We start from the raw sequence: 72,089 nt of genomic DNA, 5'->3' as shown, positions 1-72,089 counted from the left end.
ATTCTCCCAACGCTTAGTGCAGTGCTCTGCTCTTAGTAAGCGCTCAATAAATACCACGGATGAATGGATTGATTGATGCACATGTTCATCACCTCAGTGGATTCACAGAAAAGGGGTAGGCGAAAGGCCTCTTGGAGATGTACCTTCTGGTGTATTGTACTGCATTGTACAATTCTGTGGTATTCTCCCAACGCTTAATGCAGTGCTCTGCGCATAGTAAGCGCTCAATAAATACCACAGATGAATGGATTGATTGATGGACATGTTCATCACCTCAGTGGAGTCACCGAAAAGCGCCGAAAAACAGGAGCAATGGTCTCTTTCTAGAAAGCTCTGATTGATAAGTGGCAGGCAGAAATTCCATCCGGCACTAATGCACGATGAGCAGTCACTCAATCCATCGATCGATCAGTGGTATTTATCGAGCACTACCTGTGCAGAGCACTGGGCTAAGCGTTGGGGATGGTGGGAAGGGGATGTCGAGGATGGGGAGAGGAGCGATCTGGAGAGTAGGTCATACCCACTGAAGTGACCATCTGCAGGGGTGACTGAGAGGCCCGCAAGCACAGAAACCTGGGCCAGGCTGCAGGAAACGAGGTTCTGGGGTGTGCTGACCCACAGATGGTGGGATGGTTCTGCTTTGGAGGGGTATTTTTTATTCTTTCTATCATCATCATCATCAATCGTATTTATTGAGCGCTTACTATGTGCAGAGCACTGTACTAAGCGCTTGGGAAGTACAAACTGGCATTGTTATGGTATTGGTACGTTATGTTACGTTATGTTATTTGTACGCATTGTTATGGTATGGTATGGTATTGTTAAGCACTTGCTCTGCACCAGGCACTGTACTAAGCCCTGGAGTAGCTACGAACTCATCGGGTTGGCCACAGTCCCTGTCCCACATAGAGCTCATAGTCCTAATCCCCATTTTACAGATGGGGTGACTGAGGCCCAGAGAGGGGAACTGACTTGCCCAGGGTCACACACCAGTCCAGTGGTGGTGCGGGGATTAGACCCCAGGTCCTCTGACTCCCAAGCTCATGCTCTTTCCACTAGGTCATGCTGCTTCTTGGGTTCTGATCCATCCACCAAAAGGCAGAATAATAATAATAATAATAATAATAATAGCATTTATTAAGCGCTTACTATGTGCAAAGCACTGTTCTAAGCGCTGGGGAGGTCACAAGGTGATCAGGTTGTCCCACGGGAGGCTCACTTTCGTTCATTCATTCAATCGTATTTACTAAGCGCTTACGGTGTGCGGAGCACCGTACTAAGTGCTTGGGAAGTACAAGTTGGCAACACATAGAGACGGTCCCCACCCAACAACGGGCCCACAGCCCAGAACGGGGAGACAGACAACAAAACAAGTAGACAGGTGTCAAGTCATCAGAATAAATAGAAATAAAGCTGGATGTACATAATAATAAAAATAATAATGGCATTTGTTAAGCACTCACCATGTGCAAAACACTGTTCTAAGTGCCGGGGTAGACACAAGGTAATCAAGTTGTCCCACGTGGGGCTCACAGACTTAATCCCCTTTTTCCAGATGAGGCAACTGAGGCCCAGAGAAGTGAAGTGACTTGCCCAAAGTCACCCAGCTGACAAGTGGCGGAGCCGGGATTTGAACCCATGACCTCTGACTCCAAAGCCCGGGCTCTTTCCACTGAGCCACGCTCCGAATGGCAGGGCCCGCCACGCCTCTGTCACTGGGGGCCAAGGTGGTCCCGATCGGACAGAGAAAGCAGTACCGAGATGGGAACGAACCCAGAACCAGAGTTTACTGAGGGAGGAGGGCAGAGTTGGAACCTGATCACCTTGTAACCTCCCCAGCGCTTAGAACAGTGCTTGGCACATAGCAAGCGCCCAACAAATGCCATCATTATTTTTATTAAGCCACTTCACTGGGCCTCAGTTCCGTCATCTGTCTTCTAGACTGTGAGCCCATCCTTGGGTAGGGACCGTCTCTAGATGTGGCCAACTCGGACTTCCCGAGCGCTTAGTCCAGTGCTCTGCACACAGTAAGCGCTCAATAAATATGACTGAATGAATGAATGAATCCCCCCGCCTCCCGACTTCCTCCCACGGCGGCACTTCCCGAACCCACTAAGGGTCCTAATTTTGGCCAGCCGACAGGAGAATGATCCTTCGGTCGGGACAACGATGGTGGAGGTGCTAGCAGTCGTGGCTGGCAGTGGGGATGGCGCCTCTTTCTCCTCGGGTTCTGGCCAGGCCGGGTTTGGAGGGAGGCAGAGGTGAAAGTGAGTGGAGAAAATTGATATGGTATCAGTGGGTGGGTGTCGGCATGGGTGATTGTGTAGGTGTGAATGTCTATGTGCATCTAAGGTGGATGTCTGTGGATTTATGTGGATGTCATTGTGATCATTTCTGTGTGGTTTGTATGTTGTGGGTGTCTTTGAGGCTTCCTTTTTCTGTCCCCCGATCTGTCGGTCTCTGTGTTTTTCTCACCTTCTCGCCGTCTTGCCTTCTCACCTCACCCCTTGGAGGTGGTCCCACTTCTGGTCCCTCCTCCATCCCTCATCGCGTTCCCCAAGATCTGGTCACCTTGGATAATACAACCGAGATGGCATTGGTGAGATAACAGAGGTGAAAGTGAGTGAGAGAATTGGTATGGGATCAGTGGGTGGGTGTCAGCATGGGTGATTGTGTAGGTGTGAATGTCTATATGCAATCAATCAATCAATCAATCGTATTTATTGAGCGCTTACTGTGTGCAGAGCACTGTACTAAGCGCTTGGGAAGTACGAGTCGGCAACACATAGAGACAGTCCCTACCCAACAGCGGGCTCACAGTCTAGAAGGGGGAGACAGAGAACAAAACCAAACATACTAACAAAATAAAATAAATAGAATAGATATGTACAAGTAAAATAAATAGAGTAATAAATATGTACAAACATATATACATATATACAGGTGCTGTGGGGAAGGGAAGGAGGTAAGATGGGGGGGATGGAGAGGGGGACGAGGGGGAGAGGAAGGAAGGGACTCAGTCTGGAAAGGCCTCCTGGAGGAGGTGAGCTCTCATTAGGGCCCTGAAGGGAGGAAGAGAGCGAGCTAGAAACTAGTATAACTATGCAACTAAGGTGGATGTTTGTGGGTTTATGTGGATGTCATTGTGATAATAATAATGATAATAATAATAATGGCATTTGTTAAGTGCTTACTTATGTTCAAGGCACTGTTCTAAGCACTGGGGATCAATCAATCAATCAATCAATCGTATTTATTGAGCCCTTACTCTGTGCAGAGCACTGTACTAAGCGCTTGGGAAGTACAAATTGGCAACACATAGAGACAGTCCCTACCCAACAGTGGGCTCACAGTCTAAAAGGGGGAGACAGAGAACAGAACCAAACATACCAACAAAATAAAATAAATAGGATAGAAATGTACAAGTAAAATAAATAAATAAATAAATAAATAGAGTAATAAATATGTACAACCATATATACATATATACAGGTGCTGTGGGGAAGGGAAGGAGGTAAGATGGGGGGATGGAGAGGGGGACGAGTGGGAGAGGAGGGAAGGGGCTCAGTCTGGGAAGGCCTCCTGGAGGAGGTGAGCTCTCAGCAGGGCCTTGAAGGAAGGAAGAGAGCTAGCTTGGCGGAGGGGCAGAGGGAGGCCATTCCAGGCCCGGGGGATGACGTGGGCCGGGGGTCGATGGCGGGACAGGCGAGAGCGAGGTACAGTGAGGAGATTAGTGGTGGAGGAGCGGAGGGTGCGGGCTGGGCTGGAGAAGGAGAGAAGGGAGGTGAGGTAGGAGGGAGCGAGGGGATGGACAGCCTTGAAGCCCAGGGTGAGGAGTTTCTGTCTGATGCGCAGATTGATTGGTAGCCACTGGAGATTTTTGAGGAGGGGAGTAATATGCCCAGAGCGTTTCTGGACAAAGATAATCCAGGCAGCAGCATGAAGTATGGATTGAAGTGGAGAGAGACACGAGGATGGGAGATCAGAGAGAAGGCTGGTGCAGTAGTCCAGACGGGATAAGATGAGAGCTTGAACGAAAAGGGTAGCGGTTTGGATGGAGAGGAAAGGGCGGATCTTGGCAATGGTGCGGAGCTGAGACCGGCAGGTTTTGGTGACGGCTTGGATGTGAGGGGTGAACGAGAGAGCGGAGTCGAGGATGACACCAAGGTTGCGGGCTTGTGAGACGGGAAGGATGGTAGTGCCGTCAACAGAGATGGGAAAGTCAGGGAGAAGACAAGGTTTGGGAGGGAAGACAAGGAGCTCAGTCTTCGACATGTTGAGCTTTAGGTGGCGGGCGGACATCCAGATGGAGATGTCCTGAAGGCAGGAGGAGATGCGAGCCTGGAGGGAGGGGGAGAGAGCAGGGGCAGAGATGGAGATCTGGGTGTCATCAGCGTAGAGATGATAGTTGATACAAGGTGATTAGGTTGTCCCACGTGGGGCTCACAGTTTTAATCCCCATTTTACAGATGATGTAACTGAGGCACAGAGAAGTTAAGTAACTTGCCCAAAGTCACACAGCTGACAAGCGGCGGAGGCAGGATTAGAACCCATAACCTCTGACTCCCAAGCCCAGGCTCTTTCCACTGAGTCACGTGTGATGCTGGACAGGGTGCTGGGTAGGACACGAGATGCAGCATGGCCTGGTGGAAAGGGCCTGGGCTTGAGAGTCAGAGGACCTGTGTTCTGCCACTTCTGTGTGACCTTGGGCAAGTCACTTCACTTCTCCATGCCTCGGTTTTCTCCTTTGTAAAATGGGGATTAAATACCTGTGTTTCCTCCCAGCTTAGATGTTGAGCTCCAGGTGAGACAAGGACTGTGTCTGATCTGATTGTATTGGCACAGAGCTTGTCAAATAGTAAGTGCTTATCTCCCCCTCTATGCTCTTTAATAATAATAATAATAATAATAATAATAATGGCATTTGTTAAGCGCTTACTATGTGCAAAGCACTGTTCTAAGCGCTGGGGAGGTTACAAAGTGATCAGGTTGTCCCACGGGGGGCCCACAGTCCTAATCCCCATTCTACAGATGTGGTAACTGAGACACAGAGAAGTGAAGTGACTTGCCCAAAGTCACACAGCTGACAGTCGGAGGAGCCGGGATTTGAACCCATGACCTCCGACTCCAAAGCCTGTACTCTTTCCACTGAACCACGCTGCTCACCTGTAATATTATATTCTTCCCAGCACTTAGTACAGTAAGCGCTCAATAAATATGATGGACTGACTGATTTAACAAATATTTTTACGGGAACTGGAGGGTGGGGAGTTATGAGGAGGAGCAGAGATCTGGTTCCAAAATGGCAACGTTGCTCATATGTGAGTTGTGTCTTTAAGGACGCAGGATTCAACAGGGGGACTCGGCCAGTTGTTCAGAGCAGGAGCTTAAAACCATCCGGGCCGCGAAGGTGAGGGGATCACCGGGACCACCCTAATTTGGGAAGCGAAGTCTTGGCCCCAAAGAACGCCAAACGGCGGTATTTGTTAAGCATCTACTATATGCCAAGCACCGTGAGAAGAGCTGGAGGGAGATAGAATCAGATTAGATACAGCCCCCGTCCCATACGGGGGCTCACAGGCTAACTATTCCAGATGGAGGGAAGACTAACGCTCTCTCCTGAAGGATCTCAAGGCTGTGGATTTTGTGGTGGTCTCTCCTGCCCGGCCTCTGGTTTAGCAAAAACCGTACCCGCTTCAGGATTCTTAGAGTTTTCTCGGTTCTCGGAGCACGGGGTGAGTGGGTGAACGGCAGTGAGGTTTGTCTTCTAAGTCCTTTCTCTGGGGACTGCAGGAGATTTGGAGGCGGATACCTTCTAGAACGAGGGGAGTAAAGCCCTGACCCACGTGCTGGGGAGGAGAACGCCAAGTTGGCTGGGAACGGAACTGTTTTTGTTTCTCAACCATTTTTGAAGACAGAAAAATTGTATTTGTTTTTGCTCCAGGAAGAGGTCTCAGCTGTGAAGGGCCTGAAAAAATTTCTTTTAAAAAGCACCGCTGCGAAATAACGAGAAATTCATTAGCACTTCTTGTTCCGTGCCTTTGAAGGTCACCATTCTAGATATTTCGATAAGACATCCTTTTTACGTGGATGTGGTCGCTTTGCATGATGTGGTAGATAGAGTGAGTACTGTTTGTAGTCACAGGAGCCGGTTACCTGGGGTGGGAGAATGGAGAAAGAGGGGGGAGGGAAGAGGGGAGGGAAGGGCAGTTTGTTTTCCCTGAAGTTTTCACCTTCGCTCACCAGGTTGGAAGTTTACTACCTCCTTACTGTGCCCGTCAGTGCAATTCTGGACTTGTGGTCCCAGGTCGAGCAAGAACCCCAAAGGGTTCGGGGGGCAAAGAAGGGTCTGAACACACTCTAATTTCAAGGCAGCTGGATGCCCAGCTTGCCCAACCCCTGTCTGAGAGGCCAGACTGCATGTCAATCATCCTGGGCAGACGAGACCCTCACCTCCGTTTACCCGTTAAGGGAAATGGGGATAAGCTACTCAACCTCTCACTACCCATTAGATTGGGAACCCCGAGGGCAACCACCACTGTGTTCGATCTGTTTTTTGTGTCGGTCCCCGCACTCTGCACGGTGCTTCTGCACAGAGTAAATGCTTAAAAATATTATCAGTGTTATTATTACTATTCCCTGGGTGAGCTCCTGGGAAGCAGCGTGGCTCATTGGAAAGAGCACGGGCTTTGGAGTCAGAGGGCATGGGTTCAAATCCCGGCTCTGCCAATTGTCAGCTGTGTGACTTTGGGCAAGGCACTTAACTTCTCTGGGCCTCAGTTACCTCATCTGTAAAATGGGGATTAAGACTGTGAGCCCCAAGTGGGACAACCTGATCACCTTGTATCCTCCCCAGCGCTTAGAACAGTGCTTTGCACATAGTAAGCGCTTAACAAATGCCATTATTATTATTATTATTATTATTATTAAAGTAGCTTCTATATAATCTCCCTCAGATACCTATTCCGGTGACCAGCCGTCCTTGCTTTCCAGATATCTGACCTGCATTTCCACTGTAGATTCTTAGCGCGTTTCCCCTTCTTCCATCCTCCCCATTGCTGGAGGATAAACTTTGGTGGAAGTCAGTCATTCTCCAGCCCAAACCCATCCACCTGCACAACTCCATAGCTCTTCACAGATCTTATTTCTTGACCATTTAATAAGCTCTCCGACTCTCCCCTCAGCCTCCTTTTTTATAAAAAAAAACCCCACAGGTCTGGCCTTTGCTGAGCACATGAGCCAATGGATCAATTCATCAATGGAATTTATTGAGCACTTACTGCGAGCAGAGCACTCAACTAAGCTCTTGAAAGAATACAATACAATGGAGTTGGTAGACAAGATCCCTGACCTCAAGGAGCTGTCAATCCAGTCAGAGAGACAGACGATAAAATCAGTTTCAGACAGGGGAAGCAGCGGAGTGTTAGGATATGGCCATAATCAATCAATCGATAGTATTTATTGAGCCCTTACTGTGTGCAGAACACTGCACTAAGCACTTGGGAGAGTACAACAGAGTTGGGAGCTGCTTTCTCTGCCTACAACGGGCTTACAGTATAGAGGGGGAGATGACATTAATGTAAAGAAATAATTTACGGATCGGTACGTAAGTGCTGCGGGGTTGAGGGTGGAGTGAATACCAACTGCCCAAAGGGTACAGACCCAAGTGCACAGGTGATGCAGAAGGAAGAGGGAGCCGGGGAAAAGAGGGCTTAATTGGGGAAGGCCTCTTGGAGGAGATGTGACCTTGATAAAGCTTTGAAGCTGGAGAGTACGGTGGTCCGGCATATATGGAGGGGATAGGGAGTTCCAGAACAGAGATGGGAACATGGGGAAGGGGGCCGTGTTGAGACAGACAAGATCGAGGCAGTCCTTGGCACATAGTAAGCACTTAACAAGTACTATTATTATTATTTCTATTATTCTCCTACATTCGAGCAGGTCACCCCAGGGGTTGGGGAATAATGAAGAATTTGCTTATAGGATTTACTTAGATAGAAGTGGGGCTCTGTCATACTCGGTTCCCCGACTACTTTCTGCTGGCCCTTCCAGCACTTCCTGTTGCTCTCATTTTCTCGCTTGAAGGTAAACTACCCTAACCACTCCTGGCTAGGAGGTGGTGGGCGGCGGTGGTGGTGGGTACCGGCAGCCTGATGACGGGGGAGGCCGCCTGGCTATTTCATTTCTGGGCAGCATTAGACCAGGCCCGCTCTAACAAGTTGGCTACCCTGTCCTCAGGGGGATTACAGCCATGAACGACGCCCTCCTCCTACACGCCCGGCGGGTCTCGGGGCCAGGATGAAAATGGCTGTCTAGGTGGCAAAGGGGCAAAGACCCACCGAAAGCTTTAGGTGTGTACGATCTGGGGAAAGCGGGGATCATCATCATCATCATCAATCGTATTTATTGAGCGCTTACTATGTGCAGAGCACTGTACTAAGCACTTGGGAATTACAGGGGATCTGGATAGGACTCAGCCTGGGGAAAGGGACGGTGCCCAGGCCCCCCGGGGAGAGTCGGGGTCCTCGGAGGGCCCTCGTTCTGGGGAGTGGGTGGTGGGGGAAGCTTAAAACACCACGGGGATGTTTAATCTAGTTCAAATCCCTGATGAAGCAAAACTCCCGTTTCTGATGGCACCATGAAAGTCCCTGTCTGACTTTTGACGACTTGACCACATATCAGAGACCACATCAATGAAACCACCCGAAGCCGCGCTTTAAAGCAAATTCCCTGTAACCCAGTTCACCTTCCATCCGCTGGTTTTCTGGGGCTTGACGGTACGGTATGTGATGGTAGAGATAATGTTCCACCCCTGGACTGATCTTTCTGCCGGAGTGCCTACTCAGGAGATAAGCGTTTCTTCCTGGGGCCTGGGTGCCCTGCGCTTGTGGGACGGGAAACTTTTCAAACTTTCCCCCATTTTGGAAGAGAGATAAGGTTTTGTTGACGGACTAGGGAGAGGGGGACTTTGGGCGTCCGGAGGTTTGTAGAAAACATCCTGGCTGTTTCTCTGAAATGATGACAACTGGTTGGTGCTTTTTAGCGTCGTCACCGGAGGTCCTTAGCCTGAGGACCGTTACCTTTAAGAGAGAGGAATATTCCCAGCAAGATGGGAAGGCTGACGGAACCAGTTCCCTTTAAGAGAAGATATTCTGGAGTAAGATGGGAAGTCTGCCAGGGCCAGTTGCTGGAATTAAACAAAACCATTGAAATTTGACAGGCAGTTAAAGATGGTTATGAATATAAATAGTGGGAATCAACCATAAGCCAGGTTATACGGCAGCAGGATTTGGCTGAGAAAGATCAAATAAGAAATCAACGATCTCGTGAAAATGGAAAAAATAAGTTGCAAAAATGCAGGAGGAGGCCTCAGTTAGGAAGTTGACCTACATTTGAAACCGTTGTTATCATGGCAATGGATATAATCAACTAAGTTATTTATTTATATTAATCTCCATCTCCCCCTCTGGACTGTAAGTTCACTGTGGGCAGAAAATGTGTCTACTAAATCTGTTGTCGTGTACCCTCCCAAGCACTTAAGTACAGTGCTCAGCACACAGTAAGCACTCAATAACTAGTTTGAATGAATGAATGAATAAAAAATACCTTTGATGATGATGATCGATGATTTGGCATTGATTTGTAATGGCAAAGAGAAGAAGAAAGAAAAAGCGGCAAGTGGTCCTAATTAATTATGTCATAAAATGTCAGCTGGGAATTTGTTGTTAGATACAATATAAGAAAGGTAAGAATGATTGGAGACAGATCAGAATGGAATAGAAAGCTAATCCTAAATCAATACTATCACTTATGAAGTGCTTTCAGTGTGCAAAACATTATTTTGAGTGTCTGGAAAAGAACATGGTCGTTAATTTAGACAGTAACCCCGGTCCATGAAGGATTCAGAATGCGAAGGGAAAGAGAGGGTAGAGAGTGGATAAACACAGTACCGAAACAAAGAGGCAGAGACGGATTTAAAAAAAAAAAACCTGGTTAAAACAAATAAATCTAAGCCAACTGTATATTCATAGTTCACAGTTAGATGGCTTAGTTTATATGAAAGACCATTCTGCTAGTATAGTACTTTAGATGTTTACAAATCTGAAATAAAGATTTTATTTTTATTTTATTTTATTTTATTTTCAAGCGCTTAGTACAGTGCTCTGCGCACAGTAAGCGCTCAATAAATACGATTGATGATGATTTTTACTTTCATAACTGAAGTGGCCCGCGCAAAGGTCCCAAGTCTATGAACTGCCACTTCCAGGGGATAAATTCAGTACTGGCTGTATTTTCCACGTTTTTGTTTGATATTGAGAAGTTCAACTCGCGGCTCTGAAAGAGAGCCACTTTAACCCACAGCACCCTCTATCTCATTCTAATCATCATCATCAATCGTATTTATTGAGCGCTTACTATGTGCAGAGCACTGTACTAAGCGCTTGGGAAGTACAAATTGGCAACATCTAGAGACAGTCCCTACCCAACAGTGGGCTCACAGTCTAAAAGGGGGAGACAGAGAACAAAACCGAACATACTAATCCGATCCCCCTCCCCGAGCCATTAGACTGTAAAACTCTCATGAGATTGAAAACACCTTTTGGGCGGGTATTGTACTGTTGTACTCTCCCAGCCCTGTAATACATGGCTCTTTAAACAGTAGCAGCTCAGTAAACATATCTTTGGCACACGTCTGCTGTGTGACCTTGGATAAGTCACAACTTCTCTAATAATAATGATTCTCGTTAAACCCCTGCTGTGTGCCAAGCATCTTACTAAGCACTGGAGCAGATGCAAGATAAACGAATAGGCCACATGGGGCTCACCAGCCAAATGGGAGCGGGATTTAATTTCCATTTTACAGATGAGGAAACTGAGGCACAGAAAAGCTAAGCGACTTGCCCAAGGTCACCTAGCGGAAAAGTGGCAGGGCCAGAATGGGAATGCTGGTCCTCTGACTCCCAAACCCACTAGGCCACGGTGCTACCGTATCTGAAATTCCTCCTCTGTAAAATGGGGATTCAATATCATCATCATCATCAATCGTATTTATTGAGCGCTTACTATGTGCAGAGCACTGTACTAAGCGCTTGGGAAGTACAAATTGGCAACATAGAGAGACAGTCCCTACCCAACAGTATCTGTTTTTCCCTTTCTCCCTCTTAGATTGTGACACTCTTGTGGGACCAGGGCCGTGTCCAGTCAGCGTATCTTGTATTTCTCTCCATCGCTGAGCATAGTGCTTGGCACACAGTGAGCGCTCAGTCAACATTATTAGTATTATTGTTGTTATTTTAATAAATAATCATAATCATAAAATGGGGATTAAATGTCTGTTTTTCCCTTTCTCCCTCTTAGATTGTGACACTCTTGTGGGACCAGGGCCGTGTCCAGTCAGCGTATCTTGTATTTCTCTCCATCACTGAGCATAGTGCTTGGCACATAGTGAGCGCTCAGTCAACATTATTGGTATTATTGTTGTTATTTTAATAAATAATCATAATCATAAAATGGGGATTAAATGTCTGTTTTTCCCTTTCTCCCTCTTAGATTGTGACACTCTTGTGGGACCAGGGCCGTGTCCAGTCAGCATATCTTGTATTTCTCTCCATCACTGAGCATAGTGCTTGGCACACAGTGAGCGCTCAGTCAACATTGTTAGTATTATTGTTGTTATTTTAATAAATAATCATAATCATAAGATGGGGATTAAATGTCTGTTTTTCCCTTTCTCCCTCTTAGGTTGTGACACTCTTGTGGGCCCAGGGCCGTGTCCAGTCAGCATATCTTGTATTTCTCTCCATCACTGAGCATAGTGCTTGGCACACAATGAGCGCTCAGTCAACATTATTAGTATTATTGTTGTTATTTTAATAAATAATCATAATCATAAAATGGGGATTAAATGTCTGTTTTTCCCTTTCTCCCTCTTAGATTGTGACACTCTTGTGGGCCCAGGGCCGTGTCCAGTCAGCATATCTTGTATTTCTCTCCATCACTGAGCATAGTGCTTGGCACACAGTGAGCGCTCAGTCAACATTATTACTATTATTGTTGTTATTTTAATAATCATAATCATAAAATGGGGATTAAATGTCTGTTTTTCCCTTTCTCCCTCTTAGATTGTGACACTCTTGTGGGCCCAGGGCCGTGTCCAGTCGGCATATCTTGTATTTCTCTCCATCACTGAGCATAGTGCTTGGCACATAGTGAGCGCTCAGTCAACATTATTAGTATTGTTGTTGTTATTTTAATAAATAATCATAATCATGATGGTCTCTGTCAAGCGCTTACTGTGTTCCAAGCACTGTTCTAAGCACCGGGGTGGATACGGGGTTAGAGAAGGAGCGTGGCTCAGTGGAAAGAGCCCGGGCTTTGGAGTCAGAGGTCACAGGTTCAAATCCCGCCCCTGCCACTTGTCAGCTGTCTGACTTTGGACAAGTCACTTAACCTCTCTGTGCCCCAGTGACCTCATCTGTAAAATGGGGATTAAGACTGTGAGCCCCCCGTGGGACAACCTGATCACCTTGTAACCTCCCCAGCGCTTAGAGCCGTGCTTTGCACATAGTAAGCGCTTAACAAATACCATCATTATTATTATTATTATTATTATGAATGAAAAATGACTTGCCCCAGGTCACCCAGTGAGTGCTCGATGAAGACTGTGAGCCCGTTGTTGGGTAGGGACCGTCTCTATCTGTTGCCGACTTGTACTTTCCAAGCGCTTAGCCCAGTGCTCCACACACCGTAAGCGCTCAATAAATACGATTGAATGAATGAATGATTGAATGACGGATTGAATGAAATAATACAATTGAATGACTGATTGAATGAAATAATACGATTGAATGACTGAATGATGAAGACGGATGGAGCGGGCGGGGATTGAATGAAATACGATTGAACGAATGAATGATGAAGAGGGATCTTAGAGGAGCAGCGTGGCTCAGTGGAGAAGAGCCCGGGCTTTGGAGTCAGAGGGCATGGGTTCGAATCCCGGCTCCGCCACCTGTCTGCTGTGCGACCTTGAGCAAGTCGCTTCACTTCTCTGAGCCTCAGTTCCCTCATCTGTAAAATGGAGATGAAGACTGTCAGCCCCACGTGGGACAACCTGATCTCCTTGTAACCTCCCCAGCGCTTAGAACAGTGCTTTGCACATAGTAAGCGCTTAATAAATGCCATTATTATATGGCAATTATATTATTATTATAATATATACATATTATTATGTATATATGTTTGTACATATTTGTTACTCTATTTATTTATTTATTTATTTTACTTGTACATATCTATTCTATTTATTTTATTTTGTTAGTATGTTTGGTTTCGTTCTCTGTCTCCCCCTTTCAGACTGTGAGCCCACTGTTGGGTAGGGACTGTCTCTATGTGTTGCCAACTTGTACTTCCCAAGCGCTTAGTCCAGTGCTCTGCGCACAGCAAGCGCTCAATAAATACGATTGATGATGAGTGATGATGATGATGTTTGGGGAAACAGCGTGGCTCAGTGGAAAGAGCGGGGGCTTGGGAGTCAGAGGTCATGGGTTCGAATCCCGGCTCCGCCTCTTGTCAGCTGTGTGACCTTGGGCAAGCCACTTAACTTCTCTGTGCCTCAATTCCCTCATCTGTAAAATGGGGATTAAGACTGTGAGCCCCAGGTGGGGCAGCCTGATCACCTTGTAGCCCCCCCCAGCGCTTAGAACAGTGCTTGGCACATAGTAAGCGCTTAACAAATACCGCCATTATGATGATGATGATGTACATATTTTTTACTCTATTTATTTATTTATTTATTTTATCTGTCCATATCTATTCTATTTATTTTGTTTTGTTAGTATGTTTGGTTTTGTTCTCTGTCTCCCCCTTTAAGACTGTGAGCCCACTGTTGGGTAGGGACTGTCTCTATATGTTGCCAATTTGTACTTCCCAAGCGCTTAGTACAGTGCTCTGCACATAGGAAGCGCTCAATAAATACGATCGATGATGATGATGATGATGATGATGATGATGATGATGATGATGATGATGATGATGATGATGGGGGGCGGGGCGGGCGAGGATTGTTCCCTCGGGGGGAACCTGCGCCGCAGCGGCCCCTGCTGGCTCAGCAGGGGGGAAGCGTCGCCGAGGGGAGCGCGCTGTTCTGACCTCCGGCCGCCGGGGGGCAGGGGAGAGCGGGGAGAGCGGGGAGCGCGGGGCCGGGGCCCACCCTCTTTCTCTGCGGGCGGCCGGAGGAGGGCCGTCTTCCCTCCCCCGCCTCTGGGAGACTCGGTGGTTCGGGGCTTTGGCCTAGGCCGCCGCGCGCGGGGCCCGTCGGGTGCCCTGTCAGGCCCTGTCCGATCCGGTTCGGTCCGGTTCGGTCCGGCTCGGTCCGGTTCGGCCCGGTCCCGCCCGGCCCATGGGGACGGCTGCCCGCACGGTGAGTGCCCGACCGCCTCCTGCGGCCACACCACTGTGCCCGCCTGCCCTCCCCAACCGCTTAGTACAGTGCTGTCGATATGGGTATATGGTTGTACATATTTATTACTCTATTTATTTATTATTTTACTTGTGCATATCTATATATGGATATATGTTTGTACATATTTATTACTCTATTCATTTATTTATTATTTTACTTGTGCACATCTATATATGTTTGTACATATTTATTACTCTATTCATTTATTTATTATTTTACTTGTGCACATCTATATATGTTTGTACATATTTATTACTCTATTTATTTATTATTTTACTTGTGCATATCTATATATGGATATATGTTTGTACATATTTATTACTCTATTCATTTATTTATTATTTTACTTGTGCACATCTATATATGTTTGTACATATTTATTACTCTATTTATTTATTATTTTACTTGTACATATCTGTATATGGATATATGTTTGTACATATTTATTACTCTATTCATTTATTTATTATTTTACTTGTGCATATCTATATATGTTTGTACATATTTATTACTCTATTTATTATTTTACTTGTACATATCTATATATGGATATATGTTTGTACATATTTATTACTCTATTCATTTATTTATTATTTTACTTGTGCATATCTATATATGTTTGTACATATTTATTACTCTATTTATTTATTATTTTACTTGTACATATCTATATATGGATATATGTTTGTACATATTTATTACTCTATTCATTTATTTATTATTTTACTTGTGCACATCTATATATGTTTGTACATATTTATTACTCTATTTATTTATTATTTTACTTGTTCATATCTATATATGGATATATGTTTGTACATATTTATTACTCTATTCATTTATTTATTATTTTACTTGTGCACATCTATATATGTTTGTACATATTTATTACTCTATTTATTATTTTACTTGTACATATCTATATATGGATATATGTTTGTACATATTTATTACTCTATTCATTTATTTATTATTTTACTTGTGCATATCTATATATGTTTGTACATATTTATTACTCTATTTATTTATTATTTTACTTGTACATATCTATATATGGATATATGTTTGTACATATTTATTACTCTATTCACTTATTTATTATTTTACTTGTGCACATCTATATATGTTTGTATATATTACTCTATTTATTTATTATTTTACTTGTGCATATCAATATATGGATATATGTTTGTGCATATTTATTACTCTATTCATTTATTTATTATTTTACTTGTGCATATCTATATATGTTTGTATATATTTATTACTCTATTTATTTATTATTTTACTTGTACATATCTATATATGGATATATGTTTGTACATATTTATTACTCTATTCATTTGTTTATTATTTTACTTGTGCATATCTATATATGTTTGTATATATTTATTACTCTATTTATTTATTATTTTACTTGTACATATCTATATATGGATATATGTTTGTACATATTTATTACTCTATTTATTTATTTATTATTTTACTTGTGCATATCTATATATGTTTGTATATATTTATTACTCTATTTATTTTACTTGTACCTATCTATTCTATTTATTTTATTTTGTCAGTGTGTTTGGTTCTGTTCTCTGTCTCCCCCTTTTAGACTGGGAGCCCACCGTTGGGTAGGGACCGTCTCTAGATGTTGCCAATTTGTACTTCCCAAGCGCTTAGTACAGTGCTGTATATATGGATATATGTTTGTACGTATTTATTACTCCATTTATTTATTATTTTACTTGTGCATATCTATATATGTTTGTATATGTTTATTACTCTATTTATTTTACTTGTACCTATCTATTCTATTTATTTTATTTTGTCAGTGTGTTTGGTTTTGTTCTCTGTCTCCCCCTTTTAGACTGGGAGCCCACCGTTGGGTAGGGACTGTCTCTAGATGTTGCCCATTTGTACTTCCCAAGCGCTTAGTACAGTGCTGTATATATGGATATATGTTTGTACATATTTATTACTCTATTTATTTATTTATTATTTTACTTGTACATATCTATATATGTTTGTATATGTTTATTACTCTATTTATTTTACTTGTACCTATCTATTCTATTTATTTTATTTTGTCAGTGTGTTTGGTTTGGTTCTCTGTCTCCCCCTTTTAGACTGGGAGCCCACCGTTGGGTAGGGACTGTCTCTATATGTTGCCAATTTGTACTTCCCAAGCGTTTGGTACAGTGCTCTGCACACAGTAAGCACTCAATAAATGCGATTGATTGATTGATTGATCGATCGATCCAGGAGGCCTTCCCAGACTGAGCCCCTTCCTTCCTCTCCCCCTCGTCCCCCTCTCCATCCCCCCATCTTACCTCCTTCCCTTCCCCACAGCACCTGTATATATGTATATATGTCTGTACATATTTATTACTCTATTTATTTATTTTACTTGTACCTATCTATTCTATTTATTTTATTTTGTTAGCATGTTTGGTTTTGTTCTCTGTCTCCCCCTTTTAGACTGGGAGCCTACTGTTGGGTAGGGACTGTCTCTATATGTTGCCAACTTGTACTTCCCAAGCGCTTAGTCCAGTGCTCTGCACACAGTAAGCGCTCAATAAATACAATTGATTGATTGGTCCAGGAGGCCTTCCCAGACTGAGCCCCTTCCTTCCTCTCCCCCTCGTCCCCCTCTCCATCCCCCCGTCTTACCTCCTTCCCTTCTCCACAGCACCTGTATATATGTATATATGTTTGTACATATTTATTACTCTATTTATTTATTTATTTTACTTGTACATATTTACTCTATTTTATTTTGTTAGTATGTTTGGTTTTGTTCTCTGTCTCCCCCTTTTAGACTGGGAGCCCACTGTTGGGTAGGGACTGTCTCTAGATGTTGGCAATTTGTACTTCCCAAGCGCTTAGTCCAGTGCTCCGCACACATTAAGCGCTCAATAAATACGATTGATTGATTGATCCAGGAGGCCTTCCCAGACTGAGCCCCTTCCTTCCTCTCCCCCTCGTCCCCCTCTTCATCCCCCCATCCTACCTCCTTCCCTTCCCCACAGCACCTGTATATATGGATATATGTTTGTACATATTTATTACTCTTTATTTTACTTGTACTTATCTATTCTATTCATTTTATTTCGTTAATATGTTTGGTTTTGTTCTCTGACTCCCCCTTTTAGACTGTGAGCCCGCTGTTGGGTAGGGACTGTCTCTATATGTTGCCAACTTGGACTTCCCAAGCGCTTAGCACAGTGCTCCGCACACAGTAAGTGCTCAATAAATACGATTGATTGATTGATCCAGGAGGCCTTCCCAGTCTGAGCCCCTTCCTTCCTCTCCCCCTCGCCCCCTCTCCATCCCCCCCATCTTACCTCCTTCCCTTCCCCACAGCACCTGTATATATGGATATATGTTTGTACATATTTATTACTCTATTTATTTTACTTGTACATATCTATTCTATTTATTTTATTTTGTTAGTATGTTTGGTTTTGTTCCCTGCCCCCCTGCCCCCTTTTAGACTGTGAGCCCACTGTTGGGTAGGGACTGTCTCTATATGTTGCCAACTTGTACTTCCCAGGCGCTTAGTACAGTGCTCTGCCCGCAGTAAGCGCTCAATGAATACGATTGATATTGATTGATAATGACGGCATTTGTTAAGCGCTTACTATGTGCAAAGCACTGTTCTAAGCGCTGGTGGGGGGATACAAGGTGATCAGGTTGTCCCACGTGGGGCGCACAGTCATCATCCCCATTTTACAGATGAGGTAACTGAGGCTCCGAGAAGCTAAGTGACATGACCAAGGTCACACAGCAGACGTGTGGCGGAGCCGGGACTCGAACCCATGACCTCTGACTCCAAAGCCCGTGCTCTTTCCACTGAGCCACGCTGCTTTTCTACATTGATTAAGCGCTTACTATGTGCAAAGCCCTGTTCTAAGTACTGGGGAGGTTACAAGGTGATCAGGTTGTCCCATGGGGGGGCGTGGCGCTCACAGCCTTCATCCCCATTTTACAGACGAGGGAACTGAGGCCCAGAGAAGTGAAGTGACTGGCCCAAAGTCACCCAGCTGACAAGTGGCGGAGCCAGAATTTGAACCCATGACCTCTGACTCCAAAGCCCAGGCTCTTTCCACTGAGCCATGCTGCTTCTCTAGCCGCATATATACATATATGTGTATATGTTAGTACATATTTATTACTCTATTTATTTATTTTACTTGTACCTATTCTACTTATTTTATTTTGTTAATACGTTTGGTTTTGTTCTCTGTCTCCCTCTTCTAGACTGTGAGCCCCCTGTTGTGTAGGGACTGTCTCTATATGTTGCCAACTTGTACTTCCCAAGCGCTTAGTACAGTGCTTTGCACACAGTAAGCGCTCAATAAATATGATTGATTGATTGATTGCCAGCGCTTAGTGCAGTGCTCCGCACACAGGAAGCGCTCAGTCAGTACAGTTGATTGAATGAGAGGACGCTGCAACTGAGTAGGTAGACACGCTCCCGGCCCACAGCGAGCTTACAGTGTTGTATTCTCTCCCTTCCCACCCCCACTTTTTCATTCATTCATATTTATTGAGTGCTTACTGTGTGCAGGGCACTGGACTAAGCGCTTGGGAAGTAAAGGTTGGCAACAGAGAGAGACGGTCAATCAATCAGTCGTATTTATTGAGCGCTTACTGTGTTCAGAGCACTGGGCTAAGTGCTTGGGAAGTACAGGTTGGCAACATAGAGAGACGGTCAATCAATCAATCAGTCGTATTTATTGAGCGCTTACTGTGTGCAGAGCACTGAACTAAGTGCTTGGGAAGTACAGGTTGGCAATATAGATGGTCAATCAATCGTATTTATTGAGCGCTTACTGTGTGCAGAGCACTGGACTAAGCGCTTGGGAAGTACAGGTTGGCAACATAGAGAGATGGTCAATCAATTGTATTTATTGAGCGCTTACTGTGTGCAGAGCACTGGACTAAGCGCTTGGGAAGTACAGGTTGGCAACATCTAGAGACGGTCCCTACCCAACAATGGGCTCACAGTCTAGAAGGGGGAGACAGAGAACAAAACAAAACATATTAACAAAGTAAAATAAATAGAATAAATATGTACAAATAAAATAAATAAATAAATAGAATAATAAAAATGTACAAACATATATACGTATATACAGGTGCTGTGGGGAGGGGAAGGAGGTAAGGCGATGAGGAGGGGGAGAAGAAGGAGGGGGCTCAGTCTGGGAAGGCCTCCTGGAGGAGGTGAGCTCTCAGTAGGGCTTTGAAGGGAAGGGCTTTTTCCACATCAAGATCCCCCTTCGGCCCCAAGTTTCACTCCGGCCCCCCGAGTCCTTTTCTGCCCCCCCTGCTCCCCCTCCACCCCCCCCACCCCCCCCCTCCGCCCCCCCCGCCCCCCCCATCCCCCAAAGTCTCTTTCCGGTCCGCCAACTTCTCCTCTGGCCTCCCAAGTCGTTTTGCTCCCCCTCCTGCTCCCCAAGTTCCTCTCTGGCCCCCCCGAGTCCTCTCCTGCCCCCCCCCACTCCCCCTCCACCACCACCCCAAGCTTCTCCGGCCCCCCACCTCCTTCTCCAGCCCCCCTGCCTCCCCTCCATCACCCTTCTGTCCCCTCTCCATTCCCCCAAGTTTCTCTCGGACCCCCCGGTTCCTCCGGCCCCCCAGTTCCTCCATCCTCCTAAGCCTCTCTCCATCCCTCCAAGTCCTCTTCTGTCCCCCATGCTCCCCCTCCATTCCACCAAGTCTGTCCCTGGTCCCCCAAGTCTCCAGCCCCCCAAGTCCTTCTGCCCCCCCCACTCCTTCCCATCCCCCCAAGTCTCTCCGGCCCCCCAAGTGTCTCTCTGGCTCTCCAAGTCCCTCCGGCCCCCCAAGTCCTCTTCTGCAGCCCCACTCCTTCCCATCCTCCCAAGTGTCTCTGGCCCCCCAAGTCTCTCTCTGGTTCTCCAAGTCCCTCCAGCCCCGCAAGTCCCCTTCCATCCCCCCTGCTCCCCCTCGACCCCAAGTCTCCCTCCCCCAGCCCCCGCCCTTTGGACCCCCCACTTTCCTACCTCACCCAGTTGCTCTCCTATCCCAGCCCGCACACTTCACTCCTCTGATGCCAACCTGCTCGTTGGACCTCGCCCACATCCTGCCGCTGGCCTGGAATGCCCTCCCTTTTCGGATCCCATAGACAATTCCTTTCCCCCCAGCTTCAAGGCCTTATTGAAGGCCCTTCTCTTCCAAGAGGCCTTTCGTGACTAAGCCATCAATTCTCTCTTAGATCGAGTTCCACGTGGGAGAAGGACTATCTGATCTGATTATCTTGTGTCTGGCCCAGCGTTGGGCACACTGGCTCTATAAATACCAGGTTAAATAATTACTAGGTTAAAGCCAAGAGTCGGGAAACATAAAGAGAAGGGCTGGTGATCTGGCCAAGGACTGGACATAGAGTCCTAGTATATGGGCCGTTGCTTCTGGAAGGCGTTGGTTTGGGGAGGAGACTATTTGTGGAGCTTTTATTTGAAGGATGTGTTCCTCGAATAAAGCCGCAGTCTGGAGGGGGAAATTCCTGGGTCTCTAATTTCACTTTTAGCCTCACACCAGGCCTACGTGACTCTCGGGTGAAGGGAGGTCAGAAGGGCTTGCGATCCGAGGCTGTCGGCTCAGCTGTCTGCTCTGCGAATCAGGGCTGCCACTTGGGTCTCAGGAATGGGGCTGCAACTCCCTCTGGTCCCCTGGGGTGCACCCCAGCTGCTACCAGCCTCAAGTTGCAGCTTCCAGGTCCCCTACCCAGGCCTCCCTTTGGGGTTCATGTTAGTCAGTGGCAGGGAATTGGGGGCCCGTGACCAGAAGTGGAGGAGGAAGACTATGTGTCTTCACTTATCTGCCCTCCCTCACCATCTCCCATGCACTCCTGATGCTCACCCCAGCCCCAAGGCCCTTCCATATATATCCTTATACCCTACAATTCTCCCATCCCTACTTTATTTTGGTATCCCAACTCTGCCAATTGTCAGCTGTGTGACTTTGGGTGAGTCAGCTAACTTCTCTGTGCCTGTTACCTCATCTGTAAAATGAGGATTAAGAGCGTGAGCCCCACGGGGGTCAACCTGATCACCTCGTATCGTCCCCAGCTCTCCCTCCTACTTAGACTGAGATAGCTTCTTGGGGGCACTCACCTTGTGCCTCCTTTCCTGACTCTCCTCCATTCCCTCTCCACTTATGGAGTTCAGTCTGGGGTTATGAACGTAAAGCCAAACTCTTGGCAATTTTGTTTTGTGTCAGTCGATTCCCAGAATGATCGCTCTGGTAGTGCCTGCGGAAAAGAGTGAAAGAATTTAATGGCCTTTAAATGTGACCGTATAATTACAGCCTAAAGCCTAACGGCCAACGATTATCAAAATGATCTAAAAATTAGAAAACGGCTTCTAGGCTTAAAAAATAATCCCTTAGCAGCAACAGGGTTTTCTAGGAACATGACCTGAACCGTCTTTAGGTAATTTGCCCCCCAGCCCCCTGATTTATTGCATCACTTTTGCCAAATGCCATAATGCTTCTGTGCCTCAGTTTTCTCATTTGAAATTGGGAGGTGGGGCGGAGATAATACTTGCCAGATTCCTCACTTGGTTGCTGAGAAGCTGCCCCACAAATACAGGATGTAAGTGGCCTCTGGTTTTCCTTCTGGTAGAGGAGAGATTAGCCGGGATCATGTTTCCTTAAACGTCCACCTGAAAAAGGAGATTTGATACTACACAAGGGACAAATAAGAGACCCTTAAAAAATCTAATTTCTGAAGTTAACTTTAAAGTCATTGAAGAAAATATACCAGTGATCTTCTAAACTTTGAGCATTCAGTTTCTGCTCTAGACTGTAAACCCCTTTTGGGCAGGGAATGTGTCTATCAACTCTTACAATGTACTCTCCCAAGCACTTAGCACAGTGCTCTGCACCCAGAAACCGCTCAGTAACTGTGATCTACTGATACTCTCCTGCTTTTGTTCAGTTGGAACCTTAAATTTCTGCTAGGTGGCAGGCTCAAATCCTTGGCTTAGAAACACCTGCAGTATCTAATAATAATATTGGTACTTGTTAAGCGCTTACTATGTGCCAAGCAAATGCCATTAGTAATTACAAATGCTTCTAGGCTGATGAATTCTACCTCCAAACGTTGTCGTCGCCGTCTTCGGTACTATGGAGTTAAAATCTATCCAGTGGTAGGCATATCAACACTCAAGAGGCCCAATTCCTGCCTTCTAGGAACTGACATTCCAACTCTTACAATTTATGGCCGGGAAAAGTCTAAACAACTGATCCTTCCCATTTACATGTGTTGTCTACTGAGCATGGGGGTGTGAGGTGGGGGCTCCTCTATCTTGGTGTTTGATTTTGGAGTAGTTGTGTGAAGCAGGAGTTGTGATCTTGCAGAGCCCAGCAGTAAGGAGGAATGGCCTTGTCGTACTTAAACTGTGGCCGCCCTCGTGCTCACCACTGTCTCTTCCGACACTGCAGCGTGCCCTGTCCGGACAGACCCGCCTTCTTGGATGAACATTTCCTAATTCCTTAATGGGGTGGTAGCCAAACTATATAATGAAAACACACGGCACGGCAGAGTGGACCGTGTCTGCAGTTGCATTGATTAGCATAGCCAGGAAAATCAGCACAGGCCCGGGACTTGAGATGTATCCAGGAAGGTTTCAAGGCAGTCTGGTAAAGTCCAGCCCCACTGTAAATGCTCTTACGCTCTGCTATTTCTCCTATCTGTAATTTATTTTAAAGTCCGTCTCCCCTTATAGACTGTATGCTCCATGTGGGCAGGGATTCTGCCTCCCAACTCTTGAATTCTACTTCCCCAAGCGCTTAGTGTAGTGCTGAGCATAAAGTAATCACTCAATAAATATTACGGTATTTGTTGAGTGAGAGACAGGGAGGAAGCTTAGTGTACTTTGCCTTTTTTTATTTCCTTTTCGACTTTCATGGGCAGTCCCTCTGGGAATTGGCTCTGTGTGTGTGTGTGTGTGTTTGTGTCCTTGTCCTTTTATTGTAAGGTGAAGCTTCCATGTATGTGAGTTTTGTCAAAAAGCCTTATACATTCAGTTCTCCTACAGCAGGTTTCCACTCTACAATTTGGGTGGCACGTGCTTGAGGAAATCAGGGAACATTCTCCTGACGTAGTGTCTGTCCCGCAGGCGTTTGATGAGATGTCAGATTTTTAGACTGTGAGCCCACTCTTGGGTAGGGACTGTCTCTATATGTTGCCAATTTGTACTTCCCAAGCGCTTAATACAGTGCTCTGCACATAGTAAGCGCTCAATAAATACGATTGATGATGATGTCAGATGAGCTAGTCGCATGTGCGGTGCCGGTCAAGGGGTGTTCAGTAACAGTTTACCGAAATGTGAGAATCTGCAGAACAGATCTCTGGCCGTTAGAGGAGAAATGATTGCTGGACCGAAAGTCCTCTCCACACTATGCGCACATAAAGGTGGCCTTTTCTGTGCTATTTGCAGCGCCTTGCCATTCTTTCTGTTTGTACACCAGCTGTCCCAAAGCCTCTGTGGGAGAAGAGTCGCCCCATTCCCGATTGCTACATCTTCCAGGCACGGCTCTCCCCTAGCCTTCCGGCTGCCCTCCGCCACACTGGAGGCCGAGCTTCTTGGAATCTTCGAAAAACATTTCTTCTGCTTGTACCCTACAAAGGTCGTTGAGGAGGATTGGTTAGGCTTGTATTTTCATTTCTGTTTAATTTTTTAATGATATTTAAGTGCTTGCTCTGTGCCCGGCACTGTACTAAGCGCTAGGGTAGATATAAACTAATCAGGTTGGCTATTGTCGAAGTCTCACATCGGGATTACAGTCTTAATCCCCAGTTTACAGATGAGGGAACTGAGGCACAGAGAGCAGGAAATATGATGCAGGATTATCCCACCGTTAGTGATCTGCCAAGCTTCTTCACCTTGGAAAACTGCGCGTGTGTATGTGTGTGTTTGTGTGTTTGCACACATGCATGCGCACGTATGCAGGGTTTCCCTGGTTCAGGCTTGCGGGGGTAACTTGGATCATCTTGAAGCTTTTCATCAGAACACAATGCTCCACTGGTTCTTCAGCTGGTTCCCCATCATTTATTTGTCTTGTTCTCACAACAGTAAGGGTTGTAGGTGGCAATAGCAGGAGGAGGGAATGTGCACATTTTACAGGCAAACAAGTTTACAGGTAAACAAGTAGGTTGGGAATATTTTTTAGTGTATTCGCCAAGCTAGTTTGGAGAGGTAACTTAGTCACCAGCTACACCTCCTTCTCCTTGAATCAGCGCCGCAGATTCTCATCCCTACAAAAGCCCATTTTTCTCAGGAAAAATTTTTGGTAAGAGTATCCGTTATCCATTATAATTTCTTGTGCTGTATATGCCACTGGGTTTTTATTAATTGTACACTTAAAAAGAACTCAGTCCAGGGAGTTCTTACATTACACTCTGCTATGTTTTTTTGCCATTTAAGTAAAAGTAGAATTGAAAATCAAGACAGTGTTTGGCTCCTGATATTCTGAGTTTCGAGGAACAAAATGCTGGTAAGAGCCCCAACATGTATTCCCTCCCAAAAAAAAGGAGTGAGTTAAGTAGGGGTTGTGTTCTCTTCTCCTTCCACCAGTCAATCAATCGTATTTATTGAGCGCTTACTGTGTGCAGAGCACTGTACTAAGCACTTGGGAAGTACAAGTTGGCAACACATAGAGACGGTCCCTACCCAACAGTGGGCTCACAGTCTAGGAGGGGGTGACAGAGAACAAAACCAAACATATTAACAAAATAAAATAAATAGAATAGATATGTACAAGTAAAATAAATAAATAGAGTAATAAATACGTACAAACATATATGCAGGTGCTGTGGGGAAGGGAAGGAAGTAAGGCGGGAAGGAGGGGGCTCAGTCTGGGAAGGCCTCCTGTCTCTATATGTTGCCAACTTGTGCTTCCCAAGCGCTTAGTACAGTGCTCTGCACACAATAAGCGCTCAATAAATACGATTGATTGATTGATTGGAGGAGGTGAGCTCTCAGTAGGGCCTTGAAGGGAGGAAGAGAGCTAGCTTGGCGGATGTGGGGGCAATTCCAGGCCAGGGGGTGTATGGTGGGTGTGTAGCGGGCCAAAAGCAAGTAAAATTGAGGAGCTGGATGTTCCCCAATACTGCAGGTGCGAGATCCAATTTTCCTTCATAAAACCGAGTAACTAAGCAGAAGCCATCATGAGGCCAAAATGAAAGGGTTCTGCTGAAGCCGAGACTAGATGGCTCCATCTTCCCGCCTCCTAAAGATGAATTCTTCCTTTGTCATTGGCAGGCATTGACTGAAAACGTTTGTCTGTGGGGTGTGGTGAAACCAATCCAGTAATCTGTTTTTAATGCCCAACTCCTCCCCTAAACTCCTTGTGGGCAGGGGTCACATTAGAGAAGCAGCGTGGCTCAGTGGAAAGAGCCTGGGCTTTGGAGTCAGAGGTCACGGGTTCAAATTCTGGCTCCGCCACTTGTCAGCTATGTGACTTTGGGCGAGTCACTTCACTCCTCTGGGCCTCAGTTCCCTCATCTGGAAAATGGGGATGAAAACTGTGAGCCCCCCGTGGGACAACCTGATCACCTTGTATCCTCCCCAGCGCTTAGAACAGTGCTTTGCACATAGTAAGTGCTTAATAAATGCCATCATTATTATTATTATTATCGACCAACTCTTTTGGAGTGTACCCTCCCAAGCGCTTTGTACGGGGCTCTCCACCAAGCAAGCGAGCGCTCAGTACATACCAGAGATCAATCGATAACCATCGATAGATAAGCAGTATGGCATGGGGTTAGGGCAGGGGCCTGGGAATCACAAGGTTTGCTGCCATTTGTCTGCTGCATGACCTTGGGTGAGTCACTTAACTCCTCAGTGCCTCAGTTCCCTCATCTGCAAAATGGGGATGGAGACTGTGAGCCCCACGTGGGCTAGGGAGAGGGTCCAACCCAATTTGCTTGTTGCCACCCCAGCTCTTAGAATGGTGCCTGTACAGTGCTCTGCACACAGTAAGCGCTCAATAAATACGATTGATGATGATGATGATGCCTGGCACGTGGCACCACCAACTTGGGCGATCGTGTGCGTGATCTTTCCACGTAGAGCGCTCCTGGGAATTTTTAAATGCCAATATTCCGACCCTTGGCAGTGAATTTGTGTCTGAGCCCTCTGATAAAAGTAGACGGTTTGGGAACCTCTCTGCTTTCTTCTTGCCATTTAGTTGTGCTGTCTTTAACTTTCTCTCTTTTTTTTTTTTTCCCTCTCTCCCGCCTAGCTTTGATTTGAGGAGAAAATGTCCCTCTATGATGACCTGGGAGTGGAGACCAGTGATTCCAAAACAGAAGGCTGGTCCAAAAACTTCAAGCTACTGCAGTCACAGCTGCAGGTGAAAAAGGCAGCTCTGACCCAGGCTAAGGTAAAAAATGATACCTGCTCCAAGTCTGATGCTTGGCTTTTGTTTGTTGTTTTGTATTTTCAAAGTGCTTACTTTGTACCAAGTACCATACCAAGCACTGGGGTAGATACAAGATGATTAGGTTGGGCAGTGTCCCTGTCCCACGCTGGGCTCTGAATCTAAGTAGGAGGGAGTAGGATTTAATCTCTATCTTACAGGTGAGGAAACTGAGGCCCAGAGACGTTAAATAACTTCCCCGTGGTCACACAGCAGACAAGCTCACCTCCTCCAGGAGGCCTTCCCAGATTGAGCCCCTTCCTTCCTCTCCCCCTCGTCCCCTTCTCCATCCCCCCATCTTACCTCCTTCCCTTCCCCACAGCACCTGTATATATGTATATGTTTGTACATATTTATTACTCTATTTATTTATTTTACCTGTACATATCTATTCTATTTATTTTATTTTGTTTGTATGTTTGGTTTGGTTCTCTGTCTCCCCCTTTTAGACTGTGAGCCCACTGGTGGGTAGGGACCGTCTCTATATGTTGCCAACTTGGACTTCCCAAGCGCTTAGTACAGCGCTCTGCACACAGTAAGCGCTCAATAAATACGATTGATTGATTGATTGATTGATTGAAGTGGCAGAGCCAGGATTAGAACGCAGGTCCTCCTACTCCCAGGCCCAGCTGCAAATGTGGTCCCTGCAGCCGCCCTGTCTTAGGAGATGTAGGCACAATCAATCAATCAGTGGGACTTATTCATTCGTAGTTATTGGGCACTTCCCGTGTGCAGAGCACTGTACTAAGCGCATGGGAGAGGGCAGTGCAACAGAGTTGGAAGACACATTGCCTGCCCACAGCGAGCTTTCAATCTAGAGGATGTGTGTGATCACGTGAGCACAGGCATTAGTGGAAAGAATCAGGGTCTTAGGTATCTAATCCTGGCTCTGCCACTGTAAAGGGAGTACTGCATGTGAGGACTCATGAAATGATTAAAGGAAGCACCTTATAAATATGTGGTATTATTAGAGCAGGAAACCTGCCTACCAGTTCTGTTGTATTCCTCTGAATGCTTAGTGCAGTGCTGTGCACACATAAAAAACTCTAAATAAATACCACTGATTGACAGAGAAAGCTTGGAAATGTGGGTGTCTGAGATTATTTTGAGTTATTCTCCCCCTCTAGACAGTGAGCTCCCTGTGGGCAAGGAACAGATCGATCAACTCTACTGTAATAATAATAATAATAATAATAATAATAATAATAATAATGGCATTTATTAAGCGCTTACTATGTGCAAAGCACTGTTCTAAGCGCTGGGGAGGTTACAAGGTGATCAGGTTGTCCCACATGGGGCTCACAGTCTTAGTCCCCGTTTTCCAGATGAGGTAACTGAGGCCCAGAGAAGTTAAGTGACTTGCCCGAAGTCACACAGCTGAGCCGGGGTTTGAACCCATGACCTCTGACTCTAAAGCCCGGGCTCTTTTCCACTGAGCCACGCTGCTTCTGTATTGTTCTCTCTCAATAAGTACAGTACTTGGCACATAGTAAGCGCTCAGTAAATACTGCCGATTGATTCATATTTGGCAAACCTGTGTTAAAGTAACCATGGGGTTTTAAATGGGAGACTTCAATTTTTATTATTCTTTTGGCAACTCCAAGTCCTCACTTTAAACCATATACTGAGACGTTGTTTTTAAATAAATTAATGAGCAAAGAAGCGATCATTTCTGATAGAAAATCAGAAGGAGATCCAGTTTCTTTAGCATCCTCTACACCTGAAACACGTTGTGGGCAGGGAACATGTTTGTTAACTCTGTTGTACTCTCCCAAGCACTTAGTACAGTGCCCTCACATAGTAAGTGCTCAATAAATATCATTGATTGCATTTGAATGTATCTACTTAATTTTGCTTTACCCTGTCGTTATTACCCATCAGAATAAATTTTCACGTTCTTTCAAGACTTTTGAGGTTACTTTTGAGTTTGATTTTTGTTGCCAGTGGAAAAAAAGAACATTACTGCTGAAATCATTTTCAGTAGATTTCTAGAGTTTTCTCGAGGGAAATGAGGATGTGCTCATGTTGGCATCCCTCCCACCCCCGTGACACAGTTCAAGGTTAAGACTCTCCTGAACTGTGTGGATTGTGGAAATGCTTCTTGCATTCTTCAGTACAGCCCAAATCTATGAAGATATTCTATAGGAGAGACTCCAGCTGAGTTTGAAAGATGGAGAGGGAGGTTTCGGTTTTATCTGCACCGAAAATTTATTGCTGATGAAGAAATCAGGCCCGTAGGAATATGAAATGAGTACACATGTTATGCACAACACATGCTTTGGTAGCCAGTATCTTAGGGGTTTTATAATGGCTATAGAATTCGGTTCAGTGTGGACAAATGCATTTCTTCATCTAGCAGAGAAAGGGGCAACAGAATCAAGGCTAACATAATCTGATGAGGCAGGCAGTGTGTACAGGGAATGTGTCTGTTTATGTTGTACTCACCCAGGCTGTTAGTACAGTGCTCTGCACACAGCAAGCTGTCCATAAATGCGATTGACTGGCTGACTAGAAACTCCATTCTGGGCCTGGATGAAGAAAGTGAAGGATAAAGAACCATCATCAATAGTAGGACAGCAAATAGAGCCCAGAGCTCCAGAAGTCCCAGTTTTACTCTTTCAACTAGTACCACACTTACCAGTTGTCGCTGTGGTAATTTTGATGGGGTTGGTTCTGACTGAATCATTTTTAACATGCTGGGTCTTTGCAAAGGGAACGTTACTTTTCTCGAAAAGCAGGATTACATTTAAAAATGTACTGATGGTTAAAGTCAACTCAGGTCTGCCACAGTGTGGGTTTTCACTCTGCATCTACGTTGTAATGTTGTTAGGAAATTAGGGACAAGAAAATCTGGTTTGGACACAGCAAATTGGAGTGTCTTCAGAAACAGTTTGCGAGCATATGTGAGTTTTCCTTAACACGGGGCTTTACAAGAACGCCACCCCCACATTCTAAGAAAACCAGGTAGTTTATTCAAATCTAAAGGCATTGAATTTTTGGTGGGGAAAACCCACAAAACAAAGAAAATTTTAGGTTCAGAAAAGAAACCATCTAGCCAGGCTTTTTATTAACATAAGATCGCTTGATATTGTGTTGCAACCGTTTCTTCTTGGGCTCTTACACGGAGAACCCGCTCTAGGGGTTTTCAGATGCCCCAGTTCCGGAGCTAGTCACTTAGGAAAAATAACATCCGTGCTCATTTCAAGCTATCTTTGGAATTCCACGGGATAAAATGTGTGTTTGCGTAAAGAAGCCTGGTGGAGGCTAAATGTGGAAGATTAAATGCGCGGTTACAGTAAATTGTCGTACCAGGCTAGTGTTCCTACATCCTGAAGTTTCCTTGCCAAAACGAAGCCTGTCTTGTACGTTGTGAATTCTGGGTGACATCAGTGCGTTTTTTTCATGGCTTTTACGTTGTGTTGATTTTAGAGCCAAAGGACCAAACAAACGACAGTTCTTGCTCCAGTAATCGACTTGAAGCGAGGCGGCTCTTCGGACGACCGGCAGATCGTGGATACGCCCCCCCACGTAGCTGCCGGCCTCAAGGTAAATTTGGATCAGACGGAAGCCCCCCTCCGAGGGTGCTGCTCCCTGAAATTTATCTATTTTCCTAAAAAATTTTGCCTTCTGCTTCGTAGGCTCGCTTTTCAGTGACATTTCGTATCTCGCACAGTTCTCTCCAGTGATTTCTAGCGGCTGTCACCCCGTTCTGGGAGACCCTAGACTAGGATGGATACGGTCGGGGGGAGGGCCGCCTTTTGCTTCTGAAAACGGCAACAGCAAGTGGCAGTAAGTGAAGCAACCGCAAACACTGAGTCACTGCTGCTGTTTTGTTGGGTTTGGGGGTAGCGTTGACAGACATTATCCTTGCTGGCTGGGTAGGGATAGTGCCTTCGTGCATCCAATTTGCGGTTGAAGGGAGTAGAAAAGTCTCCACTTTCTGTTCATCAATCAAGAAATCATATTTATAGAGTGCCTGCTACATGCAGAGCACTGTGCTAAGCACTCGGGAAGATACAGAAGTAATAGACGATATGGTCCTTGCCTTCAGGGAGCTTACAGTCTGGCAGGGGAGACGGACACTAAAGTAGGATTTGGAGGGAGTCGAAGGGGATATATGTGAGAGTTAATGTTTCCTTTTGTTGAACCCTCTGAAGTTACAGAGAACTGGTGGCTCTTCTTCCTCTTCCCCAAAATCCTTCTTTTCATGGAACGAATGTGTCTTTGGTTTCTGAAGGTGGTAATTGTACAGGAGTATTGATGTTAGTGGTGGTGTGAAGCAACAGTATTTGAGCACCTACAGAGGGTAATGTACTCTGCTAAAGGGTTGGGAAAGTACATTGGAAATAAAAGGCACGTTCCCTGCCCACACGGAACTGCCAGTCTAATGGGGGAGACAGGCATACTGAAGTTACATATAATCTGAGCTGTAGGAAGAGGGGATTTTTTTTCTCCATTAGGTAAAGGGAACTGGATTTTAGTTTCAAGTAAGAAGGTGAAAGGAAAAAGCGAGAAGTGTGTCCTATGTAGTAACACTTTTTCCCCCCCAAGGATTCCTTGTGCATTGTTTTTTCATGGTGGGCAGGGAAATGTCATACATGTAGCCCCTGTGAATGTTGTGGTAATAGCCATCTGATGTGACATTAACATCCCCTCCTGGAATTTCTGCTCCTTTTCCGCAGGATCCCGTGCCTAGTGGATTTTCTGCAGGAGAGGTTTTGATTCCTTTAGCTGATGAATATGATCCTATGTTCCCCAATGATTACGAGAAAGTAGTGAAACGTCAGAGGGAAGAGCGCCAAAGACAGCGGGAGCTAGAGAGGCAGAAGGAGATCGAAGAAAGAGAAAAGTAAGTTTGAGTCTGGAGTTCTTGACCACCCATGGTTCTCCTCCTTTGAGTCCCTTGGAAAACGTGTTGTTGACCACAAAAATTTGTTTTCAAGTGAAGGAAAGCCCTTGCCATCGAAAAGGAATCTTTAAGTGTCCATTGATTAATCATGTGTTTATAATGGTTCTTAAGCAACATGGCCTGGTGGAAAGATCTTCGGCCTGGAAGTCAGAGAACCTGGATTCTAATCTTGGCTCTGCCACTTGGCTGCTGTGTGACCACAGGCAAGTCACTTAACCTCTCTGGGCCTCAGCTTCCTCATTTATAAAATGGGGATTCACTACCTGTTCTCCTTCCTATTTAGACTCTGAGCCCCGTGTGGGATAGGGACTGTGTCTGACCTGAAGATCTTGTCTACCCCAGAGCGTGCTTTGCACCTAATATGGGCTTAGCAAATACTGCAATTATTATTAAAGGGCAAATGAAGATGAAATGGGACGCTGAGAGCCAGATAACCAGATCTGTGATCCCTTGACCTGCAGCTTAATTTAGATACAGCACCAAGCCCAAGAGACATGAGAGACTACAATTTGGGGGAAAGGCTATTTGGGATGACTTTTGGGATTATTTCCCAAAATAATCAGGTGGGTTGTGTGGGGGTTTTTTATGTGTTTTATTTTTGTTTCTGTTTTTGATTTTTTACCAGCCCCGTCCATTACTGTCACAACCGTTGGGGATGAGTCCCAGTGACCTTCTTTGCCTACAACCCAATTTGGGTGCTTTGACTTGGTGCTTTTTCTTCCATAAACATTAAGATGGAATCAATCAGTGGTATTTATTCAGCACTTACTATGTGCAGAGCAGTGTACTCAGTGCTTGGGAGGATAATAATAGCAATAATTGTGATAGTTGTTAAGTGCTTACTATGAGCCAGGTACTGTATTAAGTGATGGGGTGGATCCGAGCATCCTGTCCCACGTGGGGCTCATAGTCTCAGTCCCCATTTTACAGATGAGGTAATTGAGGCCCAGCGGAGTGAAGGAACTTGCCCAAGGTCCCACAGTAAACAAGTGGCGGAGTCGGGGTTAGAACCCATGACCTTCTGACGCCCAGGCCTGTGCTCTGTCCACTACTCCCTGCTGCTTCTCTTACAATGCAAGAGTTAGCAGACACATTCCCTGCCCACTACGAGCATATAGTCTAGTGGGAGTCACCCTCTGTCATCGTTTGGCATCTTAAATGTTCACTTGTGCTCTACCCTCTACAGGATTTATATAGCCAGGTTAATCCTGGAGTAACTCCCGGAGTAATCCTGGAGTGACATTTAACATGCATTTCTAAGTTACATCCATAGGTGTGGCTCTACAGTTAATTAACAGTATTTATGAAGCATGCACTCAGTACAGAGCACTGTAATAAGGGTTTGAGAGACTATAATAGTAGACATGATCCCACCCTTGGTAGGTCAGTTGGGATGAGAGATGAATCAGGAAAAGCTTCCTAGAGGAAATGTGATTTCAGAAGGACCTAAAAGATGAGGAGAATAGTGGCCTGCCAGATGTGAAGAGGGACAACCTGGGAGTGAATTTAGTATTTATTTCATGATTTATTTTAGCACCAGTCCCAGATGTCATTTAGATTAATGTTATTCATTCAGTCGTATTTATTGAGCACTTACTGTGTGCCGAGCACTGTAGTAGAGCAGTGTAACCCAACCGTGAGAAACCTAGATTCTTTTTAGAGTTTTAAATTCTCAAAACATCACAGGAAAATAGCACACATTTCAAGGTGCAAACACTCAAAGCTCATTCTGTAAGTTGTGGTTAGGCAGGTGACTAGGTAAATATCTTAGAAACATATATTAGAGATTCTTTTAGGATCCTTAATTCTGTTGGAATGGTAATTATTTTAAAAAAAAGCTTTTAACATTAGCACTTTTTTGAGCCAAGAATAAAACTGATCTTCCTTTTTTTCCACTAATTTTTTTTCCCCAAAATTGAAGAAATAACTCCTTTTCATATGTGGTCCATGTTTTATTCCATATTGCTTATTGTTTCACCAAGAGCAAATGCATACAAAAAGATTTTGAGAAAATTAGATTGGTGAAGCCTTTTTGGTGCAGGAAAGTGTCAGGAATTTATTCTACATAAGAACCCTTTTTTTTCCCCAAGGTTTTCATAGCATTTTGTTTGGGATCAACATCAGTCATATGTTTTCAGACTTCTTTCCATCTAGTAGCTATCAATTTGTTGATTCTGGTTTGTCTCCAGAAAAAAATAACAATGCGAATGCTTTCCTTACCATCTCCTGTTATTTTAGGAGACGTAAAGACAGACATGAAGCTAGTGGGTTTTCGAGGAGACCAGACCCGGATTCAGAAGAAGATGAAGATTATGAACGTGAAAGGAGGAAAAGAAGTAAGGAAGGAGAACACAGTAGTTCATTGCGACTCTTTGGATATGGCAAAGCCAGCTGGTTTTCTTCAAGTTCCTGATATAGTTCTCATTTCTGTTGAAAAACGTCTTTCTCACCCGAAACCCACTTGGGAACTGAGTGGTTTCAGACTGGCTAGTCCCCTTCTTGCGACTAGCCTTTTAACTGTATTGAATCCTTCTTTTTAAGCAGTCTAGCCAACCAAGTGGGGCATTTTGGAGTGCAAACTGAAGTTAGAGCATTTCTTTTGTCTGCGCTATCAGTCACTGATTTATAAAACCTCCAGTTACCGGGGCCAGAGTGCTGATACTAGGGAAAGACCAGAAAGCTGGCAGTCCTTTGGCTCAAACAGTGTATGCGTAGATTGGAGGTTGCTGAGGATTTAGGTCTTGTGGTGCCACGTGTTGAGGTCGTAATATACCAAAACCTTTCCAGAGTACGTGGGGATTTAATGTAGGTTTGAAGGGGTATAACCGAATAGTCTTTGTTCCCTATACGTCTGTGCATCACTGTGTCATAGACTGTTGGCTGGTAACAGAAATTCCTCTGCAGTGGATCAGTGGGAAAGAAATCTGACCCAAGGGGCCCTTTGGGAAGAGCAGCAGTTGCGTGGGAATGGGAAAAGAGGGTGGACACAGGCTCCTGGCGCCCAGGTCTCTTGCGAGCCATCCAGCTTCCTCTGCCGCTGCTGCCTTTCAGTCCCCCATCCAGCGTCTTTTAATGAGGCCCTCAGCCTAGTCTGTTTACTTCTCACCCTTAGAGAAACAAACCCAGGCACCCCCTGGTGCAAGTTGCCTGTGGGCAAAAAAAAAGTAGGTGCTGTAGCTATATAAATGTCTACATTGGACTGGGTTTGGGGGTAAGTTGCAGATTTTTCTGTCTTCCACTGTAACGATTGGGTGCTCGATCCTTTGGCGTTCGTTTCCCCGGTGAATACGGCTGAATTCTTTCTGAGGCCCATTTTGTTTGGCTGGGATTCTCAAAGACTTGCAGTCATCCTCGCCGCGGCAGCCCTCGACACCCGGCTCACTGCCCCAGCAGACCCCTTTGGTGCTCTCCCTGTCCACGGACGTGTGACGGGTAAGAGAAGGAGCAGCCGTAGATGCCTGGATTGACTGATGGCTGGCTGGGGATCCCAGGGCAGACCCCTCCCCCTCTCCTGTGCGTGCACGCACACACGTGTCATGGAATAATTGACATGGAAAGGTCATCTGGCAACAAGTTGTTGCCAACTTGTACTTCCCAAGTGCTTAGTACAGTGCTCTGCACACAGTAAGCGCTCAATAAATACGATCGATTGATTGATCTGGTCAAGCCCCTTGCCTTTAGTCAGGGGAGTCATTCAGTGGTATTTATTGAGTGCATGCTGTGTGCACAGCACTGTACTAAGCACTTGGGAGAGTACAACAGAGTTGGTAGCGTTGTTCCCTGCCTGTCAGGACTTTATAGTTTAGAGGAAGGTGATAGTGCCTCCTCCACCTAGGAAGTGGGCATTAGAATGACCAGGGTGTCTTAGTTTGTCGTGGACTAGGTGGTGATATATTACACCCCCCGACATTCCCCCTTTCTCCATCCAATGTAAGTATTTGCAGAAATGGTTTGTTTTGTTCTTCATATTATTTACAAGCCAGTGGCAGGATCCTGGTGCCCAAGAGCTTTTGTTCACTGACATTGTTTGCTTCTGCAGGTATGGGAGGTGCTGCTATCGCCCCCCCCGACTTCTCTGGTGGAGAAAGACAAAGAGCGTACGTACATCTAACTCCTTGCTATTCCACCTAGTCCTTGCCCAGATGGTGAAATTCATAATTTGGGGCCGCCAAATGTTCCCAGTTTCAGGAGGTAGTTCATAACTTTATTTCTGTCGTAATCTTTTTCATGAATAGTCCCAGATTTGGGAGAACAACCTGGGAAGTGCTGCGATGATCTGCCCTGGGACTACCTGAATATTTTGAACTCTGGAAAAGGGTTTTTACCTTGCCTTTTTTACTGTTACTTATTCACGGGCCCTCTTTTCTCCCTCCCCACTATGGTTTTTTTAAAAAAATGTACATTTTCTGATGTTAAACCAAATATCCGGTTTGAGTGTAAGGATAAAATTGAAGCACAGTGGATCAGGGTTTTTTGGGGTTTTTTTTAGTTTTATATGTGAGGACTAAGATCCTTGGATTCAACTTGCAAACAAATGCAACCAATGCCAACTAGGGTCTCCTCAGATTTAAAAATCTGGTTGTCCGAATAGTTTACCTTTTGGTTGCAGCATGTGAACCCTCCACAAGGGGGCGCAGGTTACTGTGATTTAATTAAACTGCGATTTAATTAAACTGCCATCACCCTGAGGGCTGGAAAATCAATCAATCAATCAATCGTATTTATTGAGCGCTTACTGTGTGCAGAGCACTGTACTGAGCGCTTGGGAAGTACAAGTTGGCAACATATAGAGACGGTCCCTACCCAACAGTGGGCTCACAGTCTAGAAACAGTTGAGAAACCACTGAGGACATCCCCCTGCCTCCAGGTAGAGCCAAACTAGCCTACCCGCAAAGAAGTAGTTGCCCGTCTTTCCTTAAACATCATGCAGTCAGTGCACCAACTTCCTGCGGTACTGGGTTCCAGAGTGGCCCAGTCCTCACTTTCAGGAAATTCTGCATAATTTTTAAACCTAAAACCTTGGCTGCAGTTTAAACCTATTATCAGTAAGCATTTATTTTATCCCTCCATATTAACAAAGTGCACTGGGATCATTAATTAGTCATTCCACGTTCCATATTGTGGACATTTCAACCCCGATTTTATAGACCTCCTCCACTCGTCAAATTCCAATAGGAAGCGTAAGCCGTTCAGTTCTCAAATCAAGCCTCCTGGCTTCTTGTCCTGTTTCGGGGGCCAAATCAAATAACCCGTCTCCTAGAGGGATGATATCAAAATTGTAATTTTTCCTGGCCCGGAGCTGAAAGCCTAATGTAGTGAAGCAGCTTTTTGTAACAGCACAAGTCAAGTAGTTGTCCGAAGAATCAACCCTTTGTTGTACAGTGTGATGCTTTTTCTTGTATGTTAAACTTTGGTTAAACTTTTCTTGTATGTCCCCCCATTCAGTTCCCAAAGAGTGTCCGTTCGAAGAGGAGTCAAGACCTCGCTCCCAATCTTCCAAGGCTGCTATTCCTCCCCCAGTGTACGATGAACAGGAGAGACCACGATCTCCAACGGGACCCAGTAATTCCTTCCTCGCCAACATGGGGTAATTATTTGGGATGCACTCACTGTTCATAAGTAAAGCAGTAAAGATTTTTCGGTGTTGTATTTTGTGCAGGTAGGGAGTTTTTTTTTAATGGTATTTGTTAAGCGCTTACTAGTCAGTCAGTTGTATTTATTGAGTGTTAACTGTGTAGAGAACACTGTATAAGCACTTGGGAGAGTACATTATAACAATAAACAGACACATTCCATGCCCACAATGAAGTTCTGTGTGCCAGGCACTGTACTGAGCACTGGGGTAGATACAAGCTAATGAGGTTGGACATAGTCCACGTCTTACTTGGGGCTCACATTATTAATCCGCGCTTTTCAGATGAAGTAATTGAGGCCCAAGAAGTTGGTGGCTTGCCCATGGCCACGCAGCAGACAAGTGGCAGAACCGGGATTAGAACCCAGGTCTTTCTGATATCCAAGCCCATGCTCTATCCACAAGGCCATGCTGCTTCTCTGTCAAAGCCATTTTGTCTTCCCAATCGTCGTTGGCATGAGTGCATTGTTTTTATCTGCAGCAGGAGACTCTAAAGTGGTTTTGATTGAACCATTTGGTCTCCAGAATCAGCCCTTGAGAAGCACATTCCAACCCAGAGGGCTGTGCACGGTACAAACCTGTTGGGCTCCAAGCAAGCCTTTATTTATAAATCTGTTCCAAGACATTATAAGTCAAATGCTGCCCGGTGGACTTAATGTGGACTTTACTTCATTTTCGTGTCACTGGGAAGTGAATGGCCAAGATATTGTGGTTCAGGTGTGGTCCATCCAGGATCCTTAGCCCTGGGTGCCATTTCCGGGGTATCCCACTACGGGCCCTGAGACATTTCAGGACACCCGTGGCTGGGTCTGAGAGCAATTGAAAAAACTCCAGAGTCAATCAGTCAGTCAATCGTATTTATTGAGCGCTTACTGTGTGTGCAGAGCACTGTACTAAGCGCTTGGGAAGTACAAGTTGGCAACATATAGAGACAGTCCCTACCCAACAGTGGGCTCACAGTCTAGAAGGGGGAGACAGAGAACAAAACCAAACATATTAACAAAATAAAATGAATAGATATGTACAAGTAAAATAAATAGGGTAATAAATATGTACAAACATATATACAGGTGCTATGGGGAAGGGAAGGAGGTAAGACGAGAGGGAGGAGGGGGAGAGGAAGGAGGGGGCTCAGTCTGGGAAGGCCTCCTGGAGGAGGTGAGCTCTCAGTAAGTCCAGGTCTTAACGGCATCTGACTCATGTCCCATCTAATGGTAGGGCTATTCGCTAATGGTCCTTTCTGTTGCATTTCAGTCAGGTGGGGCGAGAAGTCGTCGTGGGGGCTGATATTTTAGCCGTGAGGTAGTGTTTTTGTGCACCTCTCGTAATTTGCTGGGAGTCTCCTGATTGACAGCTGCTGCCAGGGTGGCTTACTTTCCCACGTCCCTTCCCACCCTCAGCCTGACGGAAGTCAAGGGTCACCAGAGTAGCAGAGAAGTGAGAGCCAACAGGACTAGGAGGAAGCAAATCATGAATAGCTCCTCGTCCGTGGATATGCTGTCTTTAAGGTTTCTGAGGAGGGTAGCTGGCCCTGAACCATCTTTATAGGTGTTTGTATTTCTAGACATTCCAGCTACTAAGAGGGCAAACCAGCTGGGGCTAGATGTGGCGGAATGTGACCTCTGTCTTTTGAAAAGTGCTTTCTGTTCTAGTCCCTCGTGGTTTAAAAAGCCTCCTCCTCCCCTCCCCACAAGCCCAATATGTTCTACAATGCAATCTTTCTAAATCTTTATTCCGATACTTCCAGCTGAAGAAAGTTACTGTTGAAACAGAGTGGCGGATGCAATCTACTCAATAAAACTTTCCCAATGGTATTTCCACATGCAGGGTTTCTCGTATAAGTAAGACTAGGGTGGCATAATTTCCTCTGGAAAGCACCAGCGTATACTTGGGTCATGTTATCTCGTCAAAAACTTTTAATGGCTTTGGTAATGATGTATCGCCTCAGTGGGAGGAAGTGAATTCCGGCGAAACTGACGGATGCTTTTCACCCCCACAGCGGCACCGTAGCCCACAAAATCATGCAGAAGTATGGCTTCCGAGAAGGCCAGGGGCTCGGGAAGCATGAGCAGGGCCTGAGCACGGCGTTGTCAGTAGAGAAGACGAGCAAACGAGGAGGCAAGATCATTATTGGTGAAGCCATAGAGAAAGGTACACTCTGCCTGCTGACCAAGGAAGGGGTCGTAGGCGGGAGGTGGGGCTGGAGTGAAGGTTGGGCCCTGCAAGCGATAGGAGAGTGACTGATCCTTTTAACAGATGATGAGGAAACTCAAGTGGTAACTTGGTAGTAGGGCCCACCATGTATTGCAGTAGATCTTTCTGCTGAAGCTGTTCTCTTCTCCTGAGTCCTAGGAACAAGAAACGGTCTGGTAGATAAGAGTGAAGAAATGGAATTCAAGGGCCCTGGGTTGACAGGTGTCTTTGAGCAGGACCCTGTAATAATAAAATAATAATAACAATAATAATGGTCTTTGTTTAAGCGCTTACTGTGTGCTAAGCACTGGGGAGATACAAGGTTATCAGGTTGTCCCAGATAGGGCTCACGGTCTTAATCCCCATTTTTACAGATGAGGTAACTGAGGCACAGAGAAATTAAGCGACTTGCCCAAAGTCGCACAGCAAAGTGGCGGGGCTGGGCTCCATGCCTCCATGGAGTTGGCACCCGAAGCTCAAACCCATGAAAATGATCTTCCCCACCCCCATATCTGTCTCTCTCACGCATCTAACTCCATGGTTTCATGGAGGATCACGGGTGGATTTGCATTTAGCCAATTTTCACACCACATATGGCTGGTTTCTTGCCGCTTATTCATTCCCTCGTTGAAATTCTTTTTTTACTCTAGGGTACTCCATTCTGAAATTCCTCGTGAATTTAGTAGCCCCTGGTCTTTGGCTTGTTCTTTGCCGTGTCATTGCCATGTGGACACGTTGATTTGTCTTACACTGTGGGGGTGAGGCGAGGGGAAGCCTGTTGATTTGGGGATCGCTGAACCATTGTGCTTCTCTTGGGTCTGCGCAGTTGCCCAGCTCTTGGTTGAAATGGGAGTAGCCTTTCTGGCCCCTGTGCCTCTGCTCATTCATTCACTCTGTTGTATTAATTGAGTGCTTACTGTGTGCAAAGCACTGCACTAAGCGCTTGGGAGAGTACAGAATAACAATAAACAGACATACTCCCTGCCCACAATGAGCTTTCATTCTAGAGGGAGAGGCAGACATTAATATAAGTATTTTTTTTTAATTTTGCCCTGCCGGGGACGAGTCCAGGTTTTCCTGCCATCCTCGGTTTTATCGGTTCACCCTCCCACCCACCACCGGCACTGATGCCTTAACTGCTGGAGTGGAGAGTAAATGAAATGGCCGTTTTTGGGTGCAGGCCTGTCCTGAAGTGATGCCAGCTTTTTGAGCCCGTGGCCACCCATCAGACAGGGCTCGTGTCATCTGAGGCACTCCCTGCTCTGATCTGGGTTTTATCCCCGACATTATGTTCTGCAGGCTTCTCTAAACCCCTCCCGAACATCGGTTTCCTTGTCCTGCCATTCACCTGAAGAAGTTTTTTGTTCTAGCATGACCAAGGTATTTGGAGCCCCTGGAATAACTAAAAATCGCTTCCAGCTGGCAGCAGAAGCCACTGTTTAAAAACAAATTTAAAGATCACTGTATAAATGTGGCTTAAAGCAAAGGCAGCGGCTTTGGTTATTACATGTGCTGTCAGTGAACAATCGCTCAAGTTCTCAAAGTCACCTCAGGGACTGCTCAGCATTGTTTGTCATGGAACAGGTGATTGGATGTCCTCATTATGGCAGAGAAATGGGCTTTCTATTTGTTCTTAACATGCAGTGTGGTTCCTGTTTTATTGGTACAGATGCTTCCAAGAAATCAGATTCAAATCCACTAACTGAGATTCTTAAATGTCCTACTAAAGTGGTCCTGCTCAGGGTAAGTCAAAAATGGTGCGCCTCATTTCATTTAGGGTTCTGTTGGGAATTATGGAGGGTCTTAAGGTGGCGGGGTGGGGGGGGTGGGTGTTAATTATGTGCACGGACTCTCCATATAACATATGGCCAAGGACTAGGGGAGTAATGCATCATTAGATTGGAAGCTCCCTGTGGGCAGGGGTTGGGTCTACCAATTCTGTCTTGTGCTCCCAAGTACCGAGTATGGTGCCCTGTGCGCATCAATTAATTGAAGTAATAATTTATAGTTGGAGGGTGTTTTTGCTTAAAGCACAAATCAGATGTTAGATGTCAGGACATCAGTCATTTGCTTTCCTAGCCCAAAGCAAACAAGTCATTAAAAGAGGAAATCAGAACAATTCAGGTAAGGTGCTGGGAGGTTTTATGGGTTGAAAGGGATCTAGACCAGCATTTTTGAAGGGATTAGAGGGATATCGGTGGTCGCGATGCTAGGTGCTATTTGGAGGCTTGTCCTCCTTGCTCTACTGTTCAAGTGTGGAAGTCGTTATATCTAGCATTACCTTGGTGTTTTGGTTCCCTTTAGAAGAAAAACGTTCATTTATAGGGTTCCAGTTCAGTTTCCTCAAGGTTCAGCTGAATTACTCTGCTGCTTAAATAGGTCCTGTTGTATCTGTGATGGCAAGCTGGGTCCTTTAAAAAGAGACAGCTTCAACCTTTGGAATAATGCAGTGGTAGAATTTTTCTGTGTCATACCTAGATTCTTTAGCGGGCTGTAATTTGCAAACCTGGCAGTTGGTTGGATTCCGCATTTCAAGGGGCCTTGTTCTCGGGATAGACCTTGTCAACGGTCTTGAATATCTTTTCCTCGTTTTGCTCCCAGAACATGGTAGGGGCTGGAGAGGTCGATGAAGATTTGGAAGGCGAAACCAAGGAAGAATGTGAAAAATATGGCAAAGTCGGAAAGTGTGTCATTTTTGAGGTAAGACTCTCAGATCTTGGGTGACTAGTGATGCCCACTTTCATGCTATCGTTTTGAGAGAGAAAACCCAAACAATGGGGAGGAGGAGATAATCCATTTCTTGCTCTAAATGTTGGGCAGTGTCACCTAGGCTTTTCAAGGACCAGTATTCATGCATTCATTCACTCGTATGGTGGAGCAGGGGCCATGGTGGGGTAGAGGCTGCTCACTGCAGCACTACCGGAGAGCCAGCATGGCCTAGTGGAAAGAGCCTGGAAGCCAGAGGACCTGGGTTCTAATCCTGACTCTGCCACTCGCCGGTTGTGTGACTCTGGGCAACTTTTCTGTGCCTCAGTTTCCTCAAGGTTCAGCTGAATTACTCTGCTGCTTAACTAGGCCCTGTTGTATCTGTGATGGCAAGTTGGGTCCTTTAAAAAGAGACAGCTTCAACCTCTGGAATAATGCAGTGGTAGAATTTTTCTGTGTCATACCTAGATTCTTTAGCGGGCTGTAATTTGCAGACCTGGCAGTTGGTTGGATTCCGCATTTCAAGGGGCATTGTTCTAGGGATAAACATTGTCAACGGTCTTGAAAAATTCTGTAGAATGGGAATCGAATGTCTATTCTCCCTCCTGCCTAGAGTTGTGAGCCCCACGCGAGGCAGGTGCTGGGTCTAATCCGATTATCCTCTATCTGTCCCAGCGCTTAGTACTATGCTTGGCACATAGTAAGCCCTTAACAAATATCACTATTATTATAAGATGGTGGCAAAGTTTTTCAACATGCATCCTCCAGCTTTTTTGCTGTGGGCCAGGCCTGGCTCTTCACATATTTTTCTCTGAGGGGACAGGGAAATAAAAACGTACCCCTTGGGTCCACATGGATATTAAGTGGGTGCTTTAGCAGGCAAGGCTTGACCCTTGAGTGCTCCCTGAAAGTGTTACAAAATTGTCAAGTGTCTACCTGCTTCTTACTCAAAAACCTTGGCTGCTTAAAGTTTGGGGCCAAGGATGATAAGGAAGCAGCGTGGCTCAGTGGAAAGAGCTCGGGCTTTGGAGTCAGCGGTCATGGGTTCAAATGCCGGCTCTGCCAATTGTCAGCTGTGTGACTTTGGGCAAGTCACTTAACTTCTCTGTGCCTCAGTTACCTTATCTGTAAAATGGGGATTAAGACTGTGAGCCCCACATGGGACAACCTGATCACCTTGTATCCCCCCAGTGCTTAGAGCAGTGCTTTGCACATAGTAAGCGCTTAACAAATAACATCATTATTATTATTATTATTTCCTTAGCAGTGGATTTTGCAACGTTTAAGGTGCCAGGATTGATGAAAGCAGCTGAACAAAATAGAAGTTTGCAAGTAGAGAGAGAGTGTGACACACACACAAACACACACACACACACACACACACACACACACACACCTTCCCCCCGCCCCCCCACCACTACCCTTTTATCAGTATAATTGTTTGCATTCCAGATTCCCGGTGCCCCTGATGATGAAGCTGTAAGAATATTTTTAGAGTTCGAGAGGGTTGAATCGGCAATTAAAGGTAAGGTAAATTTATTCTGCCAAAGAAATCTGGGACTTGTTTGGAGTTGGGGAAAAAAAAGAATGTGCTAGGTATGGTTATGAGTATGCAAAACACATTTTGTGATTTTTTTTTTTCCTTAAAAGACTTGTTTTGGTGTTCCTTCAAAACACATGTGTGTTTAATCACTACTTTCTGTTTGCATTCTAGCTGTCGTTGATCTGAACGGGCGGTATTTTGGTGGCCGGGTGGTGAAAGCTTGTTTCTACAATTTGGACAAGTTCAGGGTCCTGGATCTGGCGGAAGAAGTGTGATTTATTTTTTTTAATTATTATTATTTTTAAGAACTTGAGCACAGGCCTCACTGGCCAATCTGACTGCGCTACTGGCCGAGAGCAAAGGGCAGGGTGGGAGGCTGCTGGGCCCCCAGGAAGTGACTCTGTTCAAGGACCCCTTGGACTCGTGTGACCGGATCCTCTCTCCCACCCCCTCCTTTTTTTTATTTTGTGGCTTTTTTTATAGTATAAAACCCTGACAAAAATGAGTTCCATGCCTGTCTGGTTGTCTCTTTGTTTTCAACTACCAGAGTGGATTGCATTTCTTGGTAGCATCTCAGCGTGGTGCTGTCCGATCCCTCAGTTGGGAGGCATTCTGTGTCTGCCTCCTGGAGAGACCCCCCTGTCCTGCCCCCTTTGCCTGCCTCCAACACCAGGCTTTAAAAAAGAACCACAGTAAGTCTCTCTCTTTTTCCCGTCATCTCTCCCAATCCGCTCAAAGCTGAGCTCCTGAGCCCGAGGGTAAGGAATGGGCTCGGCACTCTCCGCCACCGATGAAGAGACCATCCCCCAGGTGGGCCCAGGGTGAGTGTTTTGCAGACAAAAACCTCCGCCGGACAGTGAGAAGAATCGAAAAAGGGTTTGCGTTAGTCACCTGCCGGCGCCCCAGAACAACCCAAGGACACGGGAAGCGTTCGTTGTGTGTGTTTGCACCGGGAAACCGGCGGAACCAAAACCTTCTGCCTCTGGAGGTCCAAGGCGAGATCCAAGTGAAGATCAAAAGTGACAGATTAAGTCAAGCCCCAGCAGACACAACAGGAAGCCACCCTACCTCGGGGCGGAGCCAGGGGCCTGCTTAGGGCTTGGCCTCCACTGGCTACATTTTGTGCAAGATTTCTGAGTCTTGCACAAGATTACCACAGCACCGGCCCTGCCGTTGCATAAGCTGTGTAATCTTGGGCAAAAGGCATCCGCCGCTCCTGCTGCTCCCATTGTCCGGCCACGGAAAGGATTCCAGTATCGCGGCAAAAACCTTGCCCTGTTGCGATGTAAACACGGGCTTGACTTGCAAAGAGCCAGTGGGCCAGCCAGAGAGGCGGAATGGTGAAATGGTCAGTATTGAGGCGTGTCTAGGGCAGGAGAGAGTGCCCATCCAAGCCCTTCCTTGGCTCCAGCCTAAACTCTGTTCCTCTACTCCTAACCCCACCTCCACTCTTTCCTGAACATCTCATTTGCACATGCCCGTTTCTCTGAAAATGGCAGCTGGAGCCCACTGAGGCAGGGTTGTTTACGGGAGCCATTCATTCACTGACTTGGAAGGCTGTCGTGGCCATTAGGAGAAACGAAAGCCTCATTTGGAAATTAGAGGAATATTTTTTTATCCTTTTTGAAAAGGGATTTCCAAATGTTCTTAGTTAATATAAATAAAACTGCAATATCTATTTTGTGGCAATAATTATTTCTTTGGGGTGTTCATTTCAGAGGCTCAAAATTCACCTCGAAAAAGAAGATCACTGAGTCTTGGAGTCTGATGTAGTCTGGGTCTACTCTGGGTTAAACGATTTGATCCTCATTTTGTACGGGGCAGAATGAAATGGTGACATTTATTTTGCATGCTTTAGAACCCCAGCATGGCAACCCAGGGGAAGGCTGAGAATTTGAGGCAGAGCCCCAGTTGTGTAACTCTTAATGAAGGTATTAGAAATGGGTGAGTGGAATATTTTGAGGGAGATCTGCCTACACAACTTGTGATTTTTTTTTTTTAACAGAGGTTATTAGTAGGAGTTCCCGAGATACTTCAAGAGCTTCATGGTTTTCACATGAATGTTTTTTTGACTGGTGCTAGGAACATCAAGTGCTCTCCAGAGTTGTTTTTCGGGAGTTCAGTGCAGAGGAACATCCCAGCCTCAGCTCTGGCAAGGTGGCCCTTTGCCTGGGCCTGCAATCACTCATGGCTACTGGGGATGGGATGGTGGGGTGGTTGCAGGGGGGCAGAGGGGGCTCGGGGTTCTGTTCGGCATGGCTGTCAGGAGGCATTTGGCTCCCTCGGTCCAGGACTTTTGGGCTGGTAGAGATGGTTGTGGCCTAGTGGTTAGAGCACGGGACTGGGAGCCAGAGGGACCTGGGTTCTAATCCCAGCTCTGCCATTGTCTGCGGTGTGACTTTGGGCAAGTCACTTAACCTCTGTATGCCTCAGTTACCTCATCTGTAGAAGGGGGATTAAGACTGAGGCCCATGTGGGACAAGGACTGTGCCCAACCCAATTTGCTTGTATCCGCCCCAGCACTTAGTTCATTGCTTGGCACATAGTAAGCACTTTACTACAATTATTATGATTATGATTATTATTATTATTATTAGCGGTCTCAGGTCCTCCACATTCCAGGATAGGAAGACCTAGATGTAGTTGCCACCTGCAGAGGACAGGAAACTCCCCACAAGATGGCAGGGCCTGTAGCCACCTTCAGAGGGTCGAGGGAGAAGGAACACCAAGAAAGATTCCAGAGCCTTAGAAAAGTTAAAATCCAGTGGTGGGAGTGGGAATGGAAGCCAAGGCCTGATAAGTAAATGTTCGTAACGGTTAGCAAGAACTCTCCCTCTTCAGGGAGAGAAATCGACACGGCAAGCGGTGGCCCTCGAGATGGGAAAAAGACGGTGCTCAAAGGGCCGAGCGAAAGACTGGCCGGATCTGGGTGGGATACAGCTGGTGACCAGCCGATATCGGGCTGGGTCTCAAAAGCCGGAGCGGAATCAGAAACGGCCGGCTAGCAAGTGGAGGGAGGCTCGCTACTAGTAAGCTGTACGATGTAGCACGGTTGGGCTGGACAAATGAATTGGCTGTGGGAGTGGGCTTTTGAGTGACCTCCCCAATGGGTCCAGGAAACAGCTACTGTCTGGGGATGTCTGTTTGGCAGTATTTCGAACGATGTGCTTTCCTTCTTGTTTCAATTTTCTACTTAACTTTGCACCCTTTACTCACCTCTCCCTCAGCCCCACAGTACGTATGTACCTATCCCTGATTTATTTCTTTTTATTAATATATGTCTCCCCTTCTAGAGGAGGGGCAGAGAATGAGCCTACCAATCTCTTGTACTCTCCCAAGCCCTGCTTTCCACCCTTTCATCCTATCCATAGCCTTCCCAGACTCCAGAGGCATCTGGAGATCACTCAGTTCCAGAGGAGTGAGGAACGTAGCTGAGGGTGGATGGTGAAGGGACATAAAAAGCCTCCACTGCTTTTTGAAAATCAGGCTGTTGGGGTGACACTAAGGGTCGGAGATGGGGCTCCCTAATCTCATTCCGTCTGCCTGGCACGGAGGGTTTGTGGGGGGGGTCATAGTATCAAAGATTTCCCCTTGCAGCTCTGAATCCTTGTTTTGAAAACTTATTTTCATAAACCTCTTACCTGGACATGGGGGAATCCAGTATTTGCGGTGGGAAAAGAAGACCCAACAGTTAAGGAAATAGGAAGGCTTCGCTGAAATGCAATGAGTTAATTCTGCCTTCCCTTCTTTTTTGTTGGAGTCAAAGCCTGGCCTTGAGAGGCAGGAGAAAGAAATCTGTAGCTGCACATAGGTGGAACACCTACCGTGGAGAGAGAGGTCAAGTTCAGAAGTCATCCTTAACAACAGACAAGGGTCTGTCTTCACAGAACCGAAGGAAGTGAGTGGCTAGTTTGTTCTAATGCTACATTTGGGGATTAAGTTGGGCTAGCTGGATCAGAAACGATTAACTGGATTGGTCTCCATTGCCCTCTTCTTGGGTGAGGGTTCTCTCTCATTCACATTCAGCACAGCCAGAGGCTTCTCCCTGATGTTCCAGCCCTGTGAGTCCTGCTAATCCTTGGTTTATCCACTGCAACTCTCCTTTTCCCCAACTCTCCCATTCTAACATCTCACGGATTGGCAAGAGCCAAAGGCAAATCAGAATCTCATTAGTTTCCTTCTAAATTATATTAGACCAGCTAATATTTCAGCTAAGCTCTGGGGTAGCCAGAACTTCCCAGATTGTTAGCATGTGTAACAGCCAATTTTTTTTTCCTTCTTTGGCAGCCACCGCCTGTCACTCCTCTGCGCTTCTTTTTTCATCCAATATTAAAAATATCTGTTGCTAATTCACTCCTCTGCTCTTATTATCCACATCTCTCCCAGTTGCCACCTCCAGATCCAACATCCTCTCTGCCTAAGCCTGGTTCACCCCCTTACACTCCCTCTGAGTCATCTATGAACCATCCTTGGGGCTTACAACTCCTTGACTGTTTGAAGTCTTTTAGAAGTTCTGAAAATGTCTGTTTTGAGAACAAATTCAGTCCCCTTCAGCCACATTGCATAATGTCCCCTGAGCTGGGCTATTTATCAGGTTCATTCAGGTTAATTATGGCTGAGTGCTTGGAAGCTCTATTTTAAAAGTGTCCTGAAGAGTTCAGGAAAGAAATTACCCCTAAGCAGCTTCTACATCCTGAGCCTTCTGTTGACTCAATTTCTATTGGTATCGCAGTAGAAATAAAGAAACAGTAAACCACAGTGACTCAGAGTTCTCTCTGTGAGATGGTTTTAATTTATCCCAAGTTGTACCGGGCCCTCCCCAGAAAAAGGGGAGCCGAAGTGGCCCTTGAGAGAATTATGAGGGCTGTCAGGCTGGGAAAGACAGGATCTGTACCCTTTGAGCACTTGATATTCACCATCCCCAACTCAACACCACAGTGCTTATGTACATATCTGTAATTTACTTATATTAATGTTGAAACTGCCTCTGGACTATGTTGTGGGCAAAAAGCGTGTCTACCAACTTTCATATTATCTTCTCCCAAGTGCTTAGTAGTATGCTCTGCACATAGTAAGCACTGAACAAATACCATTGATTTGATTGATAATATAACCGGCGGTCGGACCCACAATACTCTCTGTACTGGGATACAGCTGTTTGAGCCCATGTGGTTTGCTAGCAAGGAAGGATGCAGAAACTCTGGGAAAATGAATTTCAAAATGAATAAATTATGAACAGCAACTAGCTTGAGTGCCGATAAGCACTCAAATGAGAGGCAATAGCATTTTTGCTGCTTTTCTCATTGATTTCAGGCTTCAGCCACCATTAAGAGGAGGCTCGGGTCTTCGGGCTATGCTATCCGCTAAGAGAGTGACTCACCTGGACATTAGCTTTCTTGGAAGAGCAGAAAAGATGAGGTGAAGATCTCCCAGGAGTAGTAAGGAGAGAGAAAGCTGACACCATAGTTTCTCGTGAAAATCAAGGCCCCCGCTGATAGGTAGGCATTAATGGATTGGTCTGGGGTGGTTGGCGTTCTGTCGTGGCTTTCTGAGAAAGGAACCATGATTTTGCTAAAGGCACTAAACATTTCACTCATCAGATTCATCTGACCTGCCCCAAGGGGCAAGAACCAAAGCACTCATCTCCAACTTGAGGATTTGGTTTTTCTTAGGAAATTCTGTTGGCTCCCACCTGATCCTTGGCTGTCCAAACTCATGCCTGTGAGATTTCCACTTGCCTGGAATTGACCTGAATTACTCAGAATTAAACTTTAGATTCCTGGGTGTTAACTCCAATTCCCCCGGGGACCGTTCCCTTTCTGAGACAAGCAGCGTGTGAACTCTTTTAGCCTGGGATGGGCAGTGGAAATCCGCGTCATACTAAATGCAACTAAACAGATTCTGAATGTTGGACTGTATCCTGTCTTCCTGTTGGGCAGTTTCCTCTGGGAGGGCTGCATCTCAGAAGGAATAGAAAATGACTGGGGAATCTTTGGGATTCATTTTAGAAATGAATCAGTTGTATTTATTGGAGCACTACTATAGGCAGAGCAGTGCACAAAGTGCATGTGAATATGGGATAACAGTCAAAGACACTGTTCCGGTCCTCAAGGAGTTTACAGCCTCACAGGAGAGACAGACACAAAATCATTTTCAGAAGGGTGGAAACTGGAAGGGTTGTTTGTTTCCACCGTCAGGGAACTCAAGAGAAAAAGATAGAACCTAGCCATGAGCAAACCAAAAGGGATTGTGATGAAGAACTCACTTCCAAAAGGTGGATCATGTTCAGTATTCATTCATTCAGTCCTATTTATTGAGCACTTACTGTGTGCAGAGCACTGTACTGAGCGCTTGGGAAGTACAAGTCAGCAACATACAGATGATCCCTACCCAACAATGGGCCCACAGTCTAGAAGGAGGTCCCGAGTGAGTCCATACATGCTATTGGGCCGTTTTCCCAGGCTGCCCCTCTGATGTATGAGTTAACAACAACAATGTTGGCATTTGTTAAGCGCTTACTATGTGCAAAGCACTGTTCTAAGCGCTGGGGGGGGATACAAAGTGATCAGGTTGTCCCATGTGGAGTTCACAGTCTTAATCCCCATTTTACCGATGAGGTAACTGAGGCTCAGAGAAATGAAGTGACTTGCCCAAGGTCACACAGCAGACATGTGGTGGAGCTAGGATTCGAACCCATGACCTGTGACTCCAAAGCCCGTGCTCTTTCCACTGAGCCACGCTGAGTTAAGGCTCCTGCACTACCTCACTTCTAACCTTAAGTCATCTCTGATCTTGACATTTGCTGTTTGTGTTGATGACACATGCTTATCTGTCAGCTTGACCCTGCTGAAGTTCACATCCTTTCCCAGGGGAAATTTTTTTCCATTTTTTTTTAAACGGTATTTGTTAAGCACTTACTATGTGCCAGGCGCTGTACTAAGCGCCAGGGTAGATACAAGATAGGTTGGACATAGTCCATGTCCCACATGGGGCTCACAGTCTTAATCCCTGGTTTACAGATGAGGTAACTGAGGTACAGAGAAGTGAAGTGGCTTGCCCAAGGTCCCATAGCAGACAAGTGGTGGAGGTGGAATTAGAACCCAGGTCCTCCAACTCCCAGGCCAGTGCTCTTTCCACTATGCCATGCTGCTTATCAGTTTGGGTTCCTTAGATTACTTCCAGGAGCCCCTGTGTTAGGCTTGTCAATTCAAACTGCCCCTCCTACTCTCCCATGCCCTTCAGTCAATCAATCGTGCTTATTGAGCGCTTCTGCTATAATAATAATAATAATAATGATGGTATTTGTTAAGTACTTACTATATACCAAGCACTGTTCCAAGTGCTGGGGTAGATACAAGGTAATCAGGTTGTCCCACGTGGGGCTCCCCATTTGAATCCCCATTTTACAGATGAGGTAACTGAGGCACAGAGAAGTTAAGTGATTTGTCCAAGGTCACACAGCAGGCACGGGGCAGAGCCGGAATTAGAACCCATGTCCTCTGACTCCCAAGCCTATGCTCTTTCCACTAAGCCACGCTGCTTCTCTAATTAATTTATTAGTTTTTAATTTATTAATTATTAATTAAAATTAATTTATTTTATTTTGTTAGTATGTTTGGTTTTGTTCTCTGTCTCCCCCTTTTAGACTCTGAGCCCACTGTTGGGAAGGGACTGTCTCTATATGTTGCCAATTTGTACTTCCCAAGCGCTTAGTACAGTGCTCTGCACATAGTAAGCGCTCAGTAAATATGATTGATTGATTGATTAATTAAGCACTTGGAAGAGTACAGGATAAATATGTAACAGACACATTCCCTGCCCACAATGAGTGTACCACTTAGTACAGTGCTGTGCACACAGGAAGCACTCAGTAAATACAGTTGAGTGATTGAATGAATGAGCTTTCAGTCTCCTGCCTCGCCTGCCTCAACACCCTTTCCATACCCACGAATTCCCCTTCCTCTTGTTTGTACACAGGAATCGTGAATTCCCCAAGAAAGAGTTCCTCAAATGTTTGTAGGAACACCAGGTGATATTTGTTATGCCGGTGACCTTCTTCACTACGTGTTTTTTCTTCTGCAAAATGGAGATGTGGTGTTACCTGTATTACCTCCTGTGTATTCACAGGGCTGTTGGACTAAGAAATAGCACTCCTGGAGAGAAAGAAAATGAAAAGCCTGCAGTGATCAACGAAATATCTGCAAAGTCCTTTTGGCCACTCGGGGAAAGGTATTCTGTCAACATGGAAGTATTTTTAATTCTTCCATGATGATTCACTGTCAGTCCAGAGGCAGAGCTGCAAACCAGGATGGCGTCACTTTCCTGTTTCCAGCTTCCTTGTGCTTCCTCAAACTATTTGGGCAAGTATGACTGAGGCCTTAGGAAGGCTATAAGGATCACACTCCTAAGAAGCTTGAGTTTGATCAAACTCAACCATGGGCTTCCAGAACTAGCTCTTTCCCTCTCACACCGGGAGGTATAACTTATTCTGCTTCCTGGGCCCCACATTCCATGGAGGCTTTCTGCAGGCTGGGCTGGGCCTGGGTTTTCCTGAACCACCGGGAGAACTGTCGGCCTCTTCCCTCTCCCTCTGTCCTCACATTCCCAAGATGTAGACAAAATCACCGTCAACTCTAGCCCTACCAACGTCAACCCTATCCCACTGTCCCCCGCCACCGACTATTTTTAAAAAGACCAAGAAATGGTCCTCCTTGGGATTAGCGGAAATCGTGTTCTGAGAGAGCCCCGTTCGGGGCCTGAAGGATCCTAGGTCTGTAGGATCGGACTGTGCCAGCACAGTACCGAACTCTGCTTAGCCTACTTGCATCAGTGGACTCTCCTCTCTCTCCAACTTGCTAGTCTTTCCCTAATGAATCATCACCAGTTCTCCCCTTTGCCTCCATACATCCTCTCCCTCCCACCCCAGCCAGGTTCCATCTTGCATCATTGAGGACCCTCCCACCCATCACCAGAGCAACAAGGGTGGGTCTGGTTGGGGCCCAAATTATGCCATCTGGTGCCTGAATGCTGGGCTGAGGGCAACTGGCATAATCAGATCTCATAATCTATTTCCCCCTTTCCTTTTAACCTGGGACAAATCGACCTGATCACTTCTGCTTTGGGGCCTCCCTACCTATTCCAGAATCAAAGCCACCCCCACCTCTGAAAAGTCCTGATTTAGAAATCAGCTAGCTGAATTTGGGAGGAGCAGAGAGTGAGAGCCGGGGAATAGCAGCTGCAGAATGCTGGTAGAGAGTGTTAAAGTCGATGGTAAGGAATTTTGTTTGTTTTTGATGTGGAGAGAGATGTGCAGCCATCGGAAAGGGCAGAGGCTTGGAAGTCAGAAGGACTTGGGTTCTATTTCCAGCTCTGCCGCTGTCTGCTGTTTGACCTCGGGCAAATCACTAGACTTCTCTGGGCCTTGGTTACCTCATCTGTAAAATGGGGATTAAGACTGTAAGCCTCCGTGGGACAGGGACTGTGTCCAACCTGATTACCTTGTATCTACCCCAGTGCTTAGAATATAGTGCCTGGCACATTCTAAGTGCTTAAATACCATTACCAAAAAAAAAGAGGCATGTTGAATGGCAATTCAGGATGAGTTGGGCAGCCTTTTGGAGTGGGAACAGAAGGGGGAAGAAGCCGAGAGGCCAATGAGAAGGCCGGTACTCTAGTCTGACTAGGATATGAAAGTTTGAACCAGGCTAGTATCCAGTCTTGAGATTTGTATATTTACTAATTGGTTAAGTGCTTCCAAGGCCTTCCCAGAAGCTTGCCATTTGAAGATGGGAAAACAGGACTGGAATGTTGTGACTGGTCCTTGGAGAGCCAAAAAGATGGGATCGAGAGGAGTGGGGATTAATACTTGATCCTCCTCCAATCTCCTCCTCTTCCCCCTGAATCCCAGGCCATTGCTCACCCACTGAAATGCGTGACTTCTTTAGAAATGGTATTACTGTAGCCCTGTAGCCAGAAATAACTGTTTTCCCAGGTGTCTAAGATGTTTAGTTTGAGATCCATGGCATTTTAGGAAGTGTGTTCAGCTGGAGAGGTGTTTGCTGAGTCTCAGGAGGCGATGGTCCCTGTCCCTGGGACAGTCAGGAAATCTCAGTGGCCATAAATATCTCCCTCAGTCTGCTACAAACCAGGAATTCTCTTGGTTCTCAGATGTGACAAGTTCCTGGAACTGTACTTAAACCACTGTCCCATTAATAATAATGATGGGATTTGTTAAGCGCTTACTATGTGCAAAGCACTGTTCTAAGCGCTGGGGAGGATACAAGGTGATCAGGTTGTCCCAAGTGGGGCTCACAGTCTTAATCCCTATTTTACAGATGAGGTAACTGAGGCACAGAGAAGTTAAGTGACTGGCCCAAAGGCACACAGCTGACCATTGGCAGAGCCGGGATTTGAACCCAGGACCGCTGACTCCCAAGGCTGTGCTCTTTCTACTGAGCCATGCTGCCATTAAGGAGTGAAGGGGGGTGGGCGTTAGGAGGGGGAAGTGACCAGAAACTGAGGCAGGAATAGACACTTGCTTATTTTAAGTCCTGCAGTTGTAACAGTTGACAAACCCTGAAAGTAACAATACTACTAATACAAAGTATTAGTATAATAATACAAAGTAATAATAATAATAGTGATTATGGTACTTAAGTGTTTACTATGTACCGAGCACTGTTCTAAGTACTGGGGTAAATACAAGTTGATCAGGTTGAACACTTTCAGGCATTCATTCAATTGTATTTATTGAGCACTTTCTGTGTGCAGAGCACTGTACTAAGCACTTGGGAGAGTACAATATAGCAATAAACAGAAACATTCCATGGATGTTTCTTACAATCTAAAGGGGGAGATAGACATTAATATACAGAGTTCCTGTCCCGTATCGGGCTCACAGTCTAAGTAGGAGGGAGTAGGATTGAATCCCCATTTTGCAGATGAGGTGAGGCCCAGAGAAGTTAGTGACTTGTCTAAGGTCACACAGTAGACAAGGGGCAGAGTCAGAATTAGAAACCAGATCCTCTGACCCCCAAGGCCCCTGCTTTTACCACTAGGCCTCAGTCTCCTTCGAGGGCTCCGCCTCCCCCTCCCATGCCCTTACTGTAGGGGTTCCTCAAGGGTCAGTTCTTGGTCCCCTTCTGTTCTCCATCTACACTCACTCCCTTGGTGAACTAATTCGCTCCCACGGCTTCAACTATCATCTCTATGCTGATGACACCCAAATCTACATCTCCACCTCTGTTCTCTCTCCCTCCCTCCAGGCTCGTATCTCCCCCTGCCTTCAGGACATCTCCATCTGGATGTCTGCCCACCATCTAAAACTCAACATGTCCAAGACTGAGCTCCTTATCTTCCCTCCCAAACCCTGTCCTCTCCGTGACTTTCCCGTCACTGTAGACGGCACTACCATCCTTCCCGTCTCACAAGCCCGTAACCTTGGTGTCATCCTTGACTCCGCTCTCTCATTCACCCCACACAGCCAATCCGTCACCAAAACCAGCCAGTCTTACCTCCACAGCGTCGCCAAGATCCGCCCTTTCCTCTCTATCCAAACCGCTACCTTGCCAGTTCAGTCTCTCATCCTATCCCGACTGGATTACTGCATCAACCTCCTCTCTGATCTCCCATCCTCCTGTCCCTCCTCGCTTCAGTCTATACTTCACTCTGCTGCCTGGATTATCTTTGTACAGAAACGCTCTGGGCATAACATTTTCCCCTCTTCAAAAATCTCCAATGGTTGCCTATCAACCTTTGAATGAAGCAAAAACGCCTCCCACTCGGCTTCAGAGCCCTCCATCACCTCACCCCCTCCTACCTGACCTCCCTTCTCTCCTTCTACAGCCCAGCCCGCACAAACCGCTCCTCTGCCGCTAATCTCATCACTGTGCCTCGTTCTCCCCTGTCCTGCCGTCGACCCCTGGCCTGGAACGCCCTCCCTCCACACACCCACCAAACTAGCTCTCTTCCTCCCTTCAAAGCCCTACTGAGAGCTCACCTCCAGGAAGCCTTCCCAGACTGAGCCCCCCTTTTTCCTCTCCTCCTCCCCTCCCCATCGCCCCCCCAGCCCTACCCTCTTCCCCTCCCCACAACACTTGTGTATATTTGTACATATTTATTTTATTAGTGATGTGTATGTAGCTATAATTCCATTTATTCTGATGGTATCGACACCTGTTCACTTGTTTTATTTTGTTGTCTGTCTCCCCCTTCTAGACTGTGAGCCCACTGTTGGGTAGGGACCATCTCTATATGTTGCCGATTTGTACTTCCCAAGTGCTTAGTACAGTGCCCTGCACAAAGTGAGCGCTCAGTAAATATGATTAAATGAACTAGGCCATGCTGCTTAGTTAAGTGTAGAATTTACTGATGGAATTTTATGGCTCAGGGTGCTGGGGGCTTACTCGGGGAAGACTTGTTGGAGGAGATGGGATTTCATTTAATCATTGATGTTTATTGAGCTCTTATGCAGAGCACTGTACAGTATGATGGAGTTGGTAGACACTATCCTTGTCCACAAGAAACTTAAATTCTACAGGGGAAGACAATAAGGATCAATACATAATTGTTAAGGGAGGAATGAATATCAAGTGCTACGGGGGAAGGAGATGGGACTTAGGAAAGTCCTCTTAGAGGAGACGTGATTTTGGGGTGGGCTTTGATGGTGGAGAGAGGGGTGGTCTGTTGGATACGAAGGAGATGGGAGTTACGGGCCAGAGGGAGGATGTCGGCAAGCGGCTGGATTTTAGGAGGGTGTTGAATGTGGGGAGAGAAGTGGACGGTCTCATATTGGGTGGGAGGAGTTCCAAGCTGAGGCATCCTGTGGAGAGTCACGGGGAGGACAAGACCTGGAAGAGGCCTAGCAGAGAGCTGGGCTTGTTAGAGGGAAAGTTAGGGAGAGTGGATGGTCCACTCTGATCCCTAAGGGGGATGTGAGAATGGGAACCATCTTGTTGTTGGTTGGAGACAGGATGCTGCTCTGAATGGGCCATTGGTTTGGACTCAGCAGGGCATTTCCTATTATTAATAATAGTTATAATAATAACTGGTAGTAGTATTGTAAAGGGTTTGCCGTCTTCTAAGCACCGGGGTAGATACAAGATAATCAGGTCAGATCGAGTCCCTGCCCCGTGTGGGGCTCACAGTCTAAGCAGGAGGAAGAACAGGCACAGATGAAACTGAGGTTCAGAGAAGTTAAGTGACTTGCCCAAGAACATCCAGCAGCCAAATAGCTGAGGTTAGATTAGATCTCAGCTATTCTGACTCTCCGGCTTGTGCTCTCTCCACAGGGCAACTGTCATCTTTCCTCCTTGTAGGCAAGCAGCATTTGAAGAAGATTAAGATAGGAGATTCAATCTGCCAGGATCTGACTGCCTTTCTTTAGCCTCATTCTGCCCATCTGTCAAATGGAGGCCAGGCGATTGAATGTCTTGGATTTATGGCCTAAGGTCTCCAGGGGACAGTCTGAATGATGGTGAGCCATTGGACAATAAAAGGCTGGAGAAATGTTTAATAATAAACATCCGGTCTGTTTCACTCCAGTCCATCTAAGGTGGGAATTAATCATAGGTCACTTGAGTCTACCCACACAGGCCTGGATTTCCTTTCTTGAGATTCATCAGCAGAAGGAAAGAGCAATTTGCTAGACAGCAGTAGTGTCTGGAGATGTAAATATGCTTCGAGTTTTATAATGACGATTAAAAAGAGCTGCCTCCCCAAACTGAACTGTGAACTGGGTTTTCCGTTGGCCCTCTGAGGCACCGTTCTTGAGGAAATCGCTTGCCTTTGGCTTGGTGCTTTTGAGGACACACCAGGTAAATAGCCCTGCTCCCTCCATTCATTCATTCATTCATTCATTCAATCGTATTTATTGAGCGCTTACTGTGTGCAGAGCACTGTACTAAGCACTTGGGAAGTATGAATTGGCAACATATAGAGACAGTCCCTACCCAACAGTGGGCTCACAGTCTAAAAGGGGGAGACACTCCATTCCTCCCTCTTGGGTTACTTCGCAGGACCTGGTGCTGGGCCCCTTCTGCAGCTTGCAATCCCACTCTCCAGATTGCCTATTCTCCCTGATCTGGCCCTCCACACAGCCCCCTCCCCACCAAGTCTGCAGTCCCAAAGAGTGGGGCGGCAGAGGTAGAAGTGATAAGCAGCGGCAGCGTCTCTGTGGTGTCGGAGCTGTTAAAAAAAAATAAAAGTTAAAAGACTAGAAGTAGAAGTGGGGGGGGACTTGGGAGTAAGTTTGGCATGCAGACAGGAGGTCAGGAGTGTCACAGAAATTGAGGAGGGCAGGCAGTGGGGCTGGGCTTTTGGTTCTTTGCGTTTTGCCCAAATTTTGCCGTGCCATCAGGTAACTCGAGGGATTAATGCTCCAATACGCTACCTCAGCAATAGTCAGCCACCTCCAGGCAGGGTCCTGTGAGTAATTCAATTAAGTTTTCATCGATTTTTTTCAGTTTGCATCCCCAGGTGACATCACGCAATTGTAAAGACCAGAACACCGTTCCCAGTCCGGGTTGACAACTGTCCATAAATTCACTTAGCTGTGCCCTCTGTCAATGAATGCCACTCCAGCCTGGGAAAAGCCCCATGTCCTGAAACTCACTTTCCCTTCAGATCTGGCAGAGCCTAGCCCTCCCATTTTCAAAGCCTTCTGAAATCCTATCTCCTACGGGTGGCTTTCCAAGTTAATTTTATTCTCCCCAGGTTTTATCTTCTCAACTACTGTTTCAGTAATTTTGGACTCCCAATCACCTGCAGGACTTAAGTGCATATATTTTTACACACTCTACTTTATTCACTTTTCTTTCCATCCTCTTTTTCCTCCAAAATACGATTTAGTGTCTGCCTCTTCCTTTAAATTGAGGAGTTCTTGATTGTGTCTTTTACCTCTATTTGTTCTCCCCCATTTCTTAGTTCAGTGCTCTTCCCACACTCCCCTTGGCTAGGCTTGGCAAATCCTTTTTACCTCCTATTTCATCATTTGTGAGCTATTTATCCATGGTCTTGTCTCAGCAGGCTTTCTTCCATTCTGTGAAGAAAGAGTTGAGACCTGCTGTGAGGGATTAAATAGTGCGTCTATCTTTGGGGAGAGAGGGGAAGCCCCGGCATCCTTAGGGTGGCAGGAAAACTCATCAGTTGAGAAGACTGAAGGTTGCAGGGGAAAGAGTCAGCCCAGGGCAGCAGGGGAAAAGGCCGGACTTCCACGGAATTGTAAAAATAATCCCAATTAGAGGCCCAGGGAGAGAGATAAATGAGTCAGCCCTTAACTTGGCCTGCTGCTGGGCTCTGCTGCTCTGAGAGTCCCTCCAGCTTTAGAGTTTCAGAGGAAAGAGGGTCGGAGCCCCTGGGAATGGACCCGGACCCGATCTTTGCGGTTGGTGCTCTGTTGAGCCTTGGCCTGGCGACCAGCCGGACCCTCTGTACCTAATCAATCAGTCATATTTATTGAGTGCTTGCTGTGTGCTGAGCACTGTACTAAGCGCTTGGGAGAGTAGAGTATAACAGTATAATGGAGTTTGTAGACACTTTCCCTGCCCACAATCAGCTCAGAGTCTAGAAGGGCCTGACGTGGTGTCCTCAGCCCAGATCAACAGAATCTAAGCCGGCCTAGCAGCTACAACCACCAGCCCCCACTTTCTTTTCCTGATATCTAAGTGCTTACTATGTGCCAGGCAGTGTACTAAACACAGATAATTGGGTTGGACACCACCCCTGTTCTACAAAGGGCTCACAGTCTTAAGCCCCATTTTACAGATGAGGAAACAGACATAGAGAATAGTAATTATGGTATTTGAGTGTTTACTATGTGCCAGGCACTGTACTGAGCACTGGGGTGGATACAAGCAAATAGGGTTGGACACAGCTCCTGTCCCACATAGGGGTCACAGTCTAAATCCCCATTTTACAGATGAGGTAACTGAAGCACAGAGAAGTGAAGGGACTTGCCCGAGACCAGACAGCGGACAAGTGACGGGGCTGGGATTAGAACCCAGATCTTCTGATTCCCAGGCCTGTGCTCTAACCGCTAGGCCATGCCGCTTCTCACTACCCTGTTTAGGTTTTCCCAGCCCAGGCAATTGCCCACCTTATTTCCAGTCCTAGTAGTAATAATGCTAGTATACGGAGTGCGCAATGGGGGCAAATACTTCTGATCACTTGGGAAAGAACAACAGAAGCAAGAGATGTTCCCTGCCTTCAAGGAGTTTACACTCTTAATAGGCAAGTCCTAACAGACCCTGTTACCATCTATGAACTTCCTCTCCTAAGGAATTTCTATCCCTGTGACTGGACTGTAAAACTTGTGTCCCTTCACCTTGTCCAAATTCTTTCCAGGGAAATGCAACTTGAAAACACACAGGCCCACATACATCACCATCCCCACCCCACCCCTTTCCCCCCAACACTTCACTTAACCTTTCCCGGATCTCCAGTAACTTTCTGGTAAGCCCCAGGGTATCAATCAATCAATCAATCAATCGTATTTATTGAGCGCTTACTGTGTGCGGAGCACTGTACTAAGCACTTGGGAAGTACAAGTTGGCAACATATAGAGACAGTCCCTACCCAACAGTGGGCTCACAGTCTAAAAGGAGGGTATACGAGGTAACGTCCAAAAAGAGGGATCCCCACCTGCGCTGCTCTTTCCAAAACAACCCTAAATGTGTTTAATCCAATTCTTGTCTTGCTTTATGCTGTCGAGTCGTCTCTGACCATAGCTAGGCCTTCCCAGACTGAGCCCCCTTTTTCCTCTCCTCCTTCCCTTCCCCACAGCACATGTATATATATATATTTTTACAGATTTATTACTCTATTTTACTTGTACATATTTACTCTTCTATTTATTTTGTTAGTGATGTGCATATAGCTTTAATTCTATTTGTTCTGACGACTTTGACACCTATCTACATCTTTTGTTTTGTTGTCTGTCTCCCCCCTTCTAGACTGTGAGCCGGTTGTTGGGTAGGGACCGTCTCTTTATGTTGCCAACTTGAACTTCCCAAGCGCTTCGTACAGTGCTCTGCACACAGTAAGTGCTCAATAAATATGATGAATGAATCCCACTGATCTGGCCTATCCCAGAGGGTAAAATTAACACCCTGTTAATAAGTATTAATCCAAGTTTCACAAATTCTAATGAGTAATTCCTCTGGACTCCTTCAAGTCCAAAGAAAGTATCAGAGGGGTTGTTGTGTGCCTTTGCCGTTTGCCACCCTTTTGGAGCGGCCCAAGCCCCACCCCACTTCTCTGACCTCTTTTACTTCTTTATCTTGCGCTGTGTTTCCAGGGGGCTTCTCAAAAATCGGGGGATGGCTCCTAAAATGCCTCAATTCAGCAAGAGTTTTATTAGCAGAGCTACTCTTAAAAACCACCTCCTCTATGAGGTCTAGTCTGTCAAATCCCCTCATTTCTCAGTTCTGTCTACCCTTGGCCTCACCTGTTTGATAGTCATGATTACTGTTTACACCTATCCTTACCCTTAATTGTTGTACATTTGACCATTTATATTCTCATGTCCCCATTAGGTTGTAAGCTACTTGTGGTGGGGATTTTTTGTTTGATTGTTTGTTTTGGGTGTTTCCCAAGCAGCTAGTGTAGTACTCTGCATGTGGTAACCTTACCTCCTTCCCTTCCCCACAGCACCTGTCTATATGTATATATGTTTGTACATATTTTTTTTACTCTATTTATTTATTTATTTATTTTATTTTGTTAGTATGTTTGGTTTTGTTCTCTGTCTCCCCCTTTTAGACTGTGAGCCCACTGTTGGGTAGGGACTGTCTATATGTTGCCAATTTGTACTTCCCAAGCGCTTAGTACAGTGCTCTGCACATAGTAAGCGCTCAATAAATACGATTGATGATGATGTGGTAGGTACTCAGTAAGTGACCTGGATGATAGTAATGAGGTGCCAGCATCTGCCTCAACTGGCCCAGGCAGTTTTGTTTACTTGCCCCGGGCAAGTTGATGCATGGCTGCTCCACCCTGTAGGGAATGGTTCCTGGTGGCATTTCCAAGTGGTTTAAATTCAGATTTCATAAATAAGCATTTTAAAGTTGTCCAAAGGGCATTTTGCAGTTGAGGCATCAGAATCACGCCACTCACGTCGGTCAGTCGTATTTATTGAGCGCTTACTGCGTGCCGAACAGTGTGGCTCGGTGGAAAGAGCCTGGGCTATGGAGTCAGAGGCCATGGGTTCAAATCCCGGCTCTGCCAATTATCAGCTGTGTGACTTTGGGCAAGTCACTTAACTTCTCTGGGCCTCAGTTACCTCATCTGTAAAAATGGGGATGAAGACTGTGAGCCCCCCCGTGGGACAACCTGATCACCTTGTATACCCCCAGTGCTTAGAACAGTGCTTTGCACACAGTAAGTACTTAAAAATGCCATAATTTTTTTATTTATTAGTTATTTACTAGAGAAGCAGCGTGGCTCAGTGGAAAGAGCACGGGCTTTGGAGTCAGAGGTCATGGGTTCAAATCCCAGCTCTCCCAATTGTCAGCTGGGTGACCTTGGGCAAGTCACTTCACTTCTCTGGGCCTCAGTTACCTCATCTGTAAAATGGGGATTAAGACTGTGATCCCCCCGTGGGACTACCTGATCACCTTGTAACCTCCCCAGTGCTTAGAACAGTGCTTTGCACATAGTAAGCACTTAATAAATGCCATCATTATTATTATTATTACTAAGTGCTTGGGAGAGTACAATATAATGGCCACAGGATTACATTTCAGTCTTCAAGGACTATTGGACTAAAAGTTGAACCCTAACTGTAGCCTTTATCCTAACCCTTATTGCACCTCCATAGCTAACTTTATTTAGAGCAGTGTGTGGCAGATAGTAAGCGCTTAATAAATACCATCATTATTATAGCAAGTGCTTCACTCTCCATCTCCAGATTTCTCCAGGGGATGTTTCTTGATCTCAAGCGATAAATTTTGGGAGCCCACAATATAGCAGAGGAGTGACCGGGACATTAGATCTAATACACAGACTAAACCACACAGCCTGGTAGAAAAGAGTCCAGCGCTTGGAACAGTGATTGGCACATAGTAAGTACTTAACAAATATCATAATTATTATTACTATTATTAGAACAGGATAAGGGAGACTCAGGTTATGGTCATTCATTCATTCAATCATATTTATTGAGCGCTTAGTGTGTGCTGAGCACTGTACTAAGTGCTTAGCACTGGCTCCTGGCTCTCACTTGCCTGCTGTGTGATGTTCACTTCTCTGGGCCTCAGTTTTGTCAGCTGTAAATTGGGGATAAAATGCCCGTTCTCCTTCCCTCAGACTGTGAACCCTAGGTATGTTCACTTCTCTGGGCCCCAGTTTTGTCACCTGTAAATTGGGGATAAAATGCCTGTTCTCCTTCCCTCAGACTGTGAACCCTAGGTATGTTCACTTCTCTGGGCCTCAGCTTTGTCACCTGTAAATTGGGGATAAAATGCCCGTTCTCCTTCCCTCTTAGACAGCGAACCCCAGGTAGGCTGGGGACCGTATGCGATGTGGTTACCTTGTATCTGTCTACCCTGGTGCTTCCACCACTTGTGTGCTGTGTGACCCTGGACAAGTCACTTCACTTCTCTGTGCCTCAGTCCCCTCATCTGTAAAATGGGGGTTAAGACTGTGAGCCCCCTGTGGGACAGGGACTGTGTCCAACCTAATGATCTAGAACCTCCCCTGGCGCTTAGAACAGTGCCTGGCACACAGTAAGCGCTTTACGGATGCCCCGATTTCAGAGACGCAGTGCCTGGCATAGTGGATAGAGCCCGGGCCTGGGATTAGAGGTCGTGGGTTCTAATTCCGACTCCGCCGCTTGTCCGCTGTGTGACCTTGGGCGAGTCGCTTCCCTTCTCCGCGCCTCGGTGACCTCAACTGTAAAATGGGAAGACTGTGAGCCCCGAGGGAGACAACCCGATGACCCTGTATCTGCGGTGGCGTTTATTATTATGACGACATTTATTAGGCGCTTACTATGTGCCAAGCACCGTTCTAAGCACCGGGGAGGTTACGAGGTGATGAGGTTGTCCCCCGGGGGGCTCGCGGTCTTCACCCCCAATTTACAGATGAGGGAACTGAGGCCCAGAGAAGTGAAGTGACTTGCCCAAGTAATAATAATGGCATTTATTAAGGGCTTACTATGTGCCAAGCACCGTTCTAAGCGCTGGGGGGGATACAAGGCGATCAGGTTGTCCCACGTGGGGCTCACGGTCTCGATCCCATTTTCCAGATGAGGTCACTGAGGCCCAGAGGAGTGGGTTGCCCAAGGCCCCACCGCTGACGAGTGGCGGGGCCGGGATTGGAAGCCCTGACCCCCGACTGCCAAGCCCGGGCTGTTTCCCCCGAGCCGCACGCCGCTTCTCCGAAGCCACCGTTTCGAAGGGTGCCCGGCCCGTAGGAAGCGCTTAGCAAATGCCGCGTGGAGGGAGGGTGGCGGCACCGGCCGGGGACCCGCTCTCCCCGCTGCTCCTCTGGGGGGGGGGTGTGAGTGCCGCCTCCTCCCCCTCCCCGCAGTCCTCCGGCCGGCCGGGCCGGGCCGCCGCTTCCTGCCGCCGCGGTTCCCTCCCCGCCGGTGAGGCGGCCCCGGGGGCCCCGAAGAGTGCCCCCCAGCGGGCCGCCTGCCGCCGGGGCCCCCGACCTGCTCGCGGCCGGGCCCACCGCCCCGCCATGCCCTTCCGGAAAGGTAAGGCCCCGCCGGGGCGCCCCCTGGCGGGAGGACGGGGGCGCGGCCCCGGGGGGCGAGGCGCGCGCCCGGAGAGATTCCCCCTCCCCTCCCCTCTCCCGCCAGCCCGCGGGACCCGGCCCCTCGCACCCCGACCCGGCCCGCGCGCTCCCGACCCCTCACCCCCCGGCCTGACCCCCGCGCCCCCGCCCGCCCCCGCCCCGCGCGCTCCCGACCCCTCCCCCCCAACCTGACCCGCGCGCCCCCGACCCCTCCCACCCCGCGCGCCCCCGACCCCTCCCCCCGACCTGACCCGCGCGCCCCCGACCCCTCACACCCCTCCCCGCGCGCCCCCAACTCCTCCCACGCCACCCCCACCCCGCGCGCCCCCGGCCCCTCTCCCCCCCCGACCCGGCCCGCGCGCCCCCGACCCCTCGCACCCCGGCCTGACCCCCGCGCGCCCCCGACCCGCCCCGCGCGCTCCCGACCCCTCTCACCCCAACCTGACCCGCGCGTCCCCGACCCCTCCCACCCCACGCGCTCCCGACCCCTCCCCCCCCCCCGACCCGACCCGCGCGCCCCCGACCCCTCACCCCCCACACCGGTCCGCGCGCTCCCGGCTCCTCACCCCCCACCCCGGCCCGCGCGCCCCCGACTCCTCACCCCCTACCCCGGCCCGCGCGCTCCCGACCCCTCTCACCCCGACCCGGCCCGCGCGCCCCCGACCCCTCTCACCCGACCCGCCCCGCGCGCTCCCGCCCCGCGCGCTCCCGCCCCCTCCCACCCCGTCTGTAGATGTTACGGACTTGCACTTCCTAAGCGCTTAGGACAGTTCTGTGCACACAGGAAGCGCTCAATAAATACGATTGAATGAATGAATGAATGAATGAATGAATGAATGAATGACCTGACCCGCGCGCCCCCGAACCCTCCCACCTTGGGCCCCAGCGGCAGCCGCGCGCACCCTGAGGGGTCAATCAATCAATCAATCGTATTTATTGAGCGCTTACTGTGTGCAGAGCACTGGACTAAGCGCTTGGGAAGTACAAGTTTTGGCAACATATAGAGACAGTCCCTACCCACCGGTGGGCTCACAGTCTAAAAGGCGAAGACAGAGAACAAAACCAAACATACTAACAAAATAAAATAAATAGAATAGATATGTACAGGTAAAATAAATAAATAAATAAATAGAGTAATAAATAAGTACAAACATATACATATGTACAGGTGCTGTGGGGAAGGGAAGGAGGTAAGATGGGAGGATGGAGAGGGGGACGACGAGGGGGAGAGGAAGGGGCTCAGTCTGGGAAGGCCTCCTGGAGGAGGGTCAGGGAGGGGGACGGGACAGGGAGAGGCCGGGGGGCGCTTCCCCCCTCACCTCAGACCGGCCCGCCCGACGGACGGACCGACAGACAGACTGACAGACAGACAGACAGCCCGCGGGGTGAGGCAGAAACACGGCTTTGGCGGGAGAAGTTTCCTGTGGTGACACAAAGAGAGACAGGGCATGTGTGAGTAATAATAATAATAACAATAATAATAATGATGATGGTGTTTGTTAAGCTCTCACTACGTGCCAAGCACTGTTCTAAGCACAGGAGTAGTTGCAAAGTTAAATCAGGTTGCCCCACGTGGGACTCACAGGCGAAATCCCCATTTTACGGGTGAGGTGACAGAAGCACGGAGAAGCGAAGGGGTTTGGCCGAGGTCACACAGCAAACAAGTGGCGGAGACAGGATTAGAACCCGCAGCCTCCAACTCCCAAGCCGGTGCTCTTGCCACTAGGATGTGCTGCTTCTCTAGGCGTCTGTGTGTGTGCCTTGGCTGCCGTGCCCGCACTCGCGACGTTAGCTCCGTGGCCCCGAGCCATCTTACCAGCACAGAGTCGTGGCCGCGCTAAACTGCGGCCCACTGGAAAGGCTCGGGTCCCCCGGCCCCGATTCTGGCCCTGACCCCTGCCTCAGTTTCCTCACCGCTAAGCAGGTCATTGGAAACTGACCATCCTTACCCCCGCAAGGATGCTGGGAGGTCAAATGAGAGAACTGGCATGACTTCGTAGGGAAATGCACTGGGGCTCTGCAGGCTGACATTCACCTAAGCTCCCGGGAGACTCAGGCAGTCCGTCACCCAGAGATTGGTCAATCAATCAATCATATTTATTGAGCGCTTACTGTGTGCAGAGCACTGTACTAAGCGCTTGGGAAGTGCAAGTTGGCAACATATAGAGACAGTCCCTACCCAACAGTGGGCTCACACTGGTCACCTCAGTGCTGTCATTTACAGGGAAAATCTATAATAATTGTGGTATCCGGTAAGTGTTCACGATGTCCCAGGCACAGTACTCAGCGCTGGGGTGGATATAAGCAAATCGTTTTGGACGCAGTCCCTGCCCCGCATGGGGCTCGCAGTCATAAGGAAGGAACCTTAATGTTCCACGGAGAGGCATGCCGGCACCCCCTCCCTCCTGCTCTTCCCCCTTCACCAGGGTTAGTGGAGTCCAAGTGACTAATAAAAATAGTAATTGTGGCATTTGTTAAGCACTTGCTATGTGCCAGGCGCTGTACTAATTGCTGGGGTAGATACAAGGCATCATCATCAGATTCACCCAATAGCCCCTCATCGCAGAGAGGCTCTCTGCAGTCAGATGATCAGGTGCAGCCGGAGGCCCTTCAGCAGGCCTTGTTCTGTCTGTCAAACTCTTTTTTGTTATCCCCTAGAACTACTAGTGTTCATGTGCAGACTGTATCAACAGGCCCCCCCGGGCCTGGAATGCCCCCATTCCCTCTGCCCCTCCGCCAAGCTAGCCCTCTTCCTCCCTTCAAGGCCCTGCTGAGAGCTCACCTCCTCCAGGAGGCCTTCCCAGACTGAGCCCCTTCCTTCCTCTCCCCCTCGTCCCCCTCTCCATCCCCCCATCTTACCTCCTTCCCTTCCCCACAGCACCTGTATATATGTTTGTACATATTTATTACTCTATTTATTTTACCTGTACATATCTATTCTATTTATTTTATTTTGTTAGTATGTTTGGTTTTGTTCTCCGTCTCCCCCTTTTAGACCGTGAGCCCACTGTTGGGTAGGGACTGTCTCTATATGTTGCCAATTTGTACTTCCCAAGCGCTTAGTACAGTGCTCTGCACATAGTAAGCGCTCAATAAATACGATTGATGATGATGATGAACACCTGTTCTATCATCGTTTCTTAATTAACCCTCCTGGCTTCCTGGTCAGCTTGTCACTCCCAGAGCCGGGGAGACTAAGACCCGGAGAGGTGAAGTGCCTTGTCTAAAGTCATACAGCCTGTCTGATATGGGCAGAACCAGAATTGCAACCCCAAATCCTGAATCCCAATCCAGAGTCCCCCCCTTTCCCTCCCCGGCCCCACCTCTCCCGGTCCTCTGAAAACAAGGGGCCACTGAGATGTGAGGAACCGGCCTCAAAAGTAAAGGCCTGTGACAGGTGTTCATTTGCAACTGAGAAAGAGTCTGCGGTCTTGTCACTTGAAAAGGAAGGTTCAAGTGTGCTGGGCTCTTGTGAATGTTTATAATCCAGAAATCCCATTGGCACGGGTGGATTACACAACCTAACTCGGCTATGTATATGCATCACGCATCCTGTCTTTGTATGGACATTAACTCTCTGGGAGAATATCCGCCCTTTGGAGTTCCAGACTCACAGTTTCCAGAGTCATTTGTATTCTGTAGAGTGTGTCCTCTCCCTCACATCAAACAATTTTTAATTCATGCTAATTGCCAATCCCTCCCTGGCTGCATTGTGTGCAACTCTGGCTTTGGCCCATTGCACACCATTTCCAAGGAGTCTTTATGAGGTCTCCCTCCAATGGCCAGACAAGAACCGTTTCCCCTCCCCTGAAGTAAAGCTCCTTCTGGGGTGGAAGGAGACAGTCACTTAGTACAGTTTGCTCCTGAATGTGAGAGCAGATAAGGGGAAGAAAAGGATCTGAGAGGCAGGCACTTCTATACTGGTTATCTGTCCTGGGATCACATCCCTTTTCTGCACCTCATTAATCCTCATTTGTAATTGCTTTAGGGTCCCTTGAATCTCAGGGCTGTGGTGGAGTGTGGTCCTATGTGCATAATAGTCGATAGAGTAGGGGCCTGGAGGTCCGAAGGACCTGGGTTCTAATTTCGGCTCTGCCATTTGTCTCCTGTGTGACCTCGGGCAAGTCAGTTAACTTCTCTGTGCTTCAGTAAGCTCATCTGTAAAATGGGGTAAGACCGTGACCCTCATGTGGTAATGTCCAACCTGAGTAACTTGTACCTGTCCCAGTGCTTAATATAGTACCTGACACGTAGTCTGTGCTTAATAAATACCATTTTAAAAAGTCTGCTCTCCTTACCAGCAATGGAAATTGGGAAAGGAGGCATTTGAGGAAGCTGAAGCCACTTAGGAGTTCTTTGTTGAAAACAGATCCCCGGAGTGAGTGAGTTCTTTAACCCAGAAACTGCTGCTTCTGTAGCCCAGGTGATTGGGGGATAAGCCAGTCAAGTGCCAGTCTTCCTATCCTGTACTGTATCCATCTGTAAAATGGGGACAAAGAGAAGGTGTCAATCAGTACCTATCCCATGTGGCCTTTTGGGGATTCAGGTACCTCATAGGAAATTCCGTGAAAAAACCCTTAGCAAATATAACCTAATATATTGGGTAGTTAGGAGGCTTGGCCAGAGTACCACGGACCCGCAGACGATGGCCAAGGTAGCCACCTCATTAGCTCCCGTGGTCTCCGCTGCTCACATTAGCCAGCCGTTTTCCATATTCCTGGCGAATCTGCCAACCCACCGGAGATGCCTTGGGTAGTTCTTCAGTCAGTCAATCAATCAAATTTATTGAGCACTTACTCTGTGCGGATCACCGTACTGAACGATTGGGAGAGTACAATGTAACAGAGTTGGTTACATTACATCCCCTGCCCCCAACAAGAAAAAGCCTTCACAATTGATGGCACTGCCCCAGCAGGCATTGCCCTACCTCTGACAGCTTCAACCCCTCCATCCTAGGGAGATGTAGGTTGAACCCCGGTGAGGGTGGGGTTGATTAGGAAATCGATCAATGTGAAACCCATTCTCTTCGCTTCAGGTTCCCATCGGTTCTGCAATTTTCACCTTGCTGAGTCTGTTATGCTCCAAACTAATAGTAAACTATCCCTCCCCCCACCAGAACCTTTCCTCTCCAAAAAACTGCTTCCTGATGCTCCAAACTTGCCAATATCACAGAAGGAATTGGAGGAGTCAAATATTGTGAGTGAAAAGCCAGGAAGCATTTTGTTGATGATGATGAAAATGGTATCTGTTAAGTGCTTACTGTATACCAAGCCCTCTACTAAACTCTGGGGTAGATACAAGATAAAGGCTGGATAAAGGCCCTGGCCCATGGGGGCTCAGAATCTAAGGGAAGGGGAGAACAAATATTGAATCCCCATTTTACAGATGACAAAACTGAGGTACAGAGAAGTTAAGTGTCTTGCCCAAAATCATACAGCGGGCCAGTGGCAGAGCCAGGAATAGAGCCACGGTCCTCTGATTCCAAGGCCTGGGCTCTTTCCAATAGGCCACACTACTTCTCAGATTTCCCTGAATCCCTGAACATTTTCCAAGGCGAAGTCACGATCCTGGGCTTTGAGGCAGAGAAGTGGAAAGATGGAATTTTCTAAACAGAGAGAGAGAGAGAGAGAGAGTGTGTGTGTTGCCTCCAAAGCCAGGAGGAATTGTCATGGAGTCAGCTCCTGGGGTAGAGCCTCTCCTTCGTGATGACCCAATCCATAAGCTACCCATCCTTATCGTCTGGAGCATCGTTATCACATTCCAAAACATGTTTCTGGGAAGATGTTCTCACAATCTGATTACTAGGGGAGGGTGTCTTTTAATTGCTTGGCTGACCTAGGATCTGGAGTTTGATCTCGGACACTAAGCTGGCTTTGGCCCTGCTGTCACCCGCAGGGGGTGGGGCTAGGCCTGGAAGCAGAGGGGTGGGGGAGAGAGTGATCCTCTCTCCTCTGGTCCCTCCTTGTGGTTTGCTGACCGGCCCCGAGGGCTGCCAGTGTGGCCCAGCCTAGGCATCTGTTTCCTCTGTGAGGAGTTGTGAGCGGCCCGGCCTCCATGCTGTCTCCCAGGGCAGTGTTTGCTCTCGTTAGGGGGTCGGCAGGCTGGGCCCACTGGGTGAGCAGAAAATGCCTGATGATTCAGACTCGCTGGTTGTACAAGCTGCCTCTGGAGTTTTGCCTTTTATAGGTACTGACCCTGGAGGATATTCCTCCCCCGAGGCGGGCCTAGAAAGGCCAATGGTCCGCAATTGGAAATAACGTAAAAATGTGGTCCTCTCCCTCAGGTCCAGCTGCTGCTGGGTCGTTGGGAGACTGGTGGGGGGTCTGCCCTGGCTGCAAAGGCAAGACCCTCAAGGGTATCTTTTAATGGTGGGTGGGGGTAGGGGTCTACAGTATATTTATACATTCAGAAGAGAAATGAGTGCTGATTTTTATACTATTTTACCTCCTTTGTGCCTCCCCTAAGGGGATGCCAGGGAGTCTAATGTTTTTGAGGGCCTGAAGGTGCCCTGGGAGCTGCTCTTAGATCAGGCTGGGCTAATGGCTTCATCCCAGAAAAGAGCTGTGAGGGCCTGGGATAGAACCAGGGCCCTGGTCTGGCTACAGTGTCCTCTTTTGGAAATGGGGAGTCCCAGGTTCAAAAGGCAGCTCAACTCCTTGCTGATCATTTAATCTCTCTGGACCTCAGTCTTTTCATCTTTAAAATGAGGGTAAAATATTTGTTTTCTTTCCATCTCGAGCTATTACCTCAGTGAGACAGGGACTGGATCTGATCTGATTATCCTATATCTGCCCTAGTGCTTAGCATTATGCTAAGACCCTAGTAAGCACTTAATAAATGCTATTATTATTAATGATGATAATAATAGCAGTACCATTAGCAGGTCTTCGCTGGGGATGTGGCCTTCGAGGCATCAGCGTCAATGACTTCAGGGCTCCTCCAATCATGAAGATAATAGTAATAATCCCACATTGAATTAGTAGCGTATTTTCATTTTTCCAAAGCTGTGTAACAGACATATCTAATTCTATCCTCACAACAAATGTCTGAGTTCAGGAGAGAAAGGTAAATTCAGTTTTGCCATATTGTATGCTTTCACTTGGCACTTCAGCTAGGATGCCGTTGGGGAAATTTGGGAATGTTCTTCCAAAAACGCTAGTCTATTTAGGATAAAGTGTACTGCGGTGTTGGACTCAGGGGTATTTATTGAGTGCCTACTTGGTGCAGGGCACCGTACTGAGTGCTGGGGGAATGCATGACCCCTGCTCTCAAGAAGCTTACAGTCTAGTTGGAGAGAGACATTAAAATCAATTACAGGTAAGGGAAGCAACCGAGTATAAGGAAATGTACATAAAGTGCTGTGGGAGTGGGACGAGTACCTAAATACTTAGGGCATGGGACTAAATGCATGGGTGAGGCAGTAGGGAGGGAAAATAGGGTGGGGGATGAGAGGTTAGTTGAGAAA

At 46.9% G+C, this 72,089-nt stretch overlaps 1 protein-coding gene across 1 annotated transcript; it reads left to right on the top strand.

The window, feature by feature from the left end:
• Positions 1-14,312: 14,312 nt before the first annotated feature.
• RBM17 (RNA binding motif protein 17) lies at positions 14,313-44,399 on the top strand. Its single transcript, XM_038741450.1, is given in 13 exon segments — positions 14,313-14,419; positions 26,729-26,869; positions 30,335-30,451; positions 31,588-31,754; positions 34,053-34,150; positions 35,854-35,876; positions 35,878-35,911; positions 37,260-37,401; positions 39,446-39,597; positions 41,309-41,382; positions 42,241-42,339; positions 43,798-43,870; positions 44,060-44,399. Coding segments are annotated over 12 exon segments (1,206 nt in total). The 5' UTR covers positions 14,313-14,419; positions 26,729-26,746; the 3' UTR covers positions 44,164-44,399.
• The last annotated feature ends 27,690 nt before the right edge of the window (positions 44,400-72,089 follow it).

Source organism: Tachyglossus aculeatus (genome assembly GCF_015852505.1).
Source record: "Tachyglossus aculeatus isolate mTacAcu1 chromosome 12 unlocalized genomic scaffold, mTacAcu1.pri SUPER_6_unloc_1, whole genome shotgun sequence".
Lineage (NCBI taxonomy): Eukaryota > Metazoa > Chordata > Mammalia > Monotremata > Tachyglossidae > Tachyglossus > Tachyglossus aculeatus.
The sequence above is the reverse complement of the archived record's forward strand: the minus strand, read 5'-3'. Positions and strand labels throughout refer to the sequence as shown.